This window comes from Xenopus tropicalis, chromosome 2 (genome assembly GCF_000004195.4).
Source record: "Xenopus tropicalis strain Nigerian chromosome 2, UCB_Xtro_10.0, whole genome shotgun sequence".
Taxonomy (NCBI): domain Eukaryota; kingdom Metazoa; phylum Chordata; class Amphibia; order Anura; family Pipidae; genus Xenopus; species Xenopus tropicalis.
The window spans coordinates 115,491,301-115,563,389 of record NC_030678.2 but is presented as its reverse complement, the minus strand read 5'-3'; the positions used below and the strand labels follow the sequence as shown (position 1 = coordinate 115,563,389).

General features: G+C 36.2%; 1 long non-coding RNA gene across 1 annotated transcript; it reads left to right on the top strand.

Moving 5' to 3' along the window:
• The first annotated feature begins 29,204 nt into the window (after positions 1–29,204).
• LOC105946716 lies at positions 29,205–38,466 on the top strand. Its single transcript, XR_001170132.3, has 4 exons — positions 29,205–29,314; positions 31,777–31,937; positions 34,703–34,792; positions 38,388–38,466. It is a non-coding gene; the product is annotated as an uncharacterized LOC105946716 (long non-coding RNA).
• Positions 38,467–72,089: the final 33,623 nt, after the last annotated feature.

Sequence of the window (72,089 nt, the reverse complement as noted above, 5' to 3'; positions counted from 1 at the left end):
AGACAGCATAAAAGAACTTTTGCATATTGTCTTCCTTGGAATTGTTTTATTATGCATACTGTTGTATGTGGTGTTTACATGCACTGACATTTTCTGCTTCAGAGCAGGTAGAAAAATCCCACCCTCCTTCCCCCTTTTTGCATATTTTGTATAAATGCCAGGAGCTTTTCTTCTTTATGTTCTCATATTATCTATTAATAAGGAAGGCATCATTGGCACTGGCTTCAGGTTGGGGTTTTTTGCCTTCCTTTTTATTAAAAAGTTGATTTATGATAATGTATTTTAAGTTTTTTCTGTCACAGCAGCCAGATACTGCACAGGTAAATTTAGAAGAGGGAGAATGGAGGCTCTCTCCTGTGACTGCAAGGTGGATTGATAGATACAGATGCTACTACTGCTTGTGTAGCCTGCTTGGATTTCCTATCATTGAGACACTGTAGAGTCAGGACCGGCAGCAGAGCTAATAAATTTCTCTCATGGTGGAAGATGCAGTTCCTGCTGATAGCAGAGTTTGGGGCCATCCTCTCTGTAGGTAGAGGCTAATACTCAGTGGTGGATATAATGACATTGTGTTGATCTCAAATCTTCAGAGAGGAACAGCAAAGCATAGTAGTCATCTCTTATGGAATTCTGGCTTTAGACTATTGCCTTGGGATAGGCTGGAAAGGTCCCATTTATTTGATAAAATGAGAATAAATGCTGTGGCCATTTTACCCCATCTCTGTCTCCTGTTGTTTTATTAAAGTATGTAACAATGGGGATTCAGTGGGATGGCTCAAAGGGAAAGGTTAATTGAGGAGTCCCCTTGTGAAGAGACAGCGTGGCAGAGTGCAGCCATACAGAAATGCAAATATCGCATGCTGCCAAAATAGGGCTTTACACACAACTGATTGCAGAAAATGTTGTTGTCCTGCAGTTGTGTTCACATTCGTGAGTGACCCCTGGCGTCTTTACATATAATATCAAATTGTAGAATGGTCTACAATTTGTCATCTTATGTATTTTGCAAGACCTTATGGGTAAGCATCCAAAGCCTGGATTGGTAAATATTGTTTAGATTCTGTATCTATTTGCAATTAAACCACTTTTGTGTATATTTGTGGAATTGTTTGTAATTATGGACTTCCTGAGACTAAAGCTATCCTCAGATTTGCAAATATTGGTACAAGCAGTTTGGCTTCATTTAACAGTACCGTTACTACAGATATTCTATAAATGTTCAAATAAATTTGGGTGGGAAGCAGACTAAAAGTTCATTAGGTATGTCTGCATTAATTATATTTTTAATGATATCTCTGCCCCTATGATAGATGATTATAATAATGTTACCTGTGTGGGTAGAGACAGTCAGCTATATCCTTGTAGCTTATTGATAAAATATTGAGACACAGAGTTAAGCATGATGTGCTCCTTTGGCTAGTATGTTAGTACAACAAATGGAAAATCGTACCAAAATTAAATGAATGCCTAGAACTCACTGTATAGTAATTATTTAGAGTTTAGAGTTTCATGAAGGAATCTAAGTCTAAGATAAATAGGCGTTTGCCTTTCTCAAAAGAAATTCAACAATATTGAAACTAAAACCATGCCTTCTGAAAATTTTCTCTCATCGCTAAAAATCATTATCCAGAATACTCGGGACCTGGGGTTTCACAGATAGATGGGGATTTTCACAATACCTTCAGTCTACTAAAAAATAATTTAAACATTAAACTCAATAGGATTGTTTTGCCCCCAATAAGGATCAATAACATCTTAGTGTGGAACAAGTACATGGTACTGTTTTACTATCCCAGGGAAAAGGAAATCTATTGTAGTTATTTGATTAAAATGGAGTCTATGGGGGAGATTTACTAATCCAAGAATGCTCCAAGCGTATTTTCTGCAACATTTTCGTACCTTGCGCAACTTTTTCGTACTTTGCGACAAAATTTGTGCGACAAAATCGTATTTCCTTGGGCCAGGTTGGAGCTGCACAGTGCCATTGATTCCTATGGGAGGCTTCCAAAATCATGCACAGAAGGATCAAAGTCAGAAAGGTTTTCCTGCATTTTACGATTGTTCGGTACGAAAATTTTGTGACTTTCGGATTGCCAATACGATATTATCGTGACTAATACGATTTTTTGTAAGCATATTCGTGATCTTTGCGATCTTAAGAAATTATCGTATCCAATCCGAATTTATGTGCCCCTATGAGTCTATATAATAATAATAAGATATATCATTTTCACCAGTACAATTACAAATATGAGCCAATCTGTAAATATATTTGATCAGTCTACTATAAGTCAGAAATAGAAGCAAATGCTTGATTACTTACTGTAAGCACACTCATGCAATTGACCACGTATGTTAATAATTCAGCCCCTTAGTGTTGTGAAATGCTGCAATTCTATATTAATAACTCTGCATCCCACAAGCAATTCTCATATTAACAGTTAGCACTGATCATGTTCATCTAAAATGCTTGGATCTACTTTCGGTGACCTTTCGATGCATGCCAAGTGTGAATTGCACATTGACCTTAAAATCATGCCCTATTTCAAACTGAAAAATAAACAATGGTCATAACAGCTATACAACATAAATATAGATGTTGAAATTTTAACAACCCCGCATAGATATATGACGTGAATTTTAAAATAGCTCGAATTAAGCTGGCTATTGCTCTTTAAGGACCTCTCAATCTCTGTATAAAAATCCATATTTTATGCCCCAATCATACAAATACTTGACACTTGATATATAATAGCTATTATTTATGAGCAGGGAAATTTAAAACCAGAGCTCCAGTATGTATTATACGCCAAGGTAATGAAAATGCAATGATCTACAGAACTTCACACCTATATCTCCAGGGGCATTGTTACATACTCATAAAAAGTCAAATTGCTATTATTTGTGCTTAAAGATAATTTATACTTACAACTCTGAAAAGTTGTCCTCATATTTGACTGCTATACTGACCACCTACCTTTATATTTGGAAACTGTTTTGTTGACATAGTCATGAGCTCTATGGAATGTGAAATCCAAGTACATGAAATGCACAAGTTTAATCTGCTAGACAAAATGAAAAACCGCTTTCTGGCTACCACACAATATAATGTATTTAATATGTTTTGCCTTTCTAATAAAATCTGAATATGTGAAACACCTACTGACCAAAAGGATCTAAATATATTCATTTAATAAATTGCGCTTCTGATGAGTCTCAAGTTATCCTTTTGTCATAGCAGTTAAGCAGTATATTCTTTCATTTTATGTGTACCTTTCATTGCAATCCTCTTAACAACTAATAAACATGGTATGTGCAGCGTTAGGGGTAGAAATTTTAGTGTTTAAATCACTGAGGCAGAGCCTACAACTAGGAAATCTACATTACTTTCTATATTTGTTTGTAGGAAGACATTTTGGGTTGTATTCACTATGGAGGTGCATATAGAAAACTGGAATAATTTTAATATAAAAAATACAATCGTTTTCCAGAAACGAGTTTAATACTTTTCACAGAAATCATGAGGCAGGGACAGTGGTAACATAGCCCATTTGGCTGTGGTATGTTCACATGACACTAGTATATGTGCATATGACACAAGCTCTTAGTGTCCACCTATCCATCCATGTTAAGGGAACAGTAACACCGAACATGAGAATATATCAAATCAAAGTAATTAAACTATCATGTACTGCTGCCCTGCACTGGTAAAAGGTGTGTTTTTGCTTCATTAAGACTACTATAGATTATGTAAATAAGATGATGTGTAGCCATTGGAGCAGCCATTTAAAAGGAGAAAAGGCACAGGTTACATAGCAGATAACAGATACATACTGTAGAACACAATGGTGTTTTATCTGTTATCTGCTATGTAACCTGTGCCTTTTCTTCTTTTTCAAACTTGAATGGCTGTCCCTGTGACTAAACAACAGCTTTATATAAACTATAGTAGTCTTTCTGAAGCAAACACACACATTTCATCAGTGCAGGGCAACAGTACATTCTATTTTAATTACTTTAAAACACTTTCATATTTTGGTGTTACTGTTCCAAAAATGTTAATAGGAATTATTTACCTTTCTCTAGGGCTCAAGGGCAAGCATGTACCCTTTAGTGCCCATCTAACAAAGACTTGTGCCCTGGGGAAAGCTGAATTCTAATCTTTGTTGTGGCCTGTGTCTCCTGTTACTCCCTAACTTGTGTGTCTACATGTTATGCAACTTAGGCGATGGTAGAGAGCTGATGGGGGGATGCCTATACCACCCTCATCCAGACCTCTTGGATAAAGTGCTGTCTAATGCAGGCAGAACTTTATTCAAATGGTTAGCTGCAGGTCTGCTCTAAAATGGAGTGCAGACCAAAAATTGGCCAATTGTGACTTTTTTTTTTGCCATTTTTCATGTGTTCCATCCTGTAAACCACCCCTCTTATTGACTATGAAGGTTTTAATTCATCCAGGTCATGATATATCTAGTAAAAGTAAATCTAGAGCAATTGGCTTGCTAAGTAATCATTGAAGACATTTCACTACTCATCCGAGCATCTTCTTCAGTTCAACTAGCTGGTACAAGACTTCCACTAATCTAAACACAGTGGTGCATTGTAACTCTTCAGAGAGGTGACTACTGAAACTCACAGAGATTGTGAATCCTGCGAGGTTACTTTGATAGGATTAACATAGTGCTATGCCTCAGTCTAAGAATATTTATATAGTACTGACATATTCCACAGCACTATACAGACATTATGCACATCCGTCCCTGACCCAGTGGAGCTTAAAATCTTTTTGGTCCTTTTGAATTCATACTTAGGGGTATAGTTATCATAATGTGTAAAAAGTGGAGAGAAGCATTACCGGTGATGTTGCCCAGGGCAACCAATCAGCAATTAGATTTCAACAGTTAGAAAATGAAAGCAAAGCATCTGATTGGCTGCTATGAGCAGACTGGTGATGTTTTACTCCACAAAAGCTGGGGGAGAACATACAAACTCATTGCTGACACTGCCCTGGCTGTAATCATTAGGATCGGCAGCTGGGTTGACTGTGATCAAAAATTATTACACAGAGATGGATCTGTGTGTGGCCGACATGAGAGAGAGTTATGACAAAACAAAATAATTCTACCATATATTAAATTCTGCATGCTAGAAACCATTGTGGCTTAAAGGGATATACTATACCATATTTTTTTTGGTTGCACATGATAGGGTACAATAACATTAAACCTACAAAATGTAATAACAATCAAAGCATCTTATTAGCATTTCTCAAAACTCTCTTCTTCTTCTGTCTTTGCTCATAACATATGGTATACATTTGCACAAAACAGATACCTTTAGAACTGCTATTTAGTTTCCTTTATTATTTTTCGTTGCATTGCCTATTGAAGTACACGCTAGCAATAATAAAAGTTCAAAAAATATATGTATTTCAACTTTTTACCTTGTAGAGGAGCCAAAATGAGATTATCACTCAAGCTTCTTGTTGGCCAAGGATGCCTGTCTAAACTGAACAACCTAAATCAAATCTTCCAGTTTCAAAGTCTAAACAACACATGACAATATTCCCCCAAAACTTTGATGTTTATAGAAAACACAGACCTTACTATTTGACTCTTAATATGAGAATCCAGTAATAAACCTTTGAAAAGCATATTTTCTATTAGTTATTGTATGATCGACTCCAGATACATTTGTTTAATTTCATGTGCTATATTTCATTTTATGACCACTTAAAAGCAATTTGTGGATCTGCTTTTTGAGTTTGCTATTATGGTAATAAAATGTGTTCTACTTACTTTTAGCTAATCAGTGATTGGTTTAAGCGACATTATAAAATAAATAAATAAAAGGATCCATAAACGTTAAATCCATATGTTTATTAGCTTTAAAACTATTACATGCAGGCTTTTCAAAGCCACACACATTCCTAAACTGGCATGCATTTATACCTAAAATATAAACTGTTATTACGGATACAAACACACTTCTTTAGCCACTGTGTTCCTTGGATCAACAAGGCTAGGCAATGTACATCAAAACATGCTGTTATTAACAACTTTCCCTTGGTTATTAGACATTTCAGGAAAGTAATTAGGCTCCTTCAGTACATTCAGGATGTGAATTCCAGCAATGAGAATTTATTTAGCAAGAATGGTTATTTTCGTGGAGAAAGAAATGGTGCACATTTTACCTCTAATAAATTATGACATACTATGACACCCAAGAAAAATATCAGTGTGTGGTCCTTTGTATGTTTTACCAAACACATTTATGAATAGAGCCGAAAAATAAAAATATATAATAAAGTGAATTGTTCCACTGAGATTAGCTTGAAAGCTAACCTCAATATGATTCTTTCACAAAGTCAGAATGTATTTTCAAATCCGTCCTTTACACTCCCAGCCTAAATTAAATAAATTGGTGGTCTCTAACATTACAAGGACCATACCTTTTCACACTGATCTCAGTAATATAAGTAGTGACTGAAACATGAGTATAAAAACTAACAGTAGGTACTACAAAGTAATTACTAATAAAATTTTATAAAAAAAGGAGGTGGGGCTGATAGAGAAATGAGGTGCTGGATTTCAAACTAAAGTACATAGTTCCATTTCCACACATTCTTCAGCCTTGAATAAGTAATATAGAATAGCAATGGGGTAATTTCCGCAAAAAAATTTCCTTTATACATATTTAATATAGCTTTTGTGAACCCGGAAACTGTTTAGCAACCACTTCCGCCAGTGGAAGGAAGATTGTGAATTGTAAAGTTTTCCCTAGTGAGCAGTGTATGTATAAACAAATTGTAACTGAAACGTTTCTTTTTTCTCCAAAAGGGTTCTCCATCCTCAAGCATGCCTTGAAAGTGCTCTATGCGCAATCAAAATGATTGGTGCAAAACCTAACAAAGAATATTACATTGTGAAACGCCAATTTTCCTTTTATTGTGATTTTTTTCCTTTTATGTCTTTTATTACATTTTCCCTTAAGTACAGCCTCCCAAAAATGTACAATACATACAAGTTTTCCTTTGTGCAAATAATTGTTACTTTGCACATAAACCAGTCTATGTAATGAAACTTATTCTATTTATGATTCTCTTTATTACATATTGCTCTAATAGTAATCTGATGTAGTGATCTAAAGATGGCCATACACACATGGCGGCTCGATGAGGTGACCGATATTGCAAGAGGCTGTGGATATCGGTCATCTCGTCAGTTGGGCAGGTTAAGCAAATCTACATTCAGGGCAGAATCGGTAAAAGGAGGTAGAATTTCTATTGTTTCTACTTCCAAATCTGTTGATTCAGCCCTGAACATCAGTGGAGGGTGGAAATGATCTTTTGAAGATCAAAATTGCTACGTGTATGGCCACCTTAGGTGTGGCACTACTTGTGAATGACATGTGATGTCTAGTGATGGGCGAAATAATTCGGCAGGCATGGATTTGCCGCGAATCTTCGCGTTTCACCATTGGCGGATTATTTTTTTGCCAAGTACGCAGGTCAGCAGTCCACTAGCATTGCCCCCTAGCATTGCCTCCAAATGGCATTCTCCAGGCAGGGATTTTCTGGATGTAATGGTGATACTTGAACAATAGTTTAGCTATGTCGCTATTGGAACCTACTCCAAGGAGTCCTCTTCAAGCACATGACCCTTCCTGAAGTGCTGGATATAGGTGGGGTACGGAATATGATTTTTTTTATTACTAGATCTGAGTGATTTATTTTATACCCTAACCCCTATATCCTATCAGTTTATGACACTCATCATCATTAATTGACACAGTCAATTAAAGCTTTAATGCTCATCACTACTATACACTACGATCTTATTGCCAGGCAAATCAGATAAATATGTAGTTTTTACCATACCTAAAAGCACCCTCCTCCTGCCTCAAGGTACATGACCAATGACCCTTTCATCTTTTATTTTCAGTAATTAGCGTGATGGGTCAAAGATTAGCCAAGGCTATATTTTGTGTTATTGGTTTTCCTTGTTATGGTCCTTTTTACATAATCAACAAAACCTAAATGTACCCTAAAAAAAGGGAACTATAAACTAAAATAATTAGAAGTCACTGAAGTAAGTCCATGCTGTAGCTGCTCTTCCTTTGTGCTCTTATAACTGACTCAGAGACCTTATTAGCTCCCTTGTGATTTGCTGCAGAGCCCTGTACACATACACAGTGCCACTACAAAATAAAACAATACCAGATCATATATATTTAATAAAATAATATATAATTATGTTATCAACCTGACAATAGACCTGCTGTGATACAGCATATGAATTGCAACCAATCATAGATGATAGACATCTGGGCAATAGACCGCATTTTTGTTGCTCGTAACAAAGGCAGGAAAAAGCCTCAGCTAAAATGTTCCTTATGATTCAAACTGATGGTAGGAATTGCAAGTAGTTTACGTATTTATTCAAACATTTTCAGTGGTAGCCAAATTAATACATACCATATTTTGGGTTACAGTGTGTCCTTTGTTATAGCCATGGGGCTGCAGCGTCAATATGACAAATAAGGCTACAGATTGGTCATGAAATAGATATAATATAAGAATAGAGATGTTCCAATTAAAAAAGAAAAGCATAGTCATGAAACAGAATCCCTTTGTGAAATTTCCAAATCTTAATTATGGTTGTGTTGAACAAAAAATATAACTACAAAAACATTATTTTGGTGATTACCACTATTTTGTGCTGTATTTTTGTAATGTAAAATGATATAATTCTCTTGTTTTCCATTTATACATACATTTATATATTCATTTGTATACCATTGTATGTATTGCTACATTATATTGCCGAAAACATGTTACATGCCATGGCATTACCACTAGATGTTTGATTTGTCGTTTAGTTGTTAACATGTTTAATGAATTTGTTTTTAATTGATTACATTTTTTTTAACTTCTACAGGGAAGTTACATATTGCGGCATATATTAATTAGGTGAAACATAGCATACCGCAGGTTGCTAAAGGGAAAAACCAGCACTCGCTATTCACTTTTATAAAGTTTTAAAGGACACGTTTTCAAAATAATAAATATGCCATAAAAAAGTAAAGAACAATAAAACTTCTTCCCAGATGCGAGAACAGTTCCTGAAATGTTTTGTTGCATTCCATTCCCAAAGAAATGAGGTGTGGTAGCATTAATTAACACTGCAGATGGGCCAAAAGATATACAAGACCATTTCACTGAAGGTGCAAAGTGTTTTTGCATCAGTAGTTGTTGACCTCTTTGCGGATAAGAGAATGACCCCTAAGAAGTCTTCTGCTATACCGTGTCATTAGGCATAAAGATCAACAAAGGAAAGTACATTTATCTTTTTGTATAAAATGGAAAGCTAATCTAGGTATCTTTTCTTGCCAGATAAATTCTGAAAAAAAATTGTATTTTCAAAACATGAAAAGTGATCTGAACAGGTAAACTGATCTCCGTAATATTAACATTAATGTGGTCTGCTAGGATAACATACATTTCTATGCATTTACTTTTTCAACCTATTTCTCTAATATTTATTGTAATGCAGTTGGGTAAAGCTGGCCATATACTGAAAGATCAGCAGGGTTGGCAAGGTAGCTTAACAAGCAGGTCTTTCCCCAATTTGCCCACCCTGGGCAATATTGGATTAATCCAATTGTTTGGCCCTCAGGCTGAATGATTGAATCACATTTACGTGATGAAGACTGTCGGACTGCATCAACTAGCCGATGGGCTCCTTGTCCCAACGGGATTTTCAAACCTGTCCAATCAACATATGTCTGATTTTTGGCCAGACATTTGTCTGGCAAGCCCATCTGAGGGCCCCATACATGGGCCGAAAAGCTGCTGACTCAGACCGTTGGCAGCTTTTATCAGCCCGCGTATGACTGCCTTAAGTTTACCTGGATATAATTCAGTGTCTGCTGCCCCTGAGACCACAATCACATTCAAAACAATAACACTGCACCAATCTATACACTCACATAAACTATATATATACAACCACTAATAAAATAAACTGTAGATATTAGTATCACAATAGCCTTGGATATTCTGATTGTTCAAGAACTCATTCAGGCCCCTGTTAAAGGCATTAACAGAATCTGCCATTACAACATCACTAGGAAGGGCATTCCACAACCTCACTGCCCTCACCGTGAAAAACCACCTACGCTGCTTCAAATGGAAGCTCCGTTCCTCTAATCTATAGGGGTGACCTCTGGTGCGTTGATTGTTTTTATGGGAAAAAAAGAACATCCCCTATCTGCCTATAATCCCCTCTAATGTACTTGTACAGAGTACCCATGTCCCCTCGCAAGCGCCTCTTTTCCAGAGAAAACAACCCCAACCTCGACAGTCTAACCTCATAGTTTAAATCATCCATCCCCTTAACCACAAACAACTGCTCACCATGTACCAGTACAGGTAGTTTGATGTTCTGTGCCACTCTAGGTTTCCAAGGGCTCAGAGTGATTGAAAAATAAACCTTTACTTCTTTTTTTAAACAAGAGGTATATTGACCCTTTATCATATTGTTTGGAGCTATAAAAGATAAAGGGCTGGGAGTATCAGAGTTTCTGCAATGTGCGTTTAATCACGCCACCCTAAGGTATGTCTTCACCTGCTGTCTTTCCTAGTGCCACCTAATCTATCTGTTGTATGTCTCCTATTTTAAATTGGTGTAGAATGTAAGTTCCTTTTTTATTATTGGGAAAAGCAAAGAAAAAAAGCAAATGCAGCAGAGTCATACTGATATTATACATTTTGAGTGAATATAATAGTAGTAAAATGTAGTGGTTACATGCATTCCAGCCAAGTACAGCCCAGTATCATTTTCTACATTTGTTCCTTAATGCAAGCAGATAAAAATCTACTTAAAATTCCCCTAATTTCTGATTTGATGGAAAAGATAGAAGCAAACAAATGAATTCATTGTTTCAAAGTAGATAACTGATTGCATTAAAGAGCAGTCAAAGGAAATCTAAACCAGCCACGTGCTTGAATATTGAAAGTTATCTTAATTATTGTTAGTTGTGATGGGGTACTTATATTAATAATGCACTTATGTTGAAAAGATTTGTGTGACCTTTTATAGTGCAGGAATCAATACGAAGTAGATAAAGCCAAGTTCATTGCTTCCTAAAGTAAAGCAAGCTTGATTTGTTTACTTACCAAAGCCTTCATCTGTCAGGCCCATTCTGAGATGATTTATAGACCTCTACCCAATGAAATCATTTAAAGTAGATTAGATTCAGGGAACAATCACCTCTAATATGACAAGCTGATGTAGGCTGACAGCTAACCAAGTTGCTCTGGATGGCAAACAACTTCCTGAAATTCTGATTAAATTAAAATATTAATGGTACCACTGGGAAAATAAGATTGAATCATGTTTGAGGAATTCCGTATTAGAAGTGGAATGCAAATACACATCATAGCTGGCTGGCTGAAGAGCAAAACAATGTAGCAGAGTAATTACCTCAAGGAAAGAACAAAAGAACAAATTTCAATAAACTGTTTTACCTGCAGCAGCTTTTATGTTTTATAGAAAGTATCATATTATCTGCTTGAGGCTTTCTAATAAATAACTATTCTCGGTTATTACTTTGAGCAATGCATTGTATTTATCTCATTAACCTGAAATTTTTATGGTGATTTTCCATAATATAACTTTTAATATTAACTCTTTCAAATTTCCATTTCCTTTGTACAGATTATGCTAATGCTTTATGAAATGTTTATTATGCTTGTTCTTTTATATTCTACCCCCCATTGGTAAATATTCCATAATTTAAACTTACTTTCATATCTTTCCAAAAGGAAAAAAAAAGGCTATTTATGCATTTTTGCAGCAGGCTGGAAAATACATGGATCCATTTTCTAATACTTTATCTACAGTTTGTTGATTCCCTGCATGTAAATTCAAGTACAGGTATAGGATCACTTATTCAAAAACCCATATTCAAAAAGCTCCAAATTACTCACAGGCCATCTCCCATAGACTCCATTTCAAGCAAATAATTTTAATTCTTAAAAACAATTTCCTTTTTCTCTGTAATAATATAACAGTACCTTGTACTTGGTCCTAACTAAGCTGCATGAATCCATATTGGTGGCATAATAATCCTACTGGGTTTATTTCATGCTTACATAATCTGTAGCTATGGTCATTCAAACAACAAAGAGAGAAGGCAGGGGGTTGTTTAACGGTAATTTAATAATCTATCCTGCATAAAATAACAGGATCCATATATTTTTCATGATTAAAACAATCGGCAAAAAGTATGTTGAGCTCAAGCCCAAGTCATTGAACTCATGTTGAACAAGGGGTATACTGCTCCTTTAAAGGGATACTGTTAGGATTTTTATGGTGTACTTTTTATTTCTAAATTATACTGTCTATGAAGATTTTCATTCATCCAGGTCATGGTATATCTAGTATAAATAAATTTAAAGCGACTAAACAAGTCCAGTTGCTTTAAATTTATTTATACTAAATTATACTGTTTATATAGCAAATAATTTAATCTACCATTTAAAATGTTATTCTTGCACCCAAAATTGTATTTTCTTTAGTTGTAATATTGGTGTGTAGGCACCATCTCAGTGCATTGTGCCTGAGTCTGAGCTTTCAGAAGGAGCCAGTGTTACACGCTAGAACTGCTTTCAGGTAAACTATTGTTTCTCCTACTCCCATGTAACTGGAGGAGTCTTGAGCTGGACTTGGATTTTTTACAATGGAGTGCTATTCTGATATCCACCACTTTTAGCAATACAGGTACCAGGTAGCTGCTATCTTGCTACCTTCCTATTGTTCTGCTGATCAGCTGCTGGGGGGAAGGGGGGATAATATCACTCCAATTTGCAGCGCAACAGTAAAGTGTGACTGAGTTTATCAGAGCACAAGTCACATGGTTGTGGCACCCTAGGAAATGAACAATATGGCTTGCCCCATGTGAAATGTCAAAATTAAATATTAAAAACATTTGCTTGCGCTTTTAAAAAATGGATTTCAGTGTAAGATTCTGCAGGAGAGGCTCTATTAATTGATTCATTTAAAAAAAAAAAAAAAAAAAATGTTAGTATTCCATGACAGTAATCCTTTAAGGGATGATTGCCATTCTCTCTAAGGGTTATTTGCAAGAAGAACCAATCACATCTTCCTGATGTCAGTGTTTCTCTGGGACTAACATCATTTTTCGGACCCTCTATATTACATATCGTTTTCATTATGCCCTTATACTTATATTATGCATCTGAAGAGACCATGGTGGTGATAATAATCTCATTATTTTCTGGTCAGCTTTAAAAATGGGCTCATCTCCTTTTGTAATTCCAGAGTCCTCTTCTGAATGACTCTAATGCACTGTTTTAAGTCATAGCTCAGCTTTATGATAACCCCAGAAGATAAGCCCCAGCAGAAGCTGCTCTTTTTACCTTGTCTCAGTGAGGGCGTCCTATTAAAGATTATGTGCCTGATTTTTGTAGATACACCTCAGATACTGAATGGAATGGCAAGGCTTTAAAACATCAATTTTGCATTGAACTTTCTGATACTTTGAAAGATGAGATTGCTCGTGTAGGGGCCCCTCAAGATCTCGAGGGGCTTACCGATCTTGCTATTCAAATTGACCAATGTTTGAGGGAGAGACGGTCTGAAAGATCTACTTCTACATTGTCTCCTTGGATGGGTCCAAAGGCTGCCTTGTTTTACTGACCTTCTGCTCCTACTTCTGCTTCTGATACATCTAAACCGATGCTAATAGATCTTATGCCATCCATTTTGACTCCAGATGCTGATAGACTTGTGTCTATATTGTGGACTTTCTGGACATTTTCTGAATGATTGTCCTACTCTTTCAACGGGTAAGACTTTCTTCTCATATATACTGCCTGTCTGTCTTTATTTAAGGAGTCATCTTTGTTTGCAATTCCTGTTTCTTTGACTTTGACTTTATCAACAACCCCGTTATTGTTAGAACATCTAACAGCTCTCCAATCACCTCTGGTCCTGTTACCCAAGACACTTGCCCTTTAGACACAAAACTTTTTTTTTTTTATTAATTTCATTTGATGTTGTCTGTTCCACATTTTTCTCCATAACAATAATAATAATAAATTAATCATTTCAACACTTGTTTTTCTTATCTTACTTTTAAAGTTATTTTAGACTCAAAACATATTGGGCCTGATTCACTAAAGTGCGATAAAAATTATCACACGCTTTTTTGCGGTAAAAAAGACGCGATAATTTGCGCGCGATTCACCATAGTATTATCGCCATTTTCGCATGCGGTATTTCTCGCGCTAGTTTTACCGCATGCGTTAATTTCCGCACTGAAAAGAATACGATCGCATGATTCACTATAACTTTTGCGCGCTAAATATCGCATTCGGCTATGCGAAAATTAACACCTACTACAGGAAGGCGAAAAATTATAGAAAAGTACAGTAAATGAGTTTTTTGCAATAAAATATAGACTTACAGTGTTATTTATTGAAGTCTGTGTTTCCCCTAGAGTGACGCAGCCGCCAGTTTGCAGCGAAATGTTCATTTTTAATACAGTAATTTTCCACAAGTATTGGCGTGTATGGCTAACATGGCGTGCGTTCATTTGAGCGACTATTTATATTTGGCTACAAGTGATGAAATGTTTCGCCAGGCATGGATTCGCAGCAAATTTTTGGACGTGCGTTGAATTTTTCCGTGGCAGATTTTTTCATGCATTTCGCAAAACAATGCGCCAATGGCAAAACGCATGAAAAAATTCACCACGCATTTGCTAATTTTTCACTAAAGATAACCAGAACACATTTGCTCATCACTAGTGGCTACTATTTATAAGCATCTACTATTTATATGCTACCATTTATATGTGGCTAATATTTATATACACCATTTATATGCGGCGACAATTTTTATACACTATTTCTATGCTACCATTCATATGCGGCGACTATTCGCGTGCGTAATTTAGCGCATGTACTGGCAAATACCGCATTGAAATAGTCTTCGCGAGTTAAATAACGCATGCAATATCGCGCGTAAAAAAGCGCAAGTATGCTTATAGTGAATCGTGCGAAAAATCGCCAAAATTAAGACACGGTAAAATTTATAGCGCACACTAAAAATAGCGCACATTTTATCGCACTTTAGTGAATCAGGCCCATCGAATTAATTTCATTTGATGTTTTGTGTTCCACATTTTTACCCATAACATTTGGTTCCCCCTGGATGGTCTCACACCCTACAATAAATTAGAGCAGGGTAACAATCATTTTAACTTTTGTTTTTCTTATCTCACTCCTATGTGCAAACTTCCTAAATTATTGGCCTTGTGTTCTTCTTTGAATCATAGTCTGTCACCTATTCCATCTAATCTTCATGATTTCATTGATGTATTTGATGACGCTTTACCAGCTCATCATATTTATGATTGCCCAACTGATCTTCTTCGAGGAGCTGCTTTTCTATCCAAGCCTGTTATCCAAACCAGAACCTGCAGTTCTCAAAGATTATATTGATGAAGATCTTAAAAAGGGGTTTATTCGCCCTTCTACTTCACCTGCTGGAGCTGGTATTTTCTCAGTAAAGAAGAAAGATCATTATTAAAATTACTATTAAGGATTGCTATCAACTTCGTCTTATACCAGAATTATTTAAGAATTTGCGTGAAGCTAAAATATTTTCAAAACGTGATCTTCATGATAGTAATAATCTAGTAAGAATACAAAATTTGGTGATGCCTTTCGACTGCATAATGTGCTTGATATCTTTCCTCTTCTCAGGAAGAACACATCATTTATATGATAGTCTTCTAACTCATTATATATTGGCTAAATTGGAGAAATGTGAGTTTGTGTTTATGATCTCTAAAAGAAAGTTTCTACCTTCTTGTACTGGCCAACCCAGACAAACCGAAAGTAGTTCAAAGTTTTGCAAGAATCATTACAGACTTCTCTAGGATTATTGCTCCAATTACTGATTTAACCAATTCTTTTAAACATTTTCATTGGTCAACTCAAGCCCAATCAGCTTCTGCAAAAATAAAAAAGTTTCTTTGTTTCTGCACCAATCCTTAAACAAGTGGATCCTTCTCTGCCTTATGTTGTGGAAGCTGATGCAACGGAAATTGCTTTTGGTGCAGTTTTGTCTCAAAGTTCAGGTCCCCAGAAATTTCTCCATACTGTAGTTTTTTTTTTCTAAGAAGCTATCTTCTTCGATGAGGCATAGTTACTGACAGATAACTTTTAGCCATTAAAGCATCTTCTGAAGAGTGGCATTTTTCTATTTTCTGGAAGATTCTGCACATCCTATCATCATCTATTCCGATCACAGAAACCTCAAACATCTTTGGACAGCTAAACGTCTTAGACTCTGACAAGTTAGATGGTCATTATTTTTCTCTCAATTTATTTTTCATATTACTTACAGACCTGGGTCTCAAAATCAAAAACCAGATGCTCTTTCCAGCATGTTTCCTGATGTAGAGATCAAGGCCAGTCCTGATACCATCCTTCACTCTAAAAAATTACTTCAAAGTGATAAGTATCATAATTATCTCTTACCCACAATCTTCAGGCCAAGAATGGTCTTTTATTTTTTAAAGGTCATTTTTTTGTATCCTTCATTTGGATGCTCTATCTCATTTATAATGTTCATTTAGTGGGTAATATGGTAACACATACATGGGCTCTTTTTTTGGTCATGTATGATGGACTGTCTCTGCTATGTACTTCGTTGTGAAACTTGTGCCCATTCTAAAGGATCCCATACCAAACCTTTAGTTCTTTTTCTCCCATTACCTGTGCCTGATAGACTTAGGATAGGGGGTCAATTTCTCTTGATTTCATTGTGAACTTGTGGTTGTAGATTGATTATCTAAAATGGCTCATTTTATTCCTCTCTCTAGTATTCCATTTGCTATAACTACTGCTGAGATCTTTATTAAAGGAAGTAATGGTCCATCTGCATGGAGTGCCACATGAACTAATTTCTGATCTTTGCCACACATGTCACACTCCTACCGAATATCAGAAATTTTGACACAGTTCCGCAATTACATCAGACCCAACACCTCCTGGTGACTGCGATGATGCTGAAATTATGGATAAAAATGCAGTATTGTGGGTACAACATGAAAATTGTTTCAGAAATTGCACCTTGCAATTTATTTGTTTTTTTTTCAGAGCTGACCATCCAGTTTAAAAAATACAAATTCAGTTTTTAGTTACAAAACAATTTTGGTTACAAACAGAAGACACTTGAATTATAAGACAAAGTATAAGTAAAACAATAAACCAAATGTTTACATTATTTGAAACTACAGATGACCGAAGTATCTGGCACATATAACAATTAAATTTTTCCAATAAAATGAACTGTCAAATGCATCAGTAAAGTTTGCTCCACCTTGAGAAAATTGCATTTATACTGTAGGTATCTGTTAATTTTAACAGTCATATAATCTTTGCTCTGTATTATGTATATGTATAGCAATGTCTAATCATATAATAATATGTGATTGCCTGTATTCATGTATTTATTACAAGTAGATATATTTCCTTCTGTTTGCGGCTCATCACAAGAACAGTAATTTTGGTTAGGCAAATACTCCCTCCGCTACTTGTTATCCAGTATTAAATGCCATTTACTTTAGTTAAATACATTGAAAGGTGTAACTCCCCACCATGGGGTATGAGTGCGGTATGAGCACTGAAATGTACATCTTTGATTTTGGATTCAAAGCTTGGCAAAGTTAAGAAACTCAGTTCAGTTATGAAACACAGCATTTAGTCTAACCCACATTCTGGAGCTGACCAGCTGCTAGAAATGATAACAATCAATTATTTGTATACAAAGAAAGAGAAAGATTGCCAGCACTCAGTTTGCCTTTAAAAATAATTTTTACAAAAATGATATTGAATATAATGAATTTGATATTTAATTATACTAGGCTTTATATTAGCAGATAGATTTTGTTCTAGGTGAGAAAGAGTTAAGAGATGTAACCCTGCAATGTATTTAAAATAACAATTTTGGGAGTCATTAATGATGTAATAAGTGTTCATTGGTTGATTTTTAATTGTTTGGATGGGTTTTTGATTTTAAATATTGTGTGCATATTTTCTTGCTGCCTATGACGCGGAGGCAGAATCACTTGTATTTTTCTAACTTTTATTTTTTTGAAACTACAAATAAACTCATTTCCACAAATGTCAGACATTGATCAAAAAATTGAAACTGAAAAAGCACGTGCATGAAAATTCACGAAAAGGCAACTTTTTTGTGCTTGTTGCACGATAACTGTGACTGTCACAAGCCTGAAAACTTCCAACACTATGAAGCAAAGAAATATCTTCCAGGCAGACATCTGCCAATGACTTCTACACGATCTCAACAAATTTTAGATGGAGTATTTTCGAATTCAGAACTGTCACTGTTAGTGCTCCATGTATACATATTTCTATAGCACAATTTTGCTGCCGTCTGGGTACCGACATATGTGTAGCACAGTTAGAGCTGTGACCGGTAAGTGCTCCCGTGAACTAATGATTATCTGTTTTTTTATGCGACAATTCAGAAAAATAGAGGTTTCGGTGCAACAAATCAAAATATTTTTGTTTATTTTACACTTTCTCTATAGCTGTAAAATGAATATGTGTGCTGACAAACACTACTACATACTGCTCCTATACCTGTACCATTAGAGCCCTGATACACAGGGTGCTTCATCCCTAGCAAGAAATCTCCTCTTCTATGGGTGTTGAAGCACCCATCAATACCTGCCCCAACACTTTGGGCATTGAAGTACCCCATGAGACATCCCCTTAGGCTTATACATCAGAGCAAGATTACTTTACATTAGCGTTCTCCAAGGAGTTAAAACAGTAATGTTCATGCAGATATAAAATAATGTAGAAACAGAAAACCTTTTATAAAGGTGAAAAAAATTAATTTTATCAAGTATCAGGAGTATTTGGACATTTCCAAAAGAAGGAAAAAGCTTCTGTAAGATAAAGAAAAAGATCACCAGTCCTGTGGGACACAGACTGATTTCATAATCAAATTTAAATTGGTGCTCTGGAAATTAAAACTTCATGCTTTGATACGCAATCAGTCAGTTTGTTAAACAGTTCATGTAAAGGGACATTGCAATGTTATTCAGATGCTTGAAAGGGGCAAGTGCACATGGTCTTCTGACACTAATAACAAAGGAAAGGGAATGTCATTTATACAATTTAATTTAATTGTTTAAAACCTCAAATTTGATTCTTATTGACCTATGTACCTTGACAGTTATTAGATGGGGAAAGCAGGGTTCCTTGGACTAAAACAGAATGAACAGATACAATTATATTTCAGAGAAGGTAACAGGTTCAGGAAAAGAAAGAAAGAAAGAATATCTTATAATCAACATCTTTTAAGTAGATAAAGTAGTTAAAAGTACAGTTTGACTAACATTAGAACATAATATTTTAAATGTAGTTCATTTGTTCACAGTACCAGAATTTCTACATAAAATAATAAAACAAATCTAGTAATTTGATGTAAAAGCACACTGTTACATTATGCTAAATATTTTCACTGCATTTTGTCTAGTAGGGATTATATTTTATGTTTTCAATCAACAACTTGCACAGGGTTGAGCCAAAGGCTTAATCACTTTTAATATAATAAAGCAGCACTTCCAGATATTATTAACCTCATCTGTCTAGATTTGGAACTAATAGACCATTGTGTGCATTGTCTTTATCCCTGCCAGATATGTACATATTTATTAATCCACTCTTCAAGAGGAAAATTTTTGTACAGGAAAACCACCAGTAACCTTCAAGTGAGCGGGCACAGGTTAGTAGGGCACTAATTAAATGTCAGTCTTGACAGATTAAAATTATGAAATTTAAAATCACAGTGGAGCTCTTTGTCATTGTCAAATTAGGAGTCTGTGTGATGAGGAACAGGGGGAATGAATGGTTTAATGGATTGAAAGGGAATCAGAGCTAGCAGCCCGTTTTTTCTGCATTCATATCAGCCTAAAGTACAAAATCAAAGAATATACATTCGGTTTCATGTATTAAAACAGTGATGCCCTTGCAGTGCTCCAGACAATTTCATTTCTAACACTTTACTTTTTTAACCATTTAGCAGCACACTTATGATTATGTGGATATTATTTCTAACATAATAGCTTTTAGATATTGGAATACAGAAACTTTTCTTAAGAAAAGCACAAGTTCTTTATTTAAGGAATCTGTAAATGTAGTTTATATGCTCAATTATTCCATGCAACATATATAACTGTTATAATGCATTTCAACTCAGTAAAGATGTAAAGTGATTTAAGAGATTGCAGACTGGCCCCCTTTTTTACCTTGGTTTAAATGACTATATTTATACAAGTTTTACTTATTGTTTAAAGGGAAGAAATGCAGTTTACGCTGACCTTCAAACAGGCTTCTAACTTAACTTTCTTCTTAATTGCGCTTATATTGTTTATATGTATATTTTGGGGACCTGCAACAGCTTGTTAAATGGGCAATATACACAATATATGTGTATACAAGAACCAAATAAAAACACAAGCCTGGTTTATTGGGTTCTTCTGCAATATAATAAAATAGTGTCTTTAAAGTGAAGTGAAAGAGCTCATAACTTGAGCCCCAGCTATCACTTCTGATCACTTCTGCCTATCTTGAAATAAAAGCCTTATTTATGGGGCTAGATCCTTAGATTTTCCTATTCGCTTGTGTTTATTATAAAATAAATACCTATGCTATCAGAGAGAAGATTTACATTAACTCTGTATAGAGGTAATGAAACAGTTGTCTCTAATAAGGAGTGTGCTATCTAGAGGCCAGTTCAGCTGACATCATCCCCAGTGATATTATTGCATGCGCCTTGGAATGCTAGCCCATCACTTTCTGGCATCTTGAAATAGCTTCTTATGCATGGCTAGAACTACATGTTTAACTTGTAATACCATCCTAGATTTCTTGCCACACTGCCAACGATCGCTGAAACAATGACATTATCAGAAGTATAAATGGGCAAGCTATAATTTGGAAAAACATTTAAAATAATGTTGAATATTCTTTATATGAGTTATCCCTTATTGTTCTACCATTCACAGTTTCAGCCCTTAAGCATATGCTCAACAGTAAGCTAGTGGACAAGATCCTACACTGAAAGCGACACATATACACATGCACACACTTGCTTTTGCATGGCATCCTTATGGAACTATTTTGCAAGAGAAAAAATTTGATATAGCAAAGAAACATTAAACTGATGACAGCACCACTCTAGTTGAGGTAACTGTTGCGGAAAGAAAGCAACTTTCTCTGGAAATAAAGCAGGGGGTAGGTAGGTTACCCTGACTTAAGCATGTTCACTGTACATGGAGAATGGCATTACCAGTGTAGGACTGGCCCTCCTGCTCCTGACCATTTGGCCTGTTTCATGGTTATTCCCTATGTCTGAATGGGAAGAAAGAGGAGAAGATAGATGGAAGAATAGATGTTAGAATGTAAATAAAATAGACTAGGAGAATAAAGAGGTTGGGTGAGGAAAGAAGGAAAAATAGTTTGGAAAGCGGGCCTATGGTCTAAGGTTTTCTGGTGGGCCCCTGGGGTCCCGGTCCTATGCTGGGCATTACAGTCAGCCCATTTTTCTAAGCAATATCATCTTGGGGGTGTATGATGCTACATCAGTCTATCAATTACTAGTACTACATTTCTCCAACATTAGAACCTTACTATTCTCTGTCTAGTCTTTACCTATGCCCCTAATATTACTCCATAAGAGAGACACACTCCCTCTAGCATCATCTGGCTACATAGCTGCAACAACAGATGTGTACACACTAAACATACAAATCACATACAAAAACACAACTGATACAGGATTAAAAGAGGGGCCTGCCCAAAAGAGCTTACAACACTACACAATTTTAACTGTGAAGTTTGTGTTGAATTTGAAAATGTAAGTTGCTTTACCCTGGCCCCTAAAGGGGATGTCACACGTCTATTCAATACATGCTTCTGCTAAGTTTCATGTCATTAGCATACTTGTGAAACAGATGTCACAATCACTATTAATTTGGTTGAATACTCTACTTTTTGTCATGCAAAACATTTATTATAGTTTTACATTTTCAAAATGCACTTTCAAAAAATAAAGTTGGAGTGTGATTTGCTTTCTGCCATTATTTCCCCAACATCTGCCTGTCCCTGTCATTCTCTAGTGTTTATCTCCTTTCTTGTCCATTTAGCTGTCACTTGTGTGTTTTTGTTATTTAATTGTCGAAAGCTGCAAAGACTGAGTAAGGACATTTACAGTTAATGTGTCTTCTGAGGATACAGAACATATAGCTGTTTAAGCCTCATATGGTTTCTAATAAGATCATTTTAGAAATATCTGAGAAGCCATTTTATATATTATATAAAATATATATGTCTATGAAATATACATGAAATGTTACAATTCATTGTACTTCACATGAATTAAGTGAAAGATGCAGAAGCAGCTAGTAATGAGACAATCTGTCCTGTTGCTTTACCAAAAATGTGTAAATTCACAAAACACATTGGAGTCAATGGTTATTTTTTCACTGCAGCTTTTTCTGTTCTGTGTAACTTTTTTTGCAGATTTGAAGTCTATGGGCATTATTTCTCAGGGAAACCTGGAGAAAAATTTCCCTCATCCTGTCACTTATAGGAATTCTAAACAGGAGTAAATGTCTGTCTGATGTGATTGTACAATAGTTTCTTCAAATGTCAAAGGGAATCTAAACATGCACTGAAAATTATGTATATTTATTCAGAGTGCTAATTTGAGCATGTTTTTTATTTATCATTTACTTTATGTGCAACTTTATGTCTTGGAGTTAGCGATCTACACATTGTCCTCAGACCTATAGTGTTTAATTACATTATCCTTTCTTACAACACCTTCTTACAGACCTTCTAACAGGTGTGGAACAAATTATGTTTTTTCACAGAGGGTCTGCGAGTTCTTGTTCCACCCCTAGTTCAGTGGAATTATGATCCGCTGCCTTCCAATCTGTCTTTAGTATGTACCAACTGGCATAGTATCTGCTGTCAGTGCTCATACAGGGTCGATTTTGGCTTATAAATGCAAACTTTCCTGTGTTTCAATTTTTAGTATAAGGACAGTAAGCAACGCATTGGTGAGAAAACGCACTTGCTCCAAGGTCAGGTTAGCTTTTTTAAATATACTCCAGTGCTCTCTAGACATTTTAATTGCTAAAATTCTTATTAAATTTGGATGTGCATTACTAAAATAAAGCAATGTAGGTTAATTTAAAGGGTGATTGAGTTTAGGGCATGTTCCTTTTTCAACAAGAGTGATACAAAAATATAGGAAATAAAGAAATGTAGCCCAACTTTCTACATTTCAATCTGAGAATTACTGGGAAACCACTACAGTATTCATTTCCTTACAAAAGAAGAAAAAAAAAATGGCTCGCACCTTTATGTTTAACAATTTGTTTTTCTGTGTTTGTAAAGCATTTTGTTATTTAAAGAATTACAGTCCATTATTTTATTAGTTTAGAGAGTATGGAATTTCTATGAGTAATGTGGCCAGCCATTAACTAATGTAAATTCTCTCCACTGACTAATCACCACTTTCCAGCCTGATTCGAGTTTAGGCATTGAGGCAAACAACAATTACAAGGCAACATATCCTTTTTCCGATCCTACACTCACACAGTTAATAATAGCACAGCAAACAAGATCCAGAGGAATAGTAAACGTAATAATGTTAGACATATGTTTAGTCTGTAAATAAAGAATAAATGCTTTGGAGATTTCATTGTGCTTGCACTAAATTAGCTTTCTGTGTTTCAGTGTTTGTTATTGCAGTCATAGTTCAAAGACCTTTATGTAAACAATCCTCTGCTTTAGAGCAGGACAGTCATGTTCAAAGCACAGCTTGCAATCAAGAAATTAGCAAACTAGAAGCTGCAATACTGCCGAAATACTTGAAACAAAGAGGATTTAAAGTGACAAGATCCAATTAAATTTAATTACCTGAGCTGTATTTTCATTTAACTGACACTTTTTATTAAGAAACCGCATGCACTAAGTTCAGAAACATTGGCTAAATTACATGTAGGTAATACAGTTACCTTGCACAGAATCCATTTTCTGTAACAAAATAATACATACAACATTTTAGATAATCACAGTATATGCAAATTATAATCTGAATGGAGTTTAAAGTGTTATCTATTAACAGTGATCTTAATTTCAAGTGTGTCACGTAACAGAGTAGGGATGAGATTTACACGTGTTTGCTTATATGCAGGGGTCTAGAATTTATAATGATAGAAGTTAATTATAGGATAGAAGCCAATGAAACCTAGTACAAATTAACAAGCATAATTTATCTTTTATCACTGACATTTTCTAGCTATATGACCTTTCATGATTGAATTATATTTTTAGCATATATATATATAAATATATATATATATATATATATACTATACATACACACAAATACATACACACACACACATTAAAAATATATTATATGGGGCTAGTGAGAAAGAGGCTGATAAAATGCACATATTTACATTTCTTGTTCTACATTTCCTTAATATGACCCCATCACTAGTCACATTTACTACTAGTCATAGAATACTTTGTGCCAGATTTATCAAAGTTAGAACTAGGGACTCCTGATTGACTTTAAACAGTTCCCATTTTATAACAGGTATTTTATTTTTTCTGAAAGTCAGGAAAAGGGTTTATAAATATACCAATTTGACAGATTTGATCTGACTGCTTAACACACTGCTCGTCTATAGGTGACTTTCTCAATCAGTATAAATCATGCTATGTGTTAATTTAAATAGCTTCTAACATGGCTAATGACTGTGAAATATGAGACAACTGGATATTAAGGTTTGCGCTGAGAAAGGGACAAATTTATATATGTGGAATGCACATCAGTGCAACTGATATTGCAATTAACCAATTTTAGATTTGGAAATAGTACTTTTAGACATGATACAACTGAAATTGACAAGATGCCAATGTGTGGTACCCACATCTCAATTATGCTAGAGCACTTCTAGCTGATGTATGTACTAAACCCAAATGCCTATGAAAAAAAGTTTTGCTATGTATGGAATATGCTTTAAAGGAATACTGTAATAGGAAAACATGTTTTTTCTAAACACGTCAGTTAATAGAGCTTCTGCAGCAGAATCGTGCATTGAAATTTGTTTTTCAAAAGAGCAAACAGATTTTTTATATTTTTAATTTTGAAATTTCACATGGGGCTAGCTAATTACTTAATTTCCCATGGTGCCACAGTCATGTGACTTGTACTCTGATAAACTTCAGTCACACTTTTTGCTGAGCTGCAAGTTGGAGTGATATCCCCCCCCTCCCAGCAGCCGATCAGCAGAACAATGGGAAGGCAGCAAGATAGCAGCTCCCAGTAGGTATCAGAATAGCACTCAATAGTAAGAAATCCAAGTCTGGCTTGGGACTCCTCCAGTTACATGGGAGTAGGAGAAACAATAGGTTACCTGAAAGCAGTTCTAATGTGTAGCACTGGCTCCTTCTGAAAGCTCAGACTCAGGCACAATGCACCGAGATGGCTGCCTGCACACCAATATTACATTTGTTCAAGAATAAAATTTTAAATGGAAGTGAATTATTTGCTATGTAAACAGTGTAATATAGAAATAAAAAGTATACCATAAAACTGACAGAATCCTTTTAAGAAAAAATGTTTTTAAAAATGTGAAATTTGCAGAAAAGTTTCAAAAACAGAGTATTACAATATAATAATGGAAAAGCAGACATATGGGAAAAAATGAGAAAAACTGCTGCCATTTGAATTGTGCCTGGCTATGTTGTAGAGAAGTTGCGCTCTTCCCCCATTTGCTGGTTGTACCTTTAAAGGACAAGGAAAGGTTAATATAAATTAAAAGTAAGTCTAAAGGCATTCTTTTTAAGTACTTACTGCATATCTAAATTCCCAGATCCCTGCTTGCTTCTCTGAGATATGGTGCTGTCAGCCTACAGCAGTGTGAAGACTGCAGTGACATCACTGAAATCTCTCTCCCCTTCCTGTAGGTGCCAGCGGCAGCCTTCCTATTCTCTGAGCATGTGTGTAACTTGATCCTGTCTCCTGTTCTGAGCTACACATGCCCACCAGCCAATCAGAAGCGGATCTGCCGGGGGGGGGGAGGGAATGAAACACATGTGCAGTATAAAACAAGGAGGTAAAGGAAAGGAGAATACCTTTTTAAAGATGGCTGCCTGTTCAAGAAAACAGATAGAAAATGTGGCGTAAGTGTGACTGAGTAAATATTTGATTAGGTGAGCCAAAAGTGTGGGGTTTTTACTAAACAATAGGAGGACTATTGGGCAGTATGCTTTTTAAATTTTGACTTGCATTCTCCATAGGCACAAAGATCCGTGAGTGATCTAGTATAGGTACAGGTGTGGGCATGGGCGTCCGCAGAAAATTTTCCAAGGGGGGGCAAGTAAGCTAGCATCATCCTGCAACAGACAAATATATATATATATATATATATATATATATATATATATATATATATATATATATATATATATATAAAAATATATATTTTTTTTTTGCAGGATGATACTAGGGGAGGCTAAAGATGGCCCATACACAGACTGACCTACAGCTAATGTGACACTTAGTGGATTCGCTGCTGGCGTAAAAAGTTAACCTCCCAACTACCTCTTGCCGTTCCCACTGACTCCCAGGGATACTGTACAAAAGTGGGGGTGGGGGTGCTTTTTTTTTTTTACCCTAAAATGTTTAGGATGTAAAAGTATTCATACGCGCACTTCTGTTAGGGGATCTGCAAACATTTGTGTTTGTGATCAGTTAGCTTAAAGGGGTAGTTCGCATTCGAATTCACTTTTATTTTTAATGGTTTTTCAGTTATTTAGCTTTTTGTTCAGCAGCTCTCCATTTGGTATTTCAGCAGCTATCTGGTTGCTAGGGTCTTATTTACCCTAGCAACCAGGTAGTGGTTTAAACAAGAGATGGGAATATGAATAGTTAAGGGGCCTACTTAGAAAAATAAGTAATACAAAATTATAATAATAATAAAATTGTAGCCTCACAGAGTAATATTTTTTGGCCCCCATTTGAAATCTGTATAGAGGCAGAAGAGAAAGGCAAATTATTCAAAAAAATTAATTAGAAAGACCAATTGCAAAGTTGCTAGGAATAGGCCATTTTATAACATACTAAAGGTTAACTTAAAAGTGAACCACCCCTTTAGATGTGTTTATGTTAGTTTTATAGCAAGAAAGGCAGTGGGTACTGACTCCCCATTATATACAGTGAGACGCAGTCCGTATTTACAAACCCAGCACATTATATACAGTGAAACACAGTGGGTACTGAGGGCAGATATTCAGGCCCTGGCACTATAACACTGGCACTGATACACAACATTGGCCCCACTGTAACTTACTATAAATGAACAAAACAATGACAAAAAAAAAAAAAAAATAGTAAGTGCAAAAAACAACAACAAATATATAAACACACAATGAGCTTTTTCAGAGGGAAAGAGTTAACTTACCCTCCATGTGTTAGGGTAGGGGATAGATTATAAATTATTATAGATGTCAGGTCAGGCAAAAAACAATTTAATGTCAGCTAGTGATTCTTTAGAACTGTATAGTGCCTGTGTATAGTACCTGTGTATAGTACCTGTGTATAGTGCCTGTGTATAGTGCCTGTGTATAGTACCCGTGTATAGTACCTGTGTATAGTACCTGTGTATAGTGCCTGGGTATAGCGCCTGGGTATAGCGCCTGTGTATAGCGCCTGGGTATAGCGCCTGGGTATAGCGCCTGGGTATAGCGCCTGTGTATAGCGCCTGGGTATAGCGCCTGGGTATAGCGCCTGGGTATAGCGCCTGGGTATAGTACCTGTGTATAGTGCCTGTGTATAGTGCCTGTGTATAGTGCCTGGGTATAGTACCTGGGTATAGTACCTGTGTATAGTGCCTGGGTATAGTACCTGTGTATAGTGCCTGGGTATAGTGCCTGGGTATAGTGCCTGGGTATAGTACCTGTGTATAGTGCCTGTGTATAGTGCCTGGGTATAGTACCTGTGTATAGTGCCTGGGTATAGTACCTGGGTATAGTGCCTGTGTATAGTGCCTGGGTATAGTGCCTGTGTATAGTGCCTGGGTATAGTGCCTGTGTATAGTGCCTGGGTATAGTGCCTGTGTATAGTACCTGTGTATAGTGCCTGGGTATAGTACCTGTGTATAGTACCTGGGTATAGTGCCTGTGTATAGTGCCTGGGTATAGTGCCTGGGTATAGTACCTGTGTATAGTGCCTGTGTATATAGTACCTGTGTATAGTGCCTGGGTATAGTACCTGTGTATAGTGCCTGTGTATAGTACCTGTGTATAGTGCCTGTGTATAGTACCTGGGTATAGTACCTGTGGGATGAAAACTGCAGCAAAAGTTGAGAGTTGGTTCTTAGGTAAAGTTACAGCTGCAGATTGTTCTTTTCAGTCTTCATTTCTGTTTCCAGTTTGCAAAATCTCCCGATCCCTGTGTGCATCTGTGCTCTGATTGGTCAATTTTACTGTCTGTCAAGGAAGCTGTGCTCTGATTGGAGAATCCACAAGAAGAAAGATCCAATCGGAGCACAGCGAAAACGGGCTTGAGGGGAAAGTGCAGAAACGGAGTAAGGTTTTTGTTTTTTTGCTACTTTTCCAGGGGGGGGCAAGTGCCCCCTCTTGCCCCCTTCTGTGGACGCCCATGGGTGTGGGATGTGTTACCTGGAAGCCCGTTATCTAGAAAGCTCTGTATTATGGGAAAGCCATCCCTCATTGATGCAATTTGAATCAAATAATTCAGATTTGAAAAAATGATTGTCTTTTTCTCTGTAATAATAAAACACTAACTGTACTTGATCCCAACTAAGATATAATTACCCCTTATTGGGGGCAACACAATCCTGTTGGGTTTATTTCATGTTTACATGATTTCCTTTTTCTCTGTAATAATACAGCTGTACTTGTACTTAATTCCAACTAAGTTATAAAACAATCCTATTTGGATTTTTTAATTTTTTAAATTATTTTTGTGTTGAAGGGTGTTGTGTTGCTGTAATTCTCATAATTATACTGTGTCAGTTGATGCAGGTCATTGTGTGAGCCCTGTAGCCACCTATACTTTCACGATGGTGGTATCTCCAGGATTCCCCTGTATCAACTGGTACACTGCATGAGGTTCATCTAAACAGACTGGTAAGTGCATTGGTAAGGAGCATATTTGGCAAAAATTGTGTGACAGAAGCATGACCTACTTGTCAAACTCATCCATCTTTAGCTTTAAAAGTGTTTTATGCATTTTATGGTTTAGTTCTCTTCTTATGTTTTGTTTTGTTCTCTTCTGCTCAGTGTCAAGTACTCTTATTGTAAAGAAGAACACTCTGAGCTTCATACATTAACCACAGAAACTGTTTTTGTACCAATGTTTAATGTGTGTATCATGTGCATTATGTATGTTTAGCTCTCAATTTGTCCTGATTTTCCTGTATGTAAAGTAGTATCAGTTCAGGCACTAAAGAGGTAGCAGTGACAACAATTTTCAATGTTATTGACACTGTACAAGACAAGACCAATAATTTACTGCTTGAGTAAAGTAATGCATGTTACATTTGTTGGAAATCGCAGGGATGATTGATACATATGGATGGTTCATAGTAGCTGTCACAATGTTTCCATCAGCCTTTAGATGTGCTGCTCTTGTTTGATCCTATCTAGCTTTGCCATGTTCCTCTTCCAACTGACAGTTTTACTTGCAAGTCATTATGACTTAAAGGGAAAGCAAAATGAAGAATATCAAGGAGGCAGAATATTAACATGCAGTCTAAAGTGATAATATTTATGTCCTGTACATTTTAAAAACATTTATGTAAATGTATTAAACATGTAAACATTAAACAATTGTATCTACAATTATTACACTCATTATTTACTAATATTACACTTTACACTTTATTTTACTTTAAATTGTTTTACTCACCCCTTTTTGGTGTCTGTCTTAAGTACTGTCTTTTCCATGCACTTCCTATATTCAGTCAATCCTTGCCTCAGTTGAGTCAAAATCATAGTAGTAGTAGTGTAAAATGCAAGTATATTATAAACTGCACCCTAAGTAAGTTTACATCAATTAATGTTTTGGGTTTTTATCCCCATTAATAATTAGTAATGTTTCAAATCCCATGGCCAGCAGCCTTATACAGAATAAATAATGTACAAACATGTACTTGCCAATTAAAACAGGGTAAACGTGGGTATATAGCGCTTTTCTAGACGCTACGAGCATTACTGTAACCTAAGCATTCTTTAAAATGTACTTTTTCCCTTTCCGTGGGGAGGTATAAAGTCTTCTTAAGTCTACTAAATTCTGCTTCATTACTAACCTTTCTTAACCAGACCTTTGATGTCAAATATCCTACTTTCCTTTAGACAGACAAAATCATTATAATGGATGCTATCCAAGCAATACTTTCCATGTAGCCAACTAATTTGTACCAAGATGAAACTAAACATCAAGAATCTATCTAAAATTATCTTATGAGAAGTTTCCTACAAAGGAAAGTTAAAATCACCATAGGGTACCAAATGGTGCAAGTGATTGTAATAGCTTAGCTGATACCCTGGGGTGGTGCTACTTTTAGCAGAAACCTGGCCCAGCATGGTTTGTATGGAACCACGGAGCAATCATCTTTATCTACTTCTTGTTTCTGATTGCCCCGTGCGAACACATGCTTGACTCTACTGTGCATGCATACTTGGCTTTAAGAAGGGAAAAGACAAATGTTGCCCCATGGTGTGACACAGAAGAATGGACCCATGCAGTGTTCTGCTTAAAGGAGCACTGGACTGGGGTATCAGGTAAGATCGATTTGCCCCACCCCAATAATAATAACTTTCCTTCTCTTTTAAAAGATTATTCCGTTGACCTTTCAACAAAAGACGTTTAACTAATCACCTGCATGACTTTCTTTTTCAATAAAATGCAACCTCTGAGTCACTTACATATTACATTACAATACATTAACATTTATTTATAAAGCGCCAACATATTCCGCAATATACAATTATGCACAATTTCCATTTATGTGAATGCGGCTATGAGGAAATGGAAGTGTGATCCAAAGTCATTAGTTTGCCATCTCCAGTAACTCATATTACCTATCTCAAAAATGTCTGAAGTAGTTTTGGTAAGTCAAGAAGCCAAACTGGGCTAAGAAATCTTGAAAATCTGCAGTCTAAAGCAGGTCATCCACAGGAGCATTGGTGACTTGGTCAAAAAATATAATTTTTTCCCATATTGCCACCTTAATTAGCAGGTCAGGTTAGGCCAATCTCATCATTCTAGATCACATCTACAGCCTGCATCCACAGCCTATTTCTGGCCTTGACAGACTGGGCTCTACTCAGCCAAATTAATACTTAAACGAACCCAAATCTAATAAGGGACAGGGAATCGAACAGTGTGGGACCATATCAAAGTAACTAGGGTGCCAACTTGGAAAGGCGTGGCTATTGTCTCTCTGTACTCTTTTAGGTAATGATATATGTCATTGGCCTAATTAAAATGTTTGATTGTTATATTTGATTACTATACCTTGATTGATCCTCTCTAGGTATTGTCTATATTACAAGTGATCAATGGGCACCTAACTTTTGTTTTCTAGAAGCTCTACAATCAGAGAAAGACTGTTCCCTGTTTGGTCCACTGGTGTGATGGCTGCCTGCCCAGCGAATGGGGATTGGCTGGCATCCTACAGTGCAAATCCTAAGTCCTAGAGGGTCTCCAGAAAGAATAGGAAAGCAGGTAACCTGCTGAACAGAACAGGTGAGATTATACAACATGAGTGATTCCTTTAATCTAAATCTTCTAGCCTGTAACACTACAATTCATATTCATGCACGAGTTACTGCAGGTTTTGAGAATTTTATTTCTACTTTCTTATGTGTCCACCAATAAATCTTCTGTGTAGAAAATCTATTTGCTTAAATTAAAATGCTCTGGATAAAATAATTGATATTAAATTACTAAACATTAAATACTACATAATTACACAAGTGTATATGATTTTAACAAAAATGTTTGCCTTTTGTAAGGTTTGTTTAGGTTTCATGTGCCAGTACATATCAGACAACTGGCCTACATGCTCATTTATAGCACTATGAATTTCAAGATATGGCAAAATTATTTTCAATGCAATTCTGATAATTTTATTGTTTTGTTAATTTAAAAGGTGAAATAGTTACCCTTTATTGTCAAACATTATTTAGTGAGATAAACCTAGTGTATGATGTATTAACATTAATTATGTATATGTATGAGCAGCTTATTAATTAGGTTTTTGAGCTGTAATAAATGTATAAAGAAGCTTCATTGCAGCATGCAAACAGAATCCGAGAGTTGTGACATGTAGCATGTAGTAAGAACATGCCAAAGAGATTGGCATTGATGGGTCTTTATTAGTGATGGGCGAAAAGTTTCGCCAGGCATGGATTTGCGGCGAATTTCCGCGTTTCGCCATTGGCGGATTGTTTCGCGAAATGGATGAAAAATTTAGCCGCGGAAAAATTCGGCGCACGTCCAAAAATTATAGCGCACGACAAAATAATAGCCGCGGGCGACGAAACAAGAGCCGCGCGACGAAACAAGAGCCGCGGGCGACGAAACAAGAGCCGCGCAACGAAACAAGAGCTGCGGGCGACGAAACAAGAGCCGCGCGCAACGAAATAATAGCCGCGCAACAAAACAATAGCCGCGGGCGACGAAATAGCCGCGCGACAAAACAATAGCCGCGGGAGACGAAACAATAGCCGCGCGACAAAATAATAGCCGCGGGCGACAATTTTTTTTGTCGCAGGACATTTTCACCGTTTCGCGAATTTTTCGCCGTTTCGCGGATCTTCAAAGATTCGCGAATTTTTCGGCGAAGCGAAACGGAACAGATTCGCTCATCACTAGTCTTTATATATGCTATGGCCAATGATAATTTTATTAATATATTGCATTCATTTATGCAGAGACGAAAGATTTCCCAAAGAAATACTAGCTTATCTATAATTAAGCTCAACTATAAACTGCTAACTATATTATACAAATATATGTTTTGGAAGAATAACTACTGCTAACCTGGCATTTAATAAGCTGTTATGTTTGTTTCTATTGTAGCAAATGATCCCCTGACTGTCCAAGCTGCACTGTAACTACATTGCACACTATTGACTCTAGATATCTATTTCCAGCAAGTGTAAATTTTGAAAACTTCATCTTGATGCAGTCAGGCAAAATGAAAGGCAATATTCTTTATGTGTCACAGATTGCTGTAGATGAACTGCTTTCATATGAACTGAAATAAGATTTAGTGTTCCGCATCCTTTAGCTGGTAACAATTGGAAGTGATCAGGATCAATATCTTCGCCACTGAATGCAGCTTGAGTTTTGTGCATTACAATAGGCGGACGAGAGGTCTGTATTCAAATATTTCAGTGTCAAATTAATTTTCATGTATCTCCAAATTCAATTAAGTAGGAACGCCATGGAACAAATAAAAAAAAGCCCAACACTCGGTAGTGACAAATTGCTGTGCTTAGTGTGCATATCAAGGCAAGTGTTGAGCCTTGCTAATCTTCTCACTAATTCTCAATTACCGTAAAATGAAGTCATAAATCACAAAGACAGAGGATCGATGGAAATGTTGTTTTCAGCGTGATTGGCAGCCTCCCTTAAGGTTTTCTTCAAGTTGTTTTAAGGTTACTGCTTAGTGAAAAAGAGAGGAAATGAAGGGATGTGTAGCTTTGCTTTAATAGAGGCCCACAGGCCTTTAGGGGATAGTGTAAAGGGACAGCACCAATTTCAGGCCATCACACATCCAATTTTTCTCCTTTTCATACCTGCTGTAGTAAATGAGAAACAAATTAAATTTCCCTCTACTATTTCCACAGAAACTGTTTAAATTTTTCATGGAAACTAATTTGCCCTCAGATAGATAGCACCTTATTCTATGAAAATATACTGTGGCACGGGGACAAAAATAAATTTGTGTCACTCTGGATTTGCTATTCTATGTAATGTCATTCATAGCAGACCAATAAATGAGGCCCTCCTGGAACATAATGGCTGTACCCTGTTCTCTGTTGGATTTGCATTGTGTTCCCCACTCTATAGCATTCTCATATTCCCCCTGTTATTAATTTGCAGTCTGGGTTTTACATTCATGAGTCTGAGATTGAAATGTAAATGAGGCACAAAATGAGTAGTCAGCGCTAGACCTGGCCAAGCAGCCTATGTCATAGACTCATGGACGTACATGAAAATACTTATCATTCAGAGAGATTAGCAGCTCAGAACATCAATCACTGCTGCAAGGAAACAATGAATAAAAAAGCCTTAATGCGAAGAAGGAAATTACAACAGCTTTAAAGTGGAAAAGGAATATGTAATAGGTCCTACCTGTTGTTAAAGCATCAAAGTGGTTGTAATGAAAAAAAAATGTATCCCATTTACTCTTTAACTCTCTATCTTTTGATCACTTGTATTTAAAGGATTACAATTTTGTCATCTCAATTTATCCATTAAATCTGGCAATTTCCTTCTAGAAAATACCTCTCAGACCTGACAAATAAAACTGGAAAATTGCAGCTTTGTGGGGCTGGGCCATAATATTACTTAGTTTCAACATTCAAAAGGTAAGTATAGCAATTTGTACATACTGTAAAGTATTTAGCAAAAATGTTACATGATTAAGAATGACAGGCTATTAATACCATTATATAAAAAATTCCCAAACAGAGACCATTTTATTCCTGGTATTTATATAGCACATATTATGGCAGGGATTTACAGAGGTTATACATAATTCTCATCAGTCCCTGAACCAGTTGAGTTTACAATCTAAAGTCTCCATATAGTATTGACACTCAATTGTCAATCGCATAATAATATAATATAACTTGTCACCATCTTTACATTGTTTCTTTCAAAAAGGCAAAATCAGTTCAGACCAATTATGTACAAGTAGAGAATTCTATGACATTACAAGTCTACCGAGCAACTATGTATAAATTATTATTCCATAAATGTTAAAAAGTGATTAGGCATCCAACTAACACATGTAACTATATTAAAAATAAAAATAAATACAGATTTCAAATTCTCGTTTTATGTATTCAAGTATGGAATATATTTTCTTGAATGCCTGAGATCTGGGGGGAACTTCCTGTAATTTGGATAACCCTAACTTAAGTCTGCTAAAACACATTTAGGGGCAGACTTATGATTGCTTGAGCTGAATCATAAAGGAAATCCCATGTGAGTTAAGGAACTCCCCTCAAAGCTGCCAAACTTTTTCATATTTAAGAAAGCCCCTCAGGGACAAATACAGGGACAAATACCTCAACTAATAAGTGTTTTTTTCACTTGGAAACCCTGCGTGAATTCCATAACTCATTAGGGGTTTTCTTTATGATTGCTTAAGCAGGCACCCCCAATGTTAAATAAACCCAATAGGATTGTTTTGCCACCAATATGGATACATCTAGCTTTGATGGGATACAAGCTAGGGGTAGACAGAAGAAGCACCCGCCTAGGGCGCAACAGTGAGGGGGCACTAGGCAGGTATGTCTGTTGCCAACCCCTTGTCTGGGATCTCTTACCCCACCAGCGGATTTCCCAGGGCCCCCTGCACACCTGCATGCCTTGCGCACTGCGCTCTCTCCTATATGCTGTCTCTGTGTGTGCGTGTGTTTGTACACGCATGGGGGGGGGTAGAGGGGGAAGCGGTGTGGGGAGCCAGGTCACCTAGGGCATCCCCGGCAGACTTGGCCCGCCTCTGGCAAAAGGGTAAGTGCTACATGGCCTTACTACCCAGTCACAAGGGTACATGCTGCACCATAGTCAGCTAAGTGAAGTTTCGAATGCAACAATTTTTCCCCACAGTGCAGCATTTTTCCCCCGTAATACATCAGTGGGAGATGCATCTTTGAAAGGAATCACAAAATAAATAGAAGATTAGAAAAAATATATAATCTTTGGAAATAACATTCCCACACTCTGCTCTTGCTCAACCTTGTGGTTTGTCAATCTCACAGCACCTGTTCTCTGTGAGAGGCACCTGAGACACAGATGGAGGATTATTGGGAGAATTCAGGATTCACAATGCACCCTCCCTGTCCAATCATTAAGCCTCCTTGGCAAGGGGCCTTATATTGTGCATGATATCATCATACTTTTGCCACATCACTGCCCACGGTAACCCTTCTGTTAGCACCAGCACTTATTTTTTGCTCTTATAACAAAACCAGTGCACCCACCAGGGTTCTACACTGCTTACACTTTTATGTTGAAATGGATGTATAAAAAAAGTTAGAAAAGTTAGAAAAATCAGTGAGACTTACAAAATGTAATTGATTTTACTACTTTTACCACTTTGGAAATAGAGCTCTACTAATAGGTAAACCTCACGTTCTGCAGTCCTCCAACACCTATGGATGTAGTGCAAGCACAATCCTATCTATGCAAATTGATCTCACCACTCAGATCACATAATAAAAATAAAATAATAAATTGGTAAAGGAGGATCACGTTGTCTGATGCATCAGTAATATATTTATGTGTGTTTGCTCAGGTCCCAACCAAATATAATATCTATATGAATAACAAGTTGCTTCATGTACAAAAGCAGATGAAGAAATATTACAAGCTTCTTGCATGTTCTGACATTGTTACTGCCCAATATAAGGATGAGGAAGAAAGTCGGTAATTTGAAATAAAATGTGTTGTTCTGTTCTTTCTGCTCTAAGTCTTCCCCAGAGAGACAGATGCTTGACTTACATTCTGTAAAATCAAATTGAGTTATGGCTTTATAGCAGTGTTTGCTACAGTATATTAATGTTAAACAAATAAAAATGGCATTAGTGAAAAAGATCTACATGATACCCGCAAGCTCTTGAGATTCGGCCAGATGGTCACTTCTAACTGATGTAATCTAGTAAACTGTTGAGAGTCAAGATATTGATTGAATTTCTGCGTTTAAATGCAAGCCCCATATCTACACATGTCCACACTGATATCACTTGCTTGAAATCCAATACTGAGGTGTAGAATGGGAGATGATGTTAGCTGCAGCCTATTAAACCTGTCAATTCCATCTGTTGCCTAATATTTTAAAATGCTAAACCTAGATCTTTCTCATTGACTTTAGATTTAGATAAAACATATTTAGACTTTGATTGGCTGAGCTGTGGCATATGGATGCAATTTAACCAAATTACTGCAGGTAAAAAAGCGGTAGGGAGCATTTAACCTGTGGAGCGCTGTTATGCAGAGTTAAGTGTAACAAACATATGACAAAATACTTGCTTAATAGCACTACCCCCCAAAGACCCCATATTATGAAATATGTTTGTATTATAATATCTCTTATCATGTTTTATACGGGGATGATAAAGCCAACATTTTGTTTAACATGCACATATCAAACAGATGGTGCACAGGGCCACTTTTAAAAGAATACTGTTATGGGAAAACATGTTTTTTCCAAAATGCATCAGTTAATAGAGCTTCTCCAGCAAAATCCTGCATTGAGATCCTTATTTCAAAAATACAAGCAGATTTTTTTTATATTTCATTTTGAAGTTTCACATGGGGCTAGCCATATTCTTTATTTCTCAGGGTGCCACAGCAATGTGACCTGTGCTCTGATAAACTTCAGTCACACTTTACTGCTGAGCTGCAAGTTGGTGTGATATCACCTTCCCCCATAGCAGCTGATCAGCAGAACAATGGGAAGGTAGCCCCCAGTGGATATCAGAATAGCATTTAATAGTAAGGAAAAAAGTCTGGCTTGTGACTCCTCCAGTTACATGGGAGTAGGAGAAAAAAAGCAGTTCTAATGTGTAGCACTGGCTCTTTCTGAAAGCTCAGACTCAATGCACTGAGATGGTGCCTATACACCCTTATTACAACTAAAAAAAATAAAAAATACAATTTTAAATGGCAGAGTGAATAATTTGCTATGTAAAGAGTGTAATTTAGAAGTAAAAAGTATATCATAAAAATCATGACAGAATCCCTTTAAACACTAGTGGCTCAGGGCAACAATACAGGGTGGGCCCAAAAAAGCCTTTGGCAGTGCTCCCCTCACCTACTTTATACACGCTGACATTTGTATATTCTAGTGTTGTGTTCTAGGAAATCCAGGTTAATAAGAAATAATTTGACAACATTTTCCTTTGAGAATCACTAATATTTTTACTTCTTTATTTTTTCTGTTGTATTTACCAGATCCCCAACCACCATGCCTTTACATAACTGTGGTGAAAAGAAGAGAATAGTAAAATAAATATTTATTTGATTACAGTGATCCTCTATCTGGCCTGCAGTTTATGAGTATTGAAGGGATATGTAACAGGAGAATCAACTCAATCAGGGCTTATTGCTTATAGATTTACCATATGGTGCCTGTGGCTCTACAAGGATGAACAGCGCTGCACTGCTATTAAATGAATTATATGTCCCTATTTATAAAAATAATAATGTTGCAGTTGTCTGCCACAGACTTGATTGTATCCATAATTTTGTGGCTCATACACCAGGGAGAGACCTTATTAAGTGTTAGTAAATAAGCAAGCAGTACCTCACAAACCAAGGCTTTTAATAAAAAAAAAAATAGATGAAAAGTCTGATTCAGATTTAGATTTGGTTTTATTGCCATCACAACTATATAAAAATACATAGTGAGACGAAATTACAAATTTTCAACCCAGACTAAACTTGAACTTAAATATTCACAATATATAGATAAAAGACCAGGATGAAAGATAGAGTATAGTATACAATTACACCTGCTGACATTATAATGCAATATTGGGATCATTCAAAATACTACTATATGGCACTTATATTGTAGTGTCACCCACTGTGACCTACAGCACTTACATTTGCCCATTTGTGTCTGTTAGTTACCCCTCCCATATAGATTGTAAGCTCTACGGGGCAGGGACCTCCTTCATCTTGTTTCTGACTCTTATTGCAACTGTATCTTGTATTTATTTGTATTTATTGTTGTACATTGTATTTATCCATTATCTTTAACCCCCTGTTGGTATTAATGAATTCTACTGTACAGTGCTGCGTACATAAGTAGCGCTTTCTAAATAAAGATATACATACATATACATACATACTACTATTGTATGAGTAGCAACATTGCTATCTCAGTCATTGTTTTAGGGCTCTGGCACACGGGGAGATTAGTCGCCCGCCCAAAATCTCCCTTGTCACGGCTGACTAATCTCCCCGAACTACCATCCCACCGGCGATCATGTAAGTTGCTGGTGGGATGGTACACGCTGCGTGTGCCAGAGCCCTTATACTGCCTGTCTTTCTGGTAACATCCAGCATCTAGTGACATGCATTTAATGTGCTTATTTGCCTATGTAAACAAAATTAAGAGTAAGAAATTCTACTCCACTCTATTCTACTCTAAATTCTAATTTTCAAATAACTTAAAAAAATAGATATTTAAAGTGTTCAAAGGACCTAATCATCATTTTATGGTCAACCGACTGTCCTGTGGGCCCAACTTAGTCTGCTTCCAGAAATTGCCCATCAAGGTTGTGTTTTGGCAGCCGTAGTGTTTTTCCACTTCCCTTCTGAACCCTGGTAGTGATCACAGATCAGAAGCATTCACACAGTAAGCCAGTATCAGGGTGGCTCTTTTTTACCAATGAATGAATGCCAGGCCAGAATCAATTTTATGGTTACCTCATAAATAGACAGTAAGTCTCATCAGCAAATATCCCCAAAGAGTTTTTTCCCTATCCCTAAAATCAACATAATATCCCTAAAAACAGGCACTAAGTTTGCCCAAAAGTAGTAACCCATGGCAACCAATAAGATGTTTGCTTTTAATCAGGTGACCAGTAAATTATGTAAATCATGTAAAAAAAGGCAATCTACAATGAACACAAACCATTCCAGTGTATGAAGTTATAGCATTAGCCAAAACTATTGTATTTCTGGAAAATTGTAAATACAACATTTCTAAAGCACTGTTTTTACTGTGCAGTTTTAATGTGGTAAAAAATAGCCAGTCTTAATGACTGTCTTAAAAAATTATGTTTTATACATACAGCCTTTGTGCTTTTGATATTCAAGTGTGTTTATCAGTACTCAAATATATTCCTTGTAAAAATATCATAATTTCCAAGACACGCTACATAAAAAACAGATGTTTTATGCTCAGCCTAGAAAATATAATAGGTGTGCTTTATATTTTAATTAACTGTTCCAAAACATTGCATAGGCTTTAATGTGCCACTAAATAATTCATATAAACCAGAGTGATTAAATACAATAATTGTTATGATGATGACGTAATCCCAAAGGAAAGAGATGATTCATGTGCATAGTGGGGCAATCCGGAATAATGCATGTAGTACAGCTAGAAAGATGGCCCTTTCTTGTATAGATTTATTCGTATTGGAAAATACATTACTGTGAAAGCAAAGGTCATCTTCAGAGAAGTGATAGCTAGGGAAACAGGATCCTAACACAGCTTTGGGTATAGGATTTTACTAACATATAATCAGAAAGAGATTCCTAGCACTTTGATGCAATTTTTTCCCCAGGACCATTAATATAAAATGTGCATATTTTGTCTCATTGGTTAGAAAGGAAGCAATAATATTAAATATAGGCAGTGCTGCACAATATAAGGCATGTACAGATTAAATAATAATACAAGGATAAAGAGGCAACTGCTCATGGGAGCTTACAATCTTTAAGAAGGATTTATAGTAAGCATAGGCTATAACAGGATTTTTTTTAACTTTAAGAAACATTTAAATATAAAAAATGTTGGGGAGCAACGCAAGCAAGAAAAAAGTTCCAAGGGGATGCCAAGTGAGGGCTGTGATTGGCTATTTGGTAGTCCTATGAGAACTGGTAGCCCACAGGATGGTCTGTTTAGCAGTACACATGGTTTTTATGCAACCAAAACTTGCCTTATAGTCAGAAATTCAAAAGTGAGCACCTGCTTTGAGCCCACTGGGAACAACATCCAAGGGGTTGGTGAACAACAGCAAGCAAGTGGTTGGGGATCACTGGGCTATAACATCAAGTAGTTGTACAGTTTTATAATATCTGCTATAATAGCCAATTACTTTGACGAAATGCTCTACATGTGCCAATTCAAGTGTTATCTATCAGTCCAACAATGTTAATGGGGAACTAAACACCACCTAACAAATCCATACAATATTGTTCATGGTAGAACTAAACACACAAGAGTACTGAGGAACACTGAGCTGAAATCTATTGATATCTGCACTGGCTGCCCATGTCTATGTTTTAGAGACTTGTTGAAGAAGAGGTTTGCCAACCCTTACAATCTAAAACCTTGACAAAATATTGCAACTGGAACCAGTACTTAACAAGAGCTATTAATTCTTAATACCATGAGGAAAGTAACTGAAACTGATAAGACTAATAATTAACTAATAGCATTATGGTTTCTGTCAAATGCTGAATTAGTTTATTAGGTTGAGTGTCATCTTCCTCTAAGCCTTTGCGCAATCCATAGCAGTCATTAAATAGGCAAAAATAAATTAATGATTATAAAACTGTCCTTAGTGGGTGAAAATGGGCAGCTGCCCAGGTACCTGTGCATGAAGAGAACAGTAGTGGGCTCCACACAGCAGAATCCCCTGCAAGTACTTCATCAGTAGGGGACCAGTAGTAAATAACTGAATTCATTTTAGTCTCTACACCAGAGGAGCTTACAATCTAAGGTCCGCATCTCACAGAAAAGGTTAATTTTATCAGGAGCCAATTAACCTGCCTGCATGTTTTCAAGTGCGGGTCAAGAAAAATACAAACTTTTCAAAGAAATAACTTTCGTGAAAGCTGCAGAACTCTATACATTATTAGCAAAATATGTGTCCAAAATAAAATTAGATAAATGTAGGGAAATGACTGCATATGGGACCCTGTTGTGATTTTATCTCCCAAGCCTGCAAGGTTTTAAGACATTAATAACTGACACTTGTAAGGGTCACTGATTATATTTACTTTTTACAGGCAGCTAAAATCTTATGACTGGAAGGATTTTTAATGAATATATTGCTTTCTTTCTGTAACATTATTATATAAACCATTTAGTCTTAAAGACAAGACAAGAACAATATGTTAAGTTTACACCAACTTTTGAAACTTTTACCTGCTATGTAATTGCACTGACAAAATAGTTGAAGGGAAGCTGCCTGTTGTTTATCAGGAAATTGCTTCTGTCTAGAACATATATGAGCTAATACCTACAGTAGAGAGAAAGTTGGGGTATTCCAGCAGAAACAGCTGGGAGCAGATTCCATAAAGGTACAACAGGATGTTTTGCTGCCAGGTGTTTGGTCCCTTATGGAACAGCAACTTCTAAAGACCTGAATGTGCTTTAGAACTTTAATAATCAGGTGTGCAGTATATTATTGTAAGACAATCCTCTCACAGTATCCAAGTTTGTCTTTGGAGCCATCTGTGAACATACTAAAGTCATTTGCAAATACTCCAAATATCTTGACTTAAAGGATAAAAATATTTTTCTTTCTTTTTTTCTACTTCAGCTTTAAGCAGCTATAATATCAAGTAATTCCAGATACCAGCTGCACATCAAAAGAGCAATAACAATGGTTCAAAAATTGGATATTTTATTATGGTTTTATTTGCACCTGATATTTGTAGGCATATAAAAATGGTTATGATATTAGAAAAAGCCAGTCAAAACAAAACAAAAAAATCCCTTAATATAAAGGTAATTTAAGGCAGGTGTCCAGAGTACTTAGTATGGATTGCCTATGTCTGTATAATCTACAGATAGATATAATCTATCTATCTAGTGTATCTATCTATCTATCTATCTATCATCTATCTATCATCTATCTATCTATCTATCATCTATCTATCATCTATCTATCTATCTATCTATCTATCTATCTATCATCTATCTATCTATCTATCTATCTATCTATCTATCTATCTATCTATCTATCATCTATCTATCATCTATCTATCTATCATCTATCTATCTATCTATCTATCTATCATCTATCTATCATCTATCTATCTATCTATCTATCATCTATCTATCTATCTATCATCTATCTATCATCTATGTATCTATCTATCTATCTATCTATCTATCTATCATCTATCTATCTATCTATCTATCTATCATCTATCTAATATCTATCTATCGTCTATCATCTATCATCTATCTATCTATCTATCTATCTATATCTATCTATATATCATCTTTCTATGTATATCTATCTATCTATCTATCTACTTATCCATGTAGCTAGTCAGTAAGGTTGATGTCCCATGGAGAGATTTAATTGCCCGTGATAAATCTCTACTACCACTGATGATTAATCTCTCCAAAATGCCTTTCCACCGACAACAATACAAATCGCCGGTGGAAGGGCATATGCATTGCTTTGGTAGGCAGGCAACTTCATGGGACTTCGGAAAGCTGAATATGTAGGCCTTACAAACCTATTAGCACACCAAAATTGGAGGCTTCAAGCCTAACCCTGTGTGTGAGTTCCCCAATATAAACCTCTATTTAATTACATCAATATTCATTTTGGTGGTAATTTATCCTTTAAACATAAAAGTCACAGGTTTCGGGTAACCAAATTTAAAATGAGGTTCGGGTGCCCATGCCTCGAACCTTTCGCATGTACCAACTCACTTTGCTCACTTCGGTTGCACAACCAGGTCACTCACCGTTGAATCTTGGTGCAAGGGATGGATATCACCAACACGAAAACCAATATTGACGCATATTCGTCGGATGCCCAGACAGCAATTAAAATTAAGCTTTATTCATTATCCTGACATGTTTTCTGTGAACACACGTGTAGTCATAGGCTGGTGGAAATTTTGGAGAGATAAGTTGCTCGTGGTAACAGAATTCTATTGTGGGCTAAATCTCTCTATGGGACATCAGCCTACGGACTGGACTCTGAAAAGACATAGGCTAGCCAGCCATATTTTACTTTGTTTTAATCAGAAATTCAAATATGTACACCTACTTACATATATATTTGCTAGTTTTATTAGTTATTCTCTCCTTACCAAGCTGTTACCTGTAAGTGGGTAAGTACCTGTGCCTAGGCATACTTTTTATTTTTTATAGAATTATTGCCAATTTGGAAGAGTCTGTCAAGTACAATGCAATTATTTTATGAACTATGTTAAACATATGTTAATTTTAGGAAGCATACACTTAATGGTACAGCTATGGGACTTGTTATCCATAATGCATGGGGCCTGGGGTTTTCCAGAAAAGGGATCTTTCCATTATTTGGATCTCCATACTTTGTCTACTTAAAAGGGATTGTTTTGCCACCAATAAAAATTAATAATTGAAATATTTGATGAAAATGGAGCCTATGGGAGATTTCGGTCCCATAATTTGTTACTTTCTGGATAACGGGTTTCCAGATAATGGATCCCATATCTGTAATAAATCTTAGGGTTTGATTATGTATAAAGTACACCACTGGGATTTGTGAACTGTTACAATTTGTAACTCTGGGCCTGTAGCTCTTCTTTTCATTTGTCCCGTTACCCTTTTACTCTGACTGGAACTGAACACCTTGATTTTTATTATTATATAACTGATAAGCCTTGACCTGAGAGAGAAATTACTGCATATATAAATTGAAAAGTGTATATCCAGTTGGCATGGCAGACTTTGTGATTACATAGGTATATAGTTCATTTCCAGTTTTCTCACCCTGTTGCTCATTTATTATCTGTTGCAATAGTATTTCAACAACATGTTCAGTTATTTCTTAGTTGCAGATTAACTTGTTCCTATGATTTTTCCACTATCAAATCTCTGCAAATACCATGTAGATTTTCAGCAATTTTGGCACATAATTGTATAATAGGGTCGGACATTTTTTCATGCCATGAGCTATACCAGACAGCAAATATGTACTTTAAACTTAAAACCTCAGTAAGAACCCATCATCCATTATTTAGTATGTGCTAGAAGCTTGCATTTTTTCACCCCATGTGAAAATAGTTAACCACATTGAAATAGTCCCACCCCTCCACTTTACAAAATGGTGAAATTAAGTTTTCCGTACTGCTACCAGGGGAAGGTAGTAAATTATCCAGGTAACAAAGTTTACATTGATTCTGAAAAAAGCACTTGTCCATATGTAACAACGATAACCTTTTAGGAGGTTTGGAAAACAAATCTGACACCCCATTAAAAGGCAAATGATTTTTTCTCCCAACAAGGAAAAGAAACTTTAAAACCTAGAAGGCTATTAATAAATAATAGGTCTTTTTTATAGGAAAGGCTGACATGAAAGCTGAAGCTATAAACTGTATCAGACCCAGTATTTTGACTTGTGTGGTTTATTTGTCAAAGCAGTGAGATTGAAGTTCATTTTTATTAGCTGCACAAAAGATATTTTATTAAATGTCACATTGTAATTTGATTTTTAGAGAGAACAGAAAAAAATGTAATTGTCCCGGATGTGTAATGCTGCAAAAACAAGCTACTCATGCAAACCACTAAACCACATTTGGAAGCCTGCTTGTAGAATAAGGATCTGTAAATGTATATTTGACATAATCTATTTGCAGTGTCATTACTGCATGTTAATCTCCTGATTTCACGTTTTTATATTCACATTGCTAGTCTGCTCCTTGTGCAGGGTTTAAAAATTTCCTTCAATAGTCATGAAAACAATAACACATTTCTATTTATTATACAATACTTAGCAGAATTGCAGTTTGCCTTTGTTTTTGTCTATAATAGCCTTTACTGTTATACTTACTCATTGAATACCGTATATACTCGAGTATAAGCCGATCCGAATATAAGCCGAGGTACCTAATTTTACCTAAGAAAACTGGAAAAATGTATTGACTCGAGTATAAGCCTAGGGTGGGAAATGCACCCGCTACTGCTAAGTTTCAATAATCAAATTATTTAATAAAAGGACACTCACAAGTGCTTACATGACTACCATATTAATAAACACAAGGTATGGGCTGGAAAATGAGGCACATCCAACATAAGATAACCACATGCAAGGTTGTACAGGTTAATATCTCATTTGATTTTTGTAGTGTCTAGGTAATGATAGTCCTGCACAGTTTTGCCCTGTTGGGATATGTTGCCATAACTGTATGTTATGCCATACCCTCTGGAGTAATAATGCTGCAGAATGCATATGCTACTGTAGCTGCAGATTGTTGCTCTGTTATGTGCACATATTGTTCTGATTCAAGTTGTTGTAGAGCTATAGCGTGCTACAGTTCACCTCAGAAGGTTAAAGTAGCAAGAGTACCTCTTACTTGCAGGGTTAACCTTAGTGTGTTCAGTCTACACACAAAACTGACTTGCACCAAATGGAATAAACTCACTAGGAAGGTATAAATCTGGAATAATCTGTCATCCTTATTTTTCTAATAAATCTTTCTATACAGACTGCAATTTGACTTGCCTTCCCTGCCATTTTACTGCCTTGCTTGCTTCAGATTGCAATGGCCCAGTATGCCCCTCCATTTGACAGTCTATTCACAGTTCTTGTACAGATCCTATTTTTTCACTGACAGTAAATAAGTCTGTCTTAAATAAGTGTCTCATAGGGGGTTCCTGCACATACATCGGCAAGCACGGGGGGTCGCGCGCCGAGAAAATAAGTCTGTCTTAGTGGGTACCTGCACATCCGTCGGCATGCACTAACAAACGTCACGTTGCTGCGCGGCTTCCCCCTTGCGGCACCCGAGCGCACAGTGGAAGTCACGCTAAGGGTTTACCTGCACATCCGTCGCCAAGAACGAATGGCTGGTCTAGCTGCGCGCTGAGCAGGAACGAAGGTTGGGCCGCGCCCCCTCCCTGTGCGCGCACAGCGTGACTCTTTTTCTCGCTTGCCGACGGATGTGCAGCCAGGTACCCCCTAAGACAGACTTACCTAAGACTCATTTTCTCGGCGCGCAGCGCGACCTTTGTTTAAACTTGCCGAGGGATGTGCAGGTAGGACAAGTAATCCAGCTTGCCTCGAGTATAAGCCGAGGATTCCTTTTTTAGCACATTGTGAGTGCTGGAAAACTCGGCTTATACTCAAGTATATACGGTAAGTATATATTTGGATCATGTTAAACCCTGGGACACTAGAAATGTGGCTTCAAAAATGTTCCACTTGAAAAGAAATGACATGTGAAGTTAAAATACAAGGTTAAAATAGATCAAAATATTTCTGTAGGGTTCAGACGAATGAAGGCAACCAAATGGCTTTGTGTATATGTATTTACATGTACAGCAGAAATGCTGCCTGTTTGCATGTTCCCTTTTTGATATAAATAGTAAAGCAAAGGGAGCACCATGGATATAAAGTTTAAAAATGAAATATCTTTAATATTTCAGATTAAAGGAGAACTAAACCCTAAAAATGAATTTGGCAAGAAATGCCATATTTTAAATTATAAACTGACTACACTGGCTTAAAGTGTCAGCATCTCTATAGTAGTAAGGATATAGGTCGTTACAATTGTCACTGTTCCCTCTCCCCTGGAACTGTCTGGGACAGTGCACATGCTCAGTGTGGTCTGAGCAGCTGTTGAGAAGCTGAGTTTAGGGGTCATAGCAAATTATCAAGCAGAAATGAGGTTTGTCTGTCATATAAGCTGATGCTACAGGGCTAATTATCCAATTCTGATGCAAATGCCCTGGTTTTAGATCATGTAATGTGAATCTGAATGAATTACTAATCAGCTTTTTACTGTTACATTTATATTCCATTTATGCAGTATATTTTGTGTGGGTCCCTAAGCTCAGTAACTGACAGCAGCAAAGAGCATGTGCCGGAAATCAGCAGACAAGAAGATGGGGAGCAACTGGGGCATTTTGGAGGCGCAAATCTTCCCTGCTAAAGGGTTGTAATCACCTTGGGCTGGTACAGAAACTCAAAACATAAATGTACAACATTTCTGCCCTACTTCTTTAGTTAGGCTTTAGTGCATCACATGAAAAAAAGGTTTTTAGAGGAGACCACACTCTTTATGTGTTTTGTAGCCTCAGGCTACTTTATCACATCACTTCTCTAAAAACCTTTTTCCATGTCAAGCACTATGTTTTTAAATTGAAATTATAAAGATTATACTATTGGTACTATTGAGGATGATTATTGGCATTGGATCCGGAGGTGCCCTTCTACGTGTTGTATGTGGTACTATTGCTAGTAAGTGCTACCAAAAAAAATCCTTTTGAGACTGTCCACCCGCTGGACACACACTGTAGATTACAGGCTCCCATTTACTATCTTGCACTCCTGCTGTTGCTTCTCATTGTGGTATTCATTTTCATGCCATGTCTCCTCTCACCGCATGGTCTGTGGCGTCTGACGTTACAATTTCTCCTTCACTACGGAAGCCTGCACCTCACAATTCCAGTCTCTACGCATTTTGCGCACCTGCGCTTTCTCAAGAGCCCAAATTTTGTCGCAAAGTACAAAAAAGTTGCGCAAAATACGAAAAAGTCACAGAAAATATGCACAGTACAATCAAATACAAATTTTTTGTATTTCGTACCTGATGTACTTTAATAAATAGACCCCTTAGTGTTCCTGTGAGTCAATAGTCACAGCAGCACCTGATTTGGAACAGAATGCAAATGCTTGTTGATGCAAGTACCTTTAATAAAAGTGATTTTAGACACAACTCACTGCAGGGAAAAAAATCTTACTTTAAAATACATCTAAAGAATAGTGAAGAGTGAAATTCTTGAGCAGATTTGAGGTAAAATTCTGTGCTTCGCCCATTGACTGTTTTATGTGGTAAAAAAGTTGCTTTAAAAAAAAAATGCCCACTGACTTCAATGTGTGTGTGGTAAAAGTGGCTGAAAAAAAAATGCCCATTTACACCAATAATTTTGCATGAAAAAGGTTGCCAATAAAACCACCCATTGGCTTTAATGCTTTGCACAAATGACTGTTCTGCAAATTTTTGTGCTGTTTCATGAATTTTTCAGCAAAGCAAAATGGGACAGATTCAATCATCACTACTAAAGAGATTCTATCCAAAAACAGGATAATGACTAAAAGAAAAGGAGGGTGTATAGCTGGTTGTTAGGAGTATCACAAAAGAATTCCAGATTTCCAAACCAAAACCAGACCAAGACCTTTATGGCTATGTTCAGAAACACCCCAGATGCTGTAGGCAGAACCAGCAGAGAGAACACTGTAGGTATACAAACTTGTTTACTGCTAACTATTTAAAGAGTAGGACAAACACAGGTAGATATGTTGGGGCAAACACAAACAGGCATGCCATAGTAATAAGGTGTGAGGAGGAGAAGAATATTTTTTGCCTCTGTAGGGATTCTTTGATAATGCGACTGACTGATGATGATCTGGTCAGTATTTTCTTATTTAGAATGATTCAGTGTTTTTTTTTCTCCACTGTATGTGCCATTTTTGCTTATTTATTCAAGAAATGGAATCCCTAGACAGCACATAAGTCAAAATAAATAATATATATCTGAGCAGAAAGGCACTTGCTTTCACTTGCCCTATTTAAAATGTCCAGAAAATATGGCAACATTAAAAAAACACTTCTGTTTTCAAAGAAACTTTTAAAGCTCAATAAAAAAATGAATCAGTTAAATTAAGCATAAAGTGAAAATAAAATAAAAATGACAATTTAAGGAGGCCAAAGCTGGCACTACAACTTATTTAGGGAACTATTTCTCAGAAAATCAGCATACAGAGTGCCAAGATATATATGATGACAATAGACTGACAAGATACATGACTGACAAAAATAAATCATTTTAGAGGATAAAACTTAAAGTCAGACAAAGCCTGACTATACAAAAGGTTATTGGAGTGAATGCCATATATGAGAGAAATACAGTACCTGATCAGGTTTATACAGGCAGAAGATAGTAGATGATGCAAATTAGATACATACATGTTAAACAATATTTAGAATGCACACTTGTACAGTTGGTTATGTAGTTCCTTTATTTTTAAAGATGTAAATGGTTTATTAGTGTGCTTCTTAACCTTAATATGTTTTTCCAACTGCACACACCTCAGCCATGGAGTAGTGTCAGCATCTAAAAGCGCATTGCAAATTGCTGACTCAAGCAGGTCAGTTAGAGCAGGTGAAACAAATGTTAAGTTGAGGAACTCACAAATAAATGGGTATATATATATATTTATATATATATATATATATTTACAACTATCAGAAAACAATCATTTCTTAAACCTTCACTACAGTTCATTGGATTATTAGAATGGCAACAGTTCCCCTTTATCCACTACCTTATAAAGAATGTCAGTTCCCTAGCTGTGTCCTTTATATTGTCTTAAATCTGATATTTTATTTTACTTCTTTAGTATCTCCTTTGTTTTTTTTATTTTTTTAGTGCTATAACCACCTCACTTGCACAGCATAAGTATTATATCATTCAACAACAATCACTGTGTACTTGAAGGAGGATGTTTTCAGTATTCAGTATCCATGAAAGATCCAATTAGGGCTCAGAGTCAGTCTATTTCCGATAAACACAATTTTTAAAAGTTTGATCCTCATTAAGTGATCCTGGTGTAGGAGGAAGCGTGATATACTCATATGACATTGTAGGGACCCATAGGGTTAACATGTCCCTATGGCTTTAAATCCTACAACTTCCTTAGCCTGTGCTGTTACTGGACAAAGACCCATGTATCAGTTTATAGTTTTGCATATGTGTCTTATTGGTTAACAGGGAGACCACTCCTTTGTCACTCTGATATAGTGTTAGCAGGGGGGCGGGTCTTCCTCTTTGGCTGCATCTGCTGAACAAGGTGGAAGTTCCACTGAGCCTGGGATCAACAGGGCCACAGTAAAGCCTTCTAGCCTAGAGTCTGCATCTAGCTCTAATGAAGTCTGGGACAGGGACCCCGTGAATGAGGATAGTGAGATAAGTTAGAAAGAGCAGTTTGGACTCCAATCAGGAGAGATTAGCTGGAAGTACTCTTCCCTACAGGCACTGTTGCCTTAGAGCAGGACATGGTTAAAGGACATGGAAAGGCAAATTCACTTGGGGGTGCCAAAATGTTAGGCACCCCCAAGTGACTTAAATCGCCTACCTTGTACCCCGGGCTGGTGCCCCTGTTAGGAGAGAACAGCACCAGCCCGGGGTACATGGAGCGATTCCTCCTTCCTGCTTCTGTGCGTGCGCATGCGCAGTAGAGTGAAAAAGCCGAACTTTAACAGAGAAGTCAGCTTTTCACTCTACTGCGCATGCGCCTACTGCATAGTCGCAGCTAACCGAAGCCGGAAGGAGGAAGCGCATCGCTACAGATACCCCGGCTGGTGCTGTTTTCTCCTAACAGGGGCACCAGCCCGGGGTACAAGGTAAGCGATTAAAGTCACTTGGGGGTGCCTAACATTTTGGCACCCCCAAGTGAATTTGCCTTTCCATGTCCTTTAACCAAGTGACTTAGCTTTTCCTTGTCCTTTAAGACACAGGTATCAGGTCAGTTCCCATCCCTGATCCATAGTCGGCTGTGAGGTATTCTTGGCTGCTAAGGGACACCCTGAGGATAAAGATACTTTGCCAGGCTACTTTCCACAGAGAGGCCATTCTGGTTAATGGTCCTTACCCTCCCCGCCCTTGGCTGAGGTGGGCTATATGGGTGGACACCATATTTTTCTACCTTCTGTGCAATTACCTGATAACTCCTGTGAGTATATTGCAATAACCCTGCATATTGATTGTCTCTGACAATAAATCAATTCTATTGTTCAACTGCAAGAACCTTCTAGCACCCATTTGTTACTCTGCACTGCACACACAGTTGTAGTTTCACTACACCACAGCTCCGTTTGGTCACTTCCACTTAGCGAAGGCCCATCCTGAAGGATTGAGTCACGTATACCCCATGCTCTAAACCTACACTAGCTGTACTGTTGGCTTGGTTACAGCCAAGAAGGGGTTACAACTTTCTCTCACAGCTAGAATGCTATGGGTTAGTGCATAATACAATGGGTAATGCATTACTGAGCAATAACCTTTCCAAATAAAAGCCCCATCATACATTTGTAGCTTTGTGAAACTCCTAGGGGCAAATGTATTTATGTTCAGTTAACTTTTTTTTAACAATGTTTTCAACTCAGGAAAAACTCAGGATTTTTGAATGCAAACTCGAAATTTTCGTTCGAATGATTCAACCATTATCGTGAGATTTTATAAATACATTTTATAAATACAGCAATGAACGAGTTTAATTCGAATTTATACCATGACGAGTTTATACAACTTTCAAGGCCAGAAAATAACGAATTATAGTAAATATGCCCCATAGTGTGTATTGTTTACGTCAATTTTGGGGAAAGTTCTGTTTTTTGTACAACAATTATCCTGTTAAGTATCTCTCTTTCCAGTCAAGTTACAGTCATTATTCTTTGCTGAAGGACCATCCATTTTGTATTATTTTGTTTTAATTCTTCTGCTATTTTTATTTTTTTATTGACAAATGTGTACAACACAAACTGTGACTGATAGGCTAAATACTTAGGGGGAATTCAGCTTGCTGTGTAAATTAAGGACTCTACTATTATGGTTTTATGACCATATTTATTTTGAAGAGTATAAGGATGATCAAGAAAAAGATGATTGCCAATACAATTATATGTAGAAATATAGCAAGAATTCTTAACATACTTGAATACGTTGATTGTGCAGAATCATCAATTCTGCTACCATATACAGTAAGTGGAGGTCCATGTCTGTTTTTACCTTACTAATGAAGGCCCTGAAATGGGTCATTGTTTTAATAAATTAGTTTTGTTATCAAAGACCTGTGACCTCTATTTATACCTGTTAATTAATTAAGGACTACTGGGCCAAAAAGGGGACTTTGAAACCAAAGCTCTTAAAACTAGCGATGAGCACATTTATTCACCAGACATGGATTTGCAGCAAAATGGCGCATTTTGGCATCAGCGATTTTTAACAGGCATAAAATTTCACCGTGAAAAATGTGCAGTCACATCAAAATAGGCGTGGTCAAGTAAAAAAAGTCGCTTTCCGTGAATTTTTTGCTTAAGCGAAACGCGACTGATTCGCTTATCACTACTTAAAACCTCTAAGGCTGAAACATTTTCACATAGCATAATTCTTCATCAAGGAACAGAAAAGCTATGTAAAAGAAAATAAATTCAGGTAGAATTCCGGTTCTATTAACCTTAAACAGCCTTGCAGGAAAATTCATAAAGTAGTACAAAATTTGTTAATGTGGCTACACAACTATTCTAACACATACAACATTCATGACGCAACCATGTGTTTTTGATGCAACTGTGACTTTTTTTACATGACCATGACTATTTTCCTCACTCTGCACATTTTTTTTGCAGCTAATTTTTGTGGCCATTTTGCAAAAAAAATTGCCATTGGCACAATGTGGAATTTCACATTGGATCCATACCTGGCGAAAAATTTGGCTCATCACTAATGTAGTTGAAAAATTTTTGTATACTGACAATAAAACATGTTTCCAGTAATCCATAATGGTAATAGTTTGCATTACAAATTGGTTTGCAAAACATTTTTGGTGTAATTTATGTCACAATGTTGGCTCCAAGTCTAGTAACCCAGAGCAACCAGTCAGGTAAAAAGAGGTGAGCAGTAAATACTACCTGCCTTTACCAAACTGTATACCATTTTCCCATTAGTGTTCTAAATTATTTTTGTATGTATTAATGGCTCTATGCAGGAAAACAGAATTGTGTTATTCTTTTGTCCCATTCCCATATTTGTTACCTGGTTGCACTTACATGACAAATTATATGTTTGCTCCATTAAATATCTGTGACTAATGCAAAGCTACTGTGTACATCACACATGGGTGAATGTGTTACAATGAAACAGTTACTTAATGTGTCCTACAGGAACCAGGACACATTCTGTGGGGGACGCTGTCCTGGCTCAACTAAGGCTAAAGGCCCTGAACAGCCCTTGAATGAATGTCAAACCGTCATAGGTCTGTATGTATTACAAAGACCTTCTTTTCAGTTTTGAAATAAAGCAGTATTGTAGGAATTCAGATGAACAGATGGACTGCATTGATAAGGTCTGGAACAAATTAATCATGTGGTGTGATAACCCAGTAAAATCAGACTGATAAAGGGAAGTGTTGTCATTTCTGTTTTTGGAAAGCTCCACTAACATTACCTAAGGGGATTATTCTCCATATTACCCTTCATAACAGAAATCTATGCAATATAGCCACACTCTTTTGCAAGTACCGAACAAACAAAAGTAGCCTGATTCAAACCCCATCCAATAAGATTTGATATTTATATTACCTTCAAATATTCAGTAAACATATGGAAGTCATTTTCCAGTTCACGTACAATTAATATAACCAATGTTCTCTCCAATACAATGCTTCAGGGTGATTACTGAATTTCCCTGATCGTTTGCAGTGCCATTTACATCCTTATTCAAACCCAAATATTTCAATTCTTGTGATCATAAATATTCACATATATAGTGTGTATATATATATATGGAAAACATGTTTTTTATAAAACAGTTAACAGTGCTTCTCCAACAGAATTCTGCATTTAAATCCATTTCTCAAAAGAGCAAACCATTTTTTTTTATATTTAATCTTGAAATTTGACATGGGTATAGACATATTCTTAGTTTCCCAGGTGCCCTCAGTCATTTGCTCTGATAAACTTGAGTCACTCTTTACTGCTGCCCTGCAAGTTGGAGTGATCACCCTCTTCCAACCCTTTCGACCCCTACAGACAATCAGCAATGGGTAGATATCTAGATAATTCCCCTGACATTTGCCTTATTAACAATTCTTCCATGCCCCACCTAGTGGTAGATATGAGAATAGCACTCCGTTGTAGTCCAACTCAAGTCCTACTCAGCCAAGCCAGACTCATTCAATTACAACGAGTAGAAGAAACAATAGGTTAGCTGAAAGCAGTTCTAATGTGTAGCGCTGGCTCTTTCTGAAAGCTCAGACTCAGGCACAATGCACTGAGATGGCGCCTACACATCAATATTACAGTTAAAAAAATACATTTATTAGTTCAAGAACAAAATTTTAAATGGTAGAGTGAATTATTTGCAATGTAAACAGTGTAATATAGTAAAAAAAGAAAAAAACTACACCATAAAAATCATAACAGAATCCCTTTAATTAAAAAACAAAAATTTGATTAAAAAACACCAGCACCTAAAACCTGTTGAGATACTATAAAAGTAAGTGGTGGTGACCACCTAGCTGATGGTAATTTTTTTTACAACCTCGCTGAAAATGAATGGAACAATGCTTGCAATTGACTATTTTTCTCCAATTAAACGTAATTGATTTTATCTGATTTTAGTTATTTCTTTAAGGGCCCTATTTACTAATATCAAACAAAAAAATAAACCCTCAAAACAAAATTAGTTAATTAGTAACAAGGCAGCACTAAGATATACAAAATCAAGTATATAGAGTAACCGTACCCAAGTGATTAATTGGCCCGGGTGTACAAACCCCGGGCCCGCCACCAATGAATACACAGTCCAAACGAAAATAAATCAATCAATCAATTCTCACCAAAGCCAATGTGTGGTCCGGTTGCTTAAAGCCCCAAACCCGTAGCCTAAGGGAGCAATCCAATTCAAACAAAATACAGTTTTTTGTTAGCACGCCAGACAGCCATAGTATCTAAAACTTCAGTCTTTATTCATTTCCTTAAAAACATCATGCCTGATGCGTTTCGTGCGCATGGGCACTTAATCATAGGCCTATGAATGCCCTTTACTGGAACGGATCCCCTCCAGCCAACTGTGGTTCAGGGGTAAGTACTACCTGAATCCTGCATCTTAACTGTGGTCCCTACAGCAAGGCATACAGAGCCTGGGTAGGCTAAACCCTTAATAACTCCTTTATTGGGGCTAATGGCTGCCCTTCTAGCTAGACTGACTATGCTCACCTCTCCTAGAGAGTGCTATTAAATAGAGCTGCTGTGCTGACTTGTTCTCATTCACGGGGCCCTGTCCCCGACTTTCACTAGAGATATAGTATCCTCTAAGGTACAATGCTTCTGGGGCCTAAGAGTCTGCCTTCAGGCTCAATTGAGCTGTTACTTGGAGAGCAGCCTGCAGCCAAAGAGGAAGACACTCCTCCTTGCTAGACACTATATCAGTCTGCAGTGGTCAACCTGTATAAACCTATAAGGGGTACAGTTACATAACTGAAACCTGAGTATAAGGGCTCTGCCCAATAACAGTAAAGATTGTGAAGAGGTAGGGGTAAAGCCATATGGAGCTTAACCCTATGGGTCCCTACAGTGTCATTTTTTCCACATTTTTAAATAGATTTATCAACATTTGAGATTATGGGGCACATTTACTGAAATTTGTCTTTTTATGTCCAAATCGTATAAACTGGACATGGTATAAATTAGAATTAAAATCAATCATTGCTGTATTTATAAATGTCACGATAATGCTTGAATCGGTCGAACAAAAATTTTGAGTTTACATTAGAAAAATTCAAGTTTAAATGGATGTTCGTTTCCATGAATCCTCTTTATTTTTCCCAAACAGGAATTGCTCCAGCAGCCATTTTAGCAATAATGTGTTTAAGTTTCTCTTTAAGGTGGGTGAAACTGAAAACAATGATAGGATTAACTCCCATTGAAAAGTATGAAATAGAAAACAATTAGGAGATTAATTCCCCCTTGAACTGGGTGAAACTAAAAACAATGAGGTGATTAACTTCCCCTTTAACAGGGTGAAACTGAAAATAATGAGGTGATTGAGTTCCCTTTGAACTGGGTGAAACTAAAAACAATGAGGTGATAAAGTTCCCCTTGAACAGGGTGAAACTGAAAACAATGAAGGGATTAACTTGTCTTTGAAGGACAGACTGTCACTGCTTATTCTATTCCTTTACTATTCTAAGCCTCCATAGGACTCAATGGTTGAATTTTCATTTTACAAAAAATATTTAACAAAATATTAATAAATCACAAATTATGGGAATTATTAGCAGTCATGATTTTTTTTTTTCAATAATGGCCCATTACATTGCACTGGATTACTCTACTCACATGAATAGAAAATGTTTTCCCTTTTAATTTTCTAATGGACCACATGGTAACTGTTAGCTTTCAAGTGCAGATTTTTATTCTATCATTTTAATTTTCACTTTTGAATAATGTATTACATCTGGAATAAGTAATACTTTGATGTACCAAAACAAACAATTATGATAATCATTTGTTGTTACGATTAAAATCAGGTATGTAGAGTCATCCAAAATGTGTGCTCACATTTCTGAAGTGTTTGAAATGAAACCAGAATATCCATAAACATACAATATCAAGAGACACATGTTTTTATCATTCTGGGGCACTGGAGTTAGACAAAAAGGCTGTGATGGTACTAAACTGTCTTATTTTAGTGAAAAGTCTGTTAAAAATATGAAAAACACTTCTTGAATCAGTAACATCTGATTAAGCTAAGAATAAACCAAGGGGCACATTCATCAAAGTACGAGTTCGAATCCCGAAATGGGTAAAATTCGGATTAGGTACGATAATTTCTGATGATCGCAAATATCACGAAAATGCTTACGAAGAAATCGTATTAGTCATGATAATATCATATTGGCGATCCGAAAGTCACTACGTTTTCGGATCCGAACGATTGTAAACGGCGGGAAAACCTTTCTGACTTTGATCCTTCTGTGCATGATTTTGGAAGCCTCCCATAGGACTCAATGGCACTCTGCAGCTCCAACCTGGCCCAAGGAAAGTCACGATACCGAAGCTTTAATGAATCCAAAACTTTCATACTCGTTGTGCCAATACGATTTTGTTGTGTAATTTTTGATGCACAGTACAAAAAGTTGCGCAAATTAACAAAAAAAATCAGCAAAAATACGCAAGGTACTTGCGATAAAAAGGCCCCATACACTAAGGGGCTGATTCATCAAAGTACAAGTTCGAATCCAGAAATGGGTAAAATTCAGATTAAATATGATAATTTCTGAGGATCGCAAATGTCACGAAAATGCTTATGAAAAAATCATATTAGTCACAATAATATTGTATAGGCGATCCAAAAGTCACTAAATTTTCAGATCTGAATGATTGTAAACGGCGGGAAAAGCTTTCTGACTTTGATCCTTCTGTGCATGATTTTGGAAGCCTTCCATAGGACTCAATGGCACTCTGCAGCTGAAAACCTATTTGCTTTCCTAGGAATTATTGTAACTATACAAGGTTAAACAGAGAAGGAAAACTGAATATCTTTAAAATGTTGCTTAACAAGTATCCAGGTCAGTATATTCCCCTTGTAAGCAAGGAAAGATATAGCAAAGCCAAACCTTTATGGTAAGAAAAAAAATGTGTTTTAAAGCATTCAAGTTAGCTGGGACAGCAGATACTTTCATCAAGGAAGCAAATAAAGCATTTAGTTAGAAGAAATTAACCTTCCTGTATGTTTTTGGAGTGGGGGAACTCCTATGCAAATACTGGGAGAACATACAGATAGGGATTGTGGAATTGAACTCAGGACCCCAGCACTGCAAGGCTGCAGTGCTACACACTAAGCCACGTGCTATAAATGTGTTATAAAAGTAATTATAAAGCTTATCCCCAGAGGGATCATTTAAGTAGATTCACTATTAACCATGATCCAGAAGGAAAAAAGGTTACCAATGAGTTCTTGATGTTCGGAACAACATGGTATGAGTAAATCTTACATAACGTTTTCTGTGAGGTGTTAGTGAAGAGCTATTCTAAGCCAATTAAGTAATAATGAAATCATTCAGAATCTTTACAATGTTAGATGATTGTTTAGATTTTATCACCTTCAAATCCTTTCCTACATTCAAGGCTGATGTTTAGGGTAAAGGTATTTAGACCCTCAGGGCAGGATTATAAGTGATGTAGTTTACAGAGAAAGCAAAGTGCATTTAGTTCCAAAGTCCATGCAGCCAGAAATAAACAATAAACCTCATAAATATTTTTTTGTAGACAAAAAGTTTTAAATATGATTTAGGTTAATGTTTTATAATCTGGTATTTATTCCTACTTGGTGATTTTGTATTTGTTAGTAGATTTTTAAAGTGCATGTTGTTCCACTATCAAAATTGTGAGGCAAACATACTTGTAATGTACTGTTCTATATTTGTTAGAACTAAAGCTCAACAAAGAAGTAGGCTAGAACTGCTGCACCTTATGTTTTGTGATTCTGTAACAGTCCAAGGCAACCATAGCCCCTTAGCATGACAGATCTCTGCCTCTGTATATGCCCCAGTAGTTCCTCATCTTCTTTTCTGCTGATTTACAGCACATATTCAGTGCTTCTGTCTAGTGATGAGTGAATCTGTTTTGCTTCACTGGAAAAAATGTTTATGCGGGCAACAATTTTTTGCCTCACGGCAAATTTTTTTAGCCATTTCACCGCAAATCCATGCCTGCCGAATAATTTTGCCCATTACTACTGCTGTATGTTACTGAGTTTAAAATAGTGATGAGCAAAATTTTTCGCCAGGCATGGATTTGCAGCAAATTTCTGCATTTTGCAATTGGCAGATTTTTTCACAAAATGGGCTCAAAAATTCATTATTTTTTTTTTACAACAATTTTTTCGTGACTTTTTCCACACTTTTTTTTTCCACAATTTTTGGGCTAAGCAAAATGGGACATATTCGCTCATCACTACTTAGGAACAGATTCACAATACTGTACATATAGAATATAAATGTCACACTATATGACTGATTAGTAATTATTCAGATTCACATTACATTCCAGCTCTGAAACCAGGGCACTTAGCATCAGAATTTATTAATCAGCTCTGTAACATTGGCTTATATTACAGGCCAGTCTTATTTTCTGCTTGATAATTTGTGATAACCCCTAAGATTAGCTTCACAGCAGCTGCTCAGAGCCATTGAGCATGTGCATGTCATTGATACTCCTAACAAAATCCAAGATGGGGAGCTCTTTTAACAACTTAGATGGCCTTGATCATTACTACTATAGACATGCTGTCTGATGCAGTGAGTTAAGTATATAAAATATGACATTTTTTAGGGTTTAGCTCTTATATATCTAGTATTAATTACATAGTCAGAACTGTACATTTGTACAATATATAAACAGTACAAACAAGAAGCAGAGAATTCAAAAGCCCATACTTTCTTTTAACAACACACAACTGAGATAAATACTCATTGCTAAATTACTGCAGTACCCAAGTATCTTTAAATTTGCAAATTTACCCGAATATTACATTTTAATATGATGTAAATACCAGTATCCAAAGAGATCTTAATTTAATTTATTGTTGTGGTTTTTAAATGAATTACTCTTTTTTGTGCTGCAACTATAAGTCCGGCTTTATGATGAAAAGTATTCGATGGTCAGAAAAGGAAAGATAAGAAATAAAACATAAGAATAGCTATAATATTTGCTATATCTGATTTGGGTTTATGGACGTGATCCTTCCACTAATAATGTTAGTCATAAGATTTTATCTCTCAGAATTATTAGACTTCGAAGTAAGGTCAACTCAGGATGCTTGGCTTTTGTGAGTATTACCTTTTTATACTAGAGAAAGGAATGTCATAAAGAAATAATGAAAAAAGACAGATATGGGTAAGGAATCATTATAGGTGACAATGTAAAACACAATACAACAGAGTTATTTATTTACCATGATTCAGCTCATTATAAGTAGTGTTTTATTTAAATAAAATGTTCTCATATTTTCTGAGATTTTTAGTTTGGCAGCAACTACTTTTTTCAATGGAGGACCCACATAACCATGACATGGAGTATAATTATTTTCCAAAAACGTAATACCTTCACTACTTTAGCAAAGTATACATTTTTTACAGAACAAAATCATAATTAGAAATACTGATTATTGGTACAGGTATGGGATCCATTATACAGAAACCCATTATCCAGAAAGTTCAGAATTACAGAAAGGCCATCTTCCATAGACTCCATTTTACTCAAATACAGCAAATTTTTAAAATTGATTTCTTTTGTCTCTGTAATAACAAAACAGCACCTTATACCTGATCCCAGCTAAGATATAAACAATCCTTATTTGAGGCGAAACAATCCTACTGAGTTTAATTAATGTTTTAATAATTTTTATGTAGACATAGGGGCAGATTTGAGTTGAGTCAGCTTTTTTGTGGCACAGTAAATCTGGAAAATGTGCGACTTTTTTATGTGAACTCTTAAACATGAATTTCTACTTCTAATTTTTTTAAGGTTTTTTTGTTGAGCTTATTAAATCTCGGAAATTCAAATTTGTGACAAAGCCCAAAAAACGCAATAATCGCAATAAAGACTCAAATTTGAATATTAATTCATGTTAATAAATTGATCAATATATTTTGAAAATCCTGAAAGTTGTAGTGCAACAACATAAAAAAAACATCTGCACCAAAGATTAAGGGGCACATTTATGAAAGTGTGAAATTAGAGCTTACCACAGTGTATTTTCATGGCTCTCTATTCATTTCTGTGGGATTTTTAGAGGCATATTTATCAAATGGTAAACTCTAACTTTCAAGCATTGATAAATACGCTTCTAAAGATCCCACAGAAATTGTCTTATGTGCTTAAAATATGTATTTTAGTGAAATCTGGTTTTCTTCTCTATTCTTAAAATTTTAACATTGACAGTTTTAATTTTTTTTCTAGATGGATGATGGCATTTAAAAAAATTAAACCAATAAAGAAATGTTTCCTTGTCAACAGATTGCTGTTAGAGAAAAGTCATTTTTTGATGTATTACCTCCATAAATATATGTATATGTGAAAGTAATCTGGTCCTTAATCTAGAGTACTTAAGTTTTTCTTTTACAACCTGTCAGAGAATAAAACTAATAAGTATTTCTAGCCCTTTGGAGATTGATTTATTATTATAGCCAAAACCAAATGCACAGTTTCATTTAGAAAGTCATTTGCTCAGTTATGATTGTGTATAAACAGCAGCTGAGGGTCAGGCTGGCCTTCCACAAGTATCATGGGATTCCAAAGTCTATATTGATTACCAAGAAAAGCACATTTAAGATTAGCAGAAATAGTACAGGAGTTGGTACAGCCATTGGTAATCTGTGATGTTCTACCAACGCCTAAGGTAATAAAAACAGCAATGACAATAGCCCTTTCCAGTTTGATAATATAAATGCATGGATTACAAGTGTCGGTGAAACAAAATAATTTTTTATTAACCAGAAACCATCAATCTAAAATTCAAAGATAAAGTTTCCTCTGACTCCTACATAGCAAAATCGTTTAGGATTAATTGCATACCCTTTAGGCTCTGTAAATAGTTCTAAAAACTACAAGAGTTATTTATGATGTGGTGGCAGCCATGAGTAAAATCCACCTCAGTTCTATGACCAGTTTTTGAAGGAAGTATAAAATAGTCAGACTAATACAGACCAGTGTCTTTACCACACAATCCCCCAAGTTTGTAAATGTTCCAGTCTGTCTTGCAGTTCAGTTTGGATATACTGCAGGCCATTACTGGCGGTGAAGAAAACATTTTTTTGTTTCTGTATCTACTGACAATGTATTTCTATTATTAAAATACACAATAATAAGATCAAAAATGCTTTGCTGGTTTAAATTTAGCAACATCTACTATTAAATTCTTTTGATCTCAATTGAATAAAGCCATCAAGTTGGCATCAGTTAATTGAGTTTCTCCAGCAGAAACCTGCAATTCCTAAAATTTGTTTTTCAAAAATGCAAACTGATTTTTTTATATTTAATTTTGAAATTTCACATGGGGCTAGACATAATCGTCATTTCCCAGGGTGCCACAGCCATGTGACCTGTGCTATAATAAACTTCAGTCACACTTTACTGCTGAGCTGCAAGTTGGAGTGATATCCCCCCCTCCCAGCAGCCGATTAGCGGAACAATGGGAAGGCAGCAAGATAGCAACTCCCAGTAGGTATCAGAATAGCACTCAATAGTAAGAAATCCAAGTCTGACTTGGGACTCATCCAGTTACATGGGAGTAGGTTACCTGAAAGCAGTTCTAATGTGTAGCGCTGGCTCTCTAATGAGATGGTGCCTACACACCAATATTACAGCTAAAAAAAATACATTTGTTAGTTTAACAATAACATTTTAAATGGAAGAGTGAATTATTTTCTAAATAAACAGTGTAATTTAGAAATAAAACGTACACCATATAAATCATGACAGAATCCCTTTAACAATCACAATGTTTTCTAGTGTTAATTATACTTACCTTACTTGCAAGAAGTGCTTATGAAAGGCCATACAGATACAACAGTATTATGTCTTATTGATATAATTGCTTTGTTCTTATATAAATATGATTTAGCTTAATACATGGAAATAAATACAGTAGCATTGAATTGGCTGGCATAATTAAAGGAAAATACACTTTTCCAATCATCAAAAATATGGATTTTTCAAGTTTACAAGCCAAGCAGATGTGTAAAAAGGAATAGCTGTAATCTCTATCCTTCTTATGTTCTAACAGATGAAAGTAATTTTGTGCTCAACTGTCTATAAGTAATTAGGCCAGGATGTAAAGGGGCCTTTATGTATCAGTTCAGAAAGAGCTATACTCTTAGCATGCAGAATAATTATGAGCAATCTTCTTCATCTGTAAGGTATACCTTATGCATTTTACATGAGTTCCTATTATTAACATAACCTGACTATCAAAGCTCCATCGAATCTGGCATTTTCTTGTTTCATGTGACTGAGTGAAATTCCCAAGAAATGTAATAATTTGGAAATAGTGATGCTGATGATTTGTTTCAGCTGTAATTTGTGTTATTTTTTTCTTTTATTTCTCTTTGTTGTTTGACTGGTAAAGACTTCAGCCAGTGGGGCTCCAAGCATACAAACGAATGTTCTGTTTCTTTCTTTATACTGTTTGGTGCATATTAAAATTCAAGCTATAAGTGTTCCCAGTTAGAGCAATTGCATTTGATTCTCCTAATGTTTTCTAATTAGGAGGTCATGTCTAAACTGTTTTAGCAAGGATTAGAAAATAGATGTCTGGGTTTTTTCTGTTTTCATTATTTCTTTTTATTTATTGTGTTTTAAGTAAAGAAATATACCAAATGCAACAAAATGTTGGTGGCGTATTAGTTGCATTCAGCCATGATGGTAAAAATAGTTTTGCTTGTTTTATCATAGCGTTGCTTCAGATCTACTTCCTCAGCAACCTCACATTTGTACATAATTTGGCAACCACAAAAATAGGTCAATAGATCTGTTAGTATGCGGCATATTTATCACGTCCCAATTTTTTTTACTGAAAAAAAATCATGCATTTCAGATTTAACATTTGGTTACATTTTTGTAAAGTCCTTAGTCTCCATTTGCATTTTACAGCTGGGATGGTAATCTATAAGGGTGTTAGAGACCAGTGCTACTAACACTCCACTAAAGTATCTACTAACACTAGCGTATCTGGCCAATCAAAGCATCTGAACACATTTTGAAAAGTGATGTGTGTTTATACAGGTATGGGACCAGTTATCCAGAATGTTGGGAACCTGGGGTTTTCTGGATAAGGGATCTTTCTGTAATTTGGAAAGTCTGCTAAAAAATCAAACCCAATAGGATTGTTTTGTCTCCAATATTATTTCTTATTTGGGATCAAATACAAGGTACTGTTTCATTATTACAGAAAAAAGGAAATAATTTTTAAAAATTTTAATTATTTGCTTATAATGGAGTCTATGCCATCTAAAAGCTTGCGAGTTTCTATAGAAGTCAATGGGAGTTGTCCTAGGAAAAGTCAAGCCATGTTCAGTTCGAGTTTACAAGTTTTATTTGAGTTTGTATCTAGTTTGAAACTCGAATATTTGCGCATTCGAGTTTTTTTCGCACAAGTTTACCACTTTGTATGTATGTATATCTTTATTTATAAAGCGCAACTTATGTACGCAGCGATGTACAATAGAAATACAAAGTATAACAATAAATACAGATAAACACAAGAAATAGTTGCAATAAGTTAAGAGTCAAAGACACAAGAAGATGGAGGTCCCTGCCCCGTAGAGCTTACAATCTATATGGGAGGGCAACTTACAGACACAAATAGGCAAATATAAGTGCTGTAGGTCACAGTGGTTGACATTACAATATAAGTGCCAGTTCCCAGATCAGGTGCTGGGTGAGTGCTCCAAGAGGTAGTCTTTAAGTTTAGGAGGATTCTCTCCGGAGGAAATCAGGGAGGGCACTCCAAATGTAAGGGAAACAGCAGTATTAGTGGGGGGCGCAACCAAACGATTGCTCTGCTTTAATAAATAAACAAGCATTCGATATGTGAGTTTACTTGATTTAGAAAAACAAACTTGAATTCATAAATTTGAAAATTGATAAATAAGCCCCTAAATCTTGAAAAATGTGCAACTTTTTGTTCTGCAACTTTTAGCACTAAAAAATCAGAATTAAAAAAAAATCTGACAGTAAGTGCTAAAAAATTTGAATCGGAAGAAAAAAAATCTGACAATTAGTAAATGGCCCCCTTAGTCTTTTTGTATGTTGTAAAAAACTGTTTTTTCCCTTTAATATGGGCATAAAATGGAGAAACACAAATCAGATGCATTTAAACATGGTAGGGACATTGGGGGAGTTACGCTACTTCACAATGAATTATATTTTCTAGTAGCCAAGTTGCATTGTCTCAAAGTTTATGTGCATAATAAAAGTTCTGTACACAGCTACAGAACACACTGGGTACTGAAATAACTGCCATCCAGTAGATTAAACAGATCACAACAATGCTTTATAAATGTAACCTTTGATATGTGGAAACGTACAAAGCTCCTCCATACTTAAACCTCACTGTGGGGTAACATACTCCTAGGCAAATTCTTCGAACGGGGGGTGGGGTTGGATGAATCATGGATATCATTAAAGATTATAACCATAGGAGAACTATTTGATCACACAGCTGTCAAGCAGATAGCAACTCTGTCATAACTAATTAAAGTACATAATAACCATAGGCTTTTCCAGTCAGTTATTTTAAGTGTATATATATATATATAACATATATATAAAGGGAGAGAAAGGGAGAGAGAGCAATATCACTTAAAACTGTTTTCCCCAAATTACCAGAGCACCAGATATTGATTACTAATGGGATTGTTTTTAATCGTAAAAGTTTACACAAAATGCACTTAGTTATGCTAAGCTAAAAATGTCATGAAACAGCAGAAAATGTTATAGCAGCTTCTCTGGTATGCAACATGGTTTTACAGCGATACAGAATTGCAATCTCCACTGCTTAACAATGATACAGCATCCCATTGCGGTTCACTCAGGAGACCAACTAGTTACTACAATTTTAACATTAATGTGACACTGCATTAGAATGCCCACTGCTTGGTCCAATCTATTAACCTATAGCAGATTGACATGAATTATATAGAGGAACACTAATATTCAAATACACTTAGAAATGTGAATTTTTACCTAGACCAGCTATTTATCACAGTGCATCATGTATACTGCAAATGGGTTGACAGTAGGGCTCATTTAGCTCAGCTTAGATAGATGCAAGGCCATGTATAATGGTGTTTATTAAAGGTACTTGTGTTCAAAAATGCTCCATACACTAGCGCAATGTTGTGCAGAGCAATGCCCCGCCCATTTGTTCAAAATGAAAATCATATGCAAGTGCATGTATTAATGCAAGAAAACCCTAGGGGGGCTGTCATCGCCAGGGGTGGGCCAAGCCGACCGGGCACCCTAGGCAGCCCGGTTGTCCACTTCGCTCATGCACCTTCCCCCTTGTGTTTTGGCGCTCATGCGCATTCGGGGGGGGTGCGACGCTATAATTAAATTGCCCCCACTGTGTAATCACAAGCGGCGGGGGCAATGACAAAGGAACTAGGAGTAGGCAGGAGAGGTTCCTGTCTGGCGCCCCCCAATGGTTGCGCCCTAGGCAGCTGCCTCTACTGCCTACCCCTAGTTCCGGCCCTGGTCATCGCTAGAAACTCTTTCGGCCTTGAAATGCCGACGACGTATGGGACACGTTGTTCGCATTTAAGCCCTTTTTCTGCCATGACGTATCCCATACGTTGTTGGCAGTAAAAAGGTTAAAGAGATGACCAGTAAATTTTACTTGCTAATTGGTTGCTATGGATTAATGCAGCCTAGTATAGTCTTTTATTACATAAACCCATATATGTCATAAGAACTTGGGAAACCTTTATGAAACCTTATATAAATATATCTAGACTTACATCCGTACATATATATATATCTATACACATTTCCACTCACTTTCAGTGTCTCTATAACTATTTTGTATCCTTAAGTACAGGCTACATAGTATGTTGGTGCTTTATATATAAATGTAAATAACGCTAATAATATTAATAATATAAAAATAGTTATTTTCCCACGATCATTATCAATATCAATGCAAAAAAAAATAAACAAATAAAAATCATTGTACCCATCATCTGTAGAGCCAAGGAACTAATAATGACAACCTTAAACATTAGCAGTAACTTTGTTTTACTCTATAATTCAAAATGCTACCAGTAAAATAAAATTAAAATAAATAAAAAAGTTCATGTCTGTCACAGAGAAAATCAGAAATGAAGGAGGAAATTAGGTAACAACAAAAACAATAACAGTGTTATAACATATATTCATTCACCTTTTATATCTTCCACAATTACTGTAAAAAGAACTGTATCTGCTCTGATACAGGGCTCTAATTATTACTCAAAGGCTTGGAAGACTGGCATCTACTTTATCTTCAGCTTTGTTAAATTAAAAATATTAGCCCTGTGATTAGCCCAAAACTTTAGCCATCTATGCAGAGCAACAACAACTACCGGGCCCTCCTAAGCTGACCTTATTAAAACATCACTGCTCCAGGGCTATAAATACAGCTTGGGCAAGGAAAAGCAGAACTTTGGAATACAATTAGTATATGTCAGAATTCTAAAAGAAGGGCCCCCATTTGGCATTGAATATTATATGAAACTACACATTATTATATATTAAAATTGAAAAGATTAGTGGTTAAGACACATCTGTGAATTTAGACCATTTAAAACAAATGCTATTACTCATTAATTTGATAGTTGTTAAGCATTAAATGGTGAGAAAAGTGACAGAGTTAAATTTTTTTAAGCATATGGAAGCCATTATAAATACAGCATTCATAATAGAAAAATGCGAAAATGGAATGAGATGTAGAGGTGTATAAATGTGTCACTCTGCAATTTACTTACAGTTTCCTTATTTTCCAAAAGTGGCATATTGCTGTGGAGTTCTCAAATATGTATTTAGACTAGACCTTTCATGCTTTTTAGAGCAGAAATATGTGCCTTATGTCAGGGTAAAATAGATGGAGCACATATATAAACCAGAGGAGTCCCTTGGTACAGTGCTTTTTGCATTTATGAATATTTTCATAATTCATTTTCATACCATAAAATTGACAATGACAAAAGTTCTAGCCTTGTAGAAAGTAATAAATGTGTAGCAGCAACCAGATCCACCCATCTATTTGAGCTATAAAACAATTCTGGGAGAAGTCTGCCTATCTACTAATCTGAACCAAAACAATAAAGGTCCATAGAATGATGTCCCTTTTCCCAATGTCACCCCTTTTTGGCTGTTATCAGACAAATGTCCAGTTAGTGATAGGGTATGAAGTACATTGCACTCCCTTTCCTCAGGATGGGCCTTTGTTATATGGAAAAGTTTGAATGGTGTTTCTGAACTACAATGGCACAATTTCTCTTAAAAAATGCACGGGTCATCCGAGAAATATGCTCCAAAAATTATGTAGCCCAAGTAATAAATTAAACATTTGTGAAGCTCACTTCGTGAATATCATGACCTGGGTGCAAGTTGCGATAATTCACCACCTAACAAGTTTCATCCGCGACGGACTTATCATAGGCAGCCTATGATTAAATCCATTGCGGATAAAACGTGTTAGGCAGTTGTTAATGCTTTGATGGTGAATAAAGGATTTTAAACAATAATCCATTATACAAGCCTTCTACAAGAAAAATTACTTCTGAACTACACCTTCCACTGCCAAATGTAGAAAGTGTAAAAGTACAAATAAGGACACCAGAAGCTCTTTGCAACAGAACTAAAGAACAATATAATTTGTCAAAGACAAATGATCCAGTGCAGGGATAACACTCACAAAGCAGGTGTTGCACAATAGATACAGGTTCAATAATGCAGGCAGATTAAGAATGCACCAATGTGGAGAGAAGCAATGGGTAGCAAAAATGTCCTTAGGGATTTTGCCTCTAGTGGTCCAGATCCCATACAGCAGACCTCGATCAGGAAGTCCCTTCACTAGGGCAGCAGAGCCTGTTAAGGAGATTACTCCCATCTATTGCTCCTGGTTGGAGCAAAGAAGCTGCTCTTGCTTGTTAATGCTGACTACATCATGTTGCTAGAAAGTGCAATTACAAATGATATCCTGCACTTACAATAGCCTCGTTCACAGGGTCACTCTCTCCCCAACTTCCCTAGAGCTGATATCCTCTAGGGCTAAACACTTCTGGGCCTTGTGGATCCCAGGCTTCCTGGAGCACACCCACACAGGTCAACTACTAAAGGCCAAGAAGGAATATCCACCTCTAACCAAACACTATATTAAAGTGTGGCAAGAAGTGGTCATAACCTATGGGCAAATAAAGTACAAATATAAAAATAGAGAAATGGCAAAATTAAATTCTGCCTGTTAACAGTAGAACTAGGAAATGGTAGGGTTTAAAGCCAAAGGGGCCTGTAAACCCTATAGGTCCCTACATATTGGAAACAATTCTAGGTAAAAATTCTATTTAAGCAACGTAAAACCTTTACCAGTTCTTTATATTGGCTGTTGAAGTGCACACTTCAAGTAAGCCTTATTGTTCCTTACTCCTCTATGGTACAATACATGTTTTACCTATGGCTTAGGTTTGCTTTTGTATCTATTTTTCTGTAATGGTAATTTAACTTTTATTCTGTAAACTGCTATATAAAATTTCTTATTTGAGAACTGATGATGATTTTAAAAGCCAGACAGTAAGCAAGCATCCTACTACATACCAATCTAAGTGCAATAACTTCTGAAAAATATTATATACAAATATGATACAGGATAATACCATTCACTAATGCTGAAAAATGTGGCTCATGCATTTCTATGTATTGTATTTTGATTCAATGTAATTTCTTAACCAGCCTTAACATCTCAAATAATTTACAGTATTTGCAATCATCAGCAACAAAGAACCAAAGTCCTCTCTTTAAAATGCTTTTTAATTGCCATGCTTTTTAAATGGTCTCCTACTTTTGACTTTATTTGTAGGATATTGTCAGCTTAGTGAATGAGACCATCAAACTATTTCTTTGTGAAAACACTTGCACACATGTTCATTCAACATTTCCTCTCAAGTTGGAAGATTACAATGATTAAAGAGAAATGAAAAAATGTACTAAAAAAAATTCAGATAATTAGAAACTCTTTAAAATGTGTGGGTGATTATTTTTATAAAGCTTGCTATTTAATGAAGAATTAGTTTCATGGAAATTAAAATGCTCATTAATACACTAGCTTGGGTATATCTTATATACACTGTGCTTTTTACAAAGATGCAATGATGTATGCATCGCATGGATTGTAAGTTCTAGACATATTAGCCTAGGAGAAGAAGACCCATTCGCACAAATCTCTGTACCTTGCATTGTGTAGCTTGTTTAGAGTTATTCAAGCAGGGTTGGACTGGCCTCTGGGCTCACCGTGTTTTTCCCCCCATTCCCTGCTGGCCCAGTCCGACCCTGTATTCAAACTAGAGCCCAACTTAAGGTCTGCCAATGAGATGTTCCTTAAAAAAAGCCTTTTTCACTTATGATGCCCTGGGTGAGAACTCCAAGTGACTAAAAATCTTTTAAAGTAATTATTAAAATATAATATATAAAACTGTTGCTCTGCACTGGTGTGTTTGCTTCAGAAATGCTGCTATAGTTTATATAAATACACTACTTTATGGCCATCGGGCAGACAAAAGGAGCAAAGGGACAGGTTACATTGCAGATAACAGATGAGCTCTGAAGAATATAATGGTGTTTCACAGATCTTTTAATTGCCTTGAGACCTGTATTGCAGGGTAGTCTGTTTTGCAATTACATCAATTGATTAAATTTACTGATGAAGTCTTTGTTTTCTACCTCAGATAGAACCTTGATCAATCAGAATATCCAAGGCTATTGTGATACTAATATCTACAGTTAGTACTAGTGGTTGTATTTATAGTTTATGTATGTGAGTGTATAGATTGGTAGGTGTGGGTTAGGTGTGCTGGGTTTACTTGGATGGGTTGAACTTGATGGACACAGGTCTTTTTTCAACCCTATGTAACTATGTAACTATGTTATAGATCATCTGGCAGAATAAAGAGATCTTGTATTTCACTGTATAACCTGTGTCAATCTTTTAGTCTCTCCTTACACTCAAAATTTACTCCAATATCAAGCCATGGTTCAACTAACTCCGTAGCAATAGAATCCATCTTTACACTGGCATTACAGATGATAGCAGTATTTACAAAACTAGCAAATGCAAAGGCCTATTACTGTATTTTACTAGTATTGCAAATCCTTATGATTATATTGTTTTAGTAACAGATTTGATCATTCTCATTTACACAAGTGTTATAATTAATATATTGTATATTTCATTGTGATTATCTTGTGAAACAGAAGACTAATTGGTCCAGATGGCATCAAACTGTTTCATGTAATTGAACCTCTTGATTACCCAGCCAGCAAACATTCTAAAGCCAGAGATTGTTTGCTGTAAATTGAGTTGTGCATCAACATATATTGGCAGTATTCTCATTTGTGTTAATTCATTGACTAAAACAA